This window comes from Akebia trifoliata, chromosome 8 (assembly GCF_017979445.1).
Source record: "Akebia trifoliata isolate Shusen 1 chromosome 8, ASM1797944v1, whole genome shotgun sequence".
NCBI classification, from domain to species: domain Eukaryota; kingdom Viridiplantae; phylum Streptophyta; class Magnoliopsida; order Ranunculales; family Lardizabalaceae; genus Akebia; species Akebia trifoliata.
The window spans coordinates 39,861,220-39,933,308 of record NC_141382.1 but is presented as its reverse complement, the minus strand read 5'-3'; the positions used below and the strand labels follow the sequence as shown (position 1 = coordinate 39,933,308).

At 33.7% G+C, this 72,089-nt stretch overlaps 2 protein-coding genes, 1 long non-coding RNA gene, 1 other non-coding gene and 1 pseudogene across 6 annotated transcripts in view; 2 read left to right on the top strand and 3 right to left on the bottom strand.

The window, feature by feature from the left end:
* Window positions 1-21,031: 21,031 nt before the first annotated feature.
* LOC147396798 (callose synthase 3-like) lies at window positions 21,032-27,818 on the bottom strand. Of its 2 annotated transcripts, XM_086452609.1 has the most exons (6): window positions 27,418-27,813; window positions 25,322-25,419; window positions 21,706-21,830; window positions 21,502-21,592; window positions 21,329-21,389; window positions 21,032-21,238 (listed from the first exon to the last, which is right to left on the bottom strand). In XM_086452609.1, the coding sequence occupies exons 1-5, from the start codon at window positions 27,605-27,607 to the stop codon at window positions 21,360-21,362; spliced, it is 534 nt and encodes a 177-aa protein (XP_086308735.1). In that variant the 5' UTR covers window positions 27,608-27,813; the 3' UTR covers window positions 21,032-21,238; window positions 21,329-21,359. The 2 variants fall into 2 exon arrangements, with proteins under 2 accessions (XP_086308735.1, XP_086308734.1); XM_086452608.1 differs by lacking the exon at window positions 21,329-21,389 and having other exon boundaries at window positions 27,418-27,818.
* A 1,089-nt stretch (window positions 27,819-28,907) lies between these two features.
* On the bottom strand, window positions 28,908-34,827 carry LOC147396797 (uncharacterized). Its single transcript, XR_015181005.1, has 5 exons — window positions 34,428-34,827; window positions 34,171-34,265; window positions 31,141-31,173; window positions 29,171-29,275; window positions 28,908-29,067 (listed from the first exon to the last, which is right to left on the bottom strand). It is a non-coding gene; the product is annotated as an uncharacterized LOC147396797 (long non-coding RNA).
* Window positions 34,828-58,804: 23,977 nt separating this feature from the next.
* On the bottom strand, window positions 58,805-58,911 carry LOC147396796 (small nucleolar RNA R71). Its single transcript, XR_015181247.1, has one exon. It is a non-coding gene; the product is annotated as a small nucleolar RNA R71 (small nucleolar RNA).
* Window positions 58,912-59,949: 1,038 nt separating this feature from the next.
* LOC147396795 (uncharacterized) lies at window positions 59,950-63,631 on the top strand (annotated as a pseudogene).
* A 7,073-nt stretch (window positions 63,632-70,704) lies between these two features.
* The window catches only part of LOC147396794 (OVARIAN TUMOR DOMAIN-containing deubiquitinating enzyme 7-like), a 7,894-nt gene continuing 6,509 nt past the window's right edge, over window positions 70,705-72,089 (top strand). For both annotated transcript variants that reach the window (XM_086451989.1, XM_086451990.1), the window contains exon 1: window positions 70,705-71,206. The gene's annotated coding sequence lies outside the window, so the exon portion shown is untranslated. The remainder of the gene's footprint in view (window positions 71,207-72,089) is intronic.

The window sequence follows — 72,089 nt, the reverse complement described above, 5'->3', positions numbered from 1 at the left end:
ATCAGAAAACTTTCAAGAACAAGTTGGAAATATTATTATGATCACTTAAATAAAACAAAGAAACAAATTCCTTTCTTCACATGGTATAATAAATACTTCAAAAAATCAGTACAAAAGGAAATTGATGTAACAAAGTCAAATCTATGGGATGTTCCTAGAATCGGACAAATACAATCTGTCCATCCTCCTCCCATAAACGAAATAGTAATTCCAGTAGATAAAGATACAGTAATAGGATCACCTTATAAAGCAATAAAATTTAAAGATATAGACCAACTAGCCCCTACAGGAAAAGACATAGACAATATAATGAAACAAAATAATTATACAAACAGATATCTTACTTCAATTGGAGAACAATTGACAAGAATAGAAGAAAACTGTACAAAATCCACACATGAAAACATACCCAAAGACAAAACTCATACAACTGATCCAAACAAGAATAAAACCCCACTCAATCTGGATATTGATACAATTCATCTTATTCTTATTTGTAGTATAGTACTTCAGTAGATTTCGCTTCGTTTATCATTTAGTTCAGTCTTAATTTAGGTTTATTCTTTAAAAATGAAATTTCAATAAAATAAATATAAATAAAGGAGTCTTTATGTCTCGTTACCGAGGGCCTCGTTTCAAAAAAATACGCCGTCTGGGGGCTTTACCGGGACTAACTAGTAAAAGGCCTAGACCCGGAAGTGATCTTAGAAACCAATCTCGTTCCGGAAAAAGATCTCAATATCGTATTCGCCTAGAAGAAAAACAAAAATTGCGTTTTCATTATGGTCTGACAGAGCGACAATTACTTAAATACGTTCGTATCGCTGGAAAAGCAAAAGGGTCAAGAGGCCAGGTTTTACTACAATTTCAAGAGAATATTGTCGCTTTGATTACTTGGTATCCATCCACACAACTCCCAAATCTCTTTCTACTCAAAATTCATGCATAATCCTCAAGATGAAAACCAATACCTTCATGAAGCTTAATAAAAAACCAATCAGGCCATAGCTTACCAACTAGTTTTATCGTCTTAGTCTACCTAATGTAACTTGTATCATAATTTCTTTCGTTTTGCAAACGATTTGGTGTGAGTCTTGGTAGAGCATGAAAAACACAATTTTCACTCACAAACAATCTTTTAAGTTCTTTTATATCTTATATTTTTCGTTATTTTTTCTTCAACATAACCCCTTTTTTAGATCGCATCAATTCATTTAGAAGTAGATCAAGTTCGAATGACCTTCACTTTCTCTCATTCAATCCTAATAGAAATCAATATCTTGGTTTTCTCCAATATCCCATAATTATAAATTTAGATATAAAAAAAAAATCATAAATAACATATAAACGGCGACTTACTGACAAAAAGCTAAAATCGTCATGCAAAGAGGCCCATTCCAAATCAATTTAAGTAAATTTTACAATTGGATTAAAAAAAAGGAAACACAAGGAATGTGAATTGTTGGTTGTTTGATTTATCATGCAATACTTATTTATACATTATAATTTTTTCCATGAAATCTGATAAATTCAATGTTGAAATGCATGATACTCACACTGCAATGCAATGCAAGAGAACCAACCAAACCAACCCTTAAGATAAATAAGTAAAAAATTACATCGTAAAATTATTTGGCTAACATATACTTTACGTTTACATCAATGTGAATTAAATCCCTAAGCTTTGATCATTGATCTACGATCCGGATTAAAGTTCTTTTGTTACTAAAATTTCTTTTGTAAAGAAAAAAATGTTTTTGGTCAAATTAAAGTACCTAAAAGAAATTAAAGTCTTAAGTTTGTATGGTTGTGATCGAATTTACTAGATTTAAATTTTGACCAAAGAGATCTTCTATGCTAGTCTAGAGGGGTGAATAACATTGTTCAAAATTAACCAAAATTTTATGGATCTGACTTTGTACCCCTACCGAGAGTATTTATTTGTATCGCATTCGAGCCTACTTTTTTTATAACATGAATCAATGTACGTATTAACATTGTCTGGTTATTCTTAATTCTTGTTTTAGACTCCAATTCAAAATATCTTTATTTTTTTAAGATCAATCGATGCTATAATCACAATGTCTATGTTTATACGTACTAAAAACAATTGAATTATTTAATCGACAATTTTAAATTAATTTTCGATCACATCAAAGGTGGTCCAATTTTGCAGGAGTAAATAAGAGATAACCCATTTGTTTGGTCCCATTAAAACTTTCAAATAGATGTTTTAGAACCAACAGTTGAAGACTGCAATGAGATTAACATAGGGAAGCTCATCACCCCATCTAACATAGATTATGAAAAAAATTACTTAATAGACCCGTGGGAGGGATGTCTGTAACACCCTGAATTTTTAATTCGTATCTCGAGGAAAAAATAAATAGTGGAATTTTAAGAAAATCTTGAAAGTGAGATTTAGAGGTAAAACTTTAGGATGTTTTTGATCATTTTTAATGGAATCTGACCTGACCATTAGATTCAAAACGATCGAAAAACATAGTTTAGCCTGTAAGCACGCTCAAATGCGAGTCCGAATATAAAAGTTGCAAAATCCTCGATTACCGGGTCGGACCAGGCTAAAAAAGTGATTTTTTTTTTAGAGAAATAATTTTTAAAATTCGATCATACCATTGGGTTCATAACGAAAAATTATTCAACATAGACTATTTATTTGTCATTTTTGGAGATCAGGAAGTTGAATTATCGCCAAAAACGAAAACGACATCAAGTTTAGGGGTCACGTCAGGCCAAAAATGTAAAATTTTTGATGGAGACATAATTTGTAGAAATTGACTATACCATTAGATCCGGAATGAAAAATTAGGCGAAATAGAGTATTCGTTTGTCAGTTTTGGAGACCGAATGACCAAGTTATAGTTGATCAAAACAATAGGCGAAATACCAAATTCGTCCCAAATTTCATTTAAATAATAATTTAATTTTTTTATTATATAACTCATCTTCCCCAACGCGTCATATGGCCGAGACATGTAAAACGAAAAATTTGATTTTCCTCCGATTCTTCCACCTCAGATCTCTCACAAACGGCTCGCCGTCGACGATCGACGCAGAAGGGAGAAATGTCCGCAGCTACGTTCTCTACAAAACCCACCCAACCTTTCTTCGTTTCACTTTCTATTTCACCCGATATCGTCAAAAATCAGCCGTATTCGGATACGAAAATTTCGAAACTTTGACCTCGAATTTCGTCCGTTTCGGGGTCAAATCGCTTTCCGACGCAGAAGGAAGAAACGTCCGCAGCCTCATTCTCTACATAACCCAACCAAGTTCCTTCCATTTACTCATCTTTTTCACCCTGTACAGTCAAAAATCAGCCGTATTTTTATACGGAGATTTTCGTAACTTCGACCTCGGTTTTCATCGATTTCGGGGTCAAACCACCTTTCGCTGTAGAAGGGAGAAGAGACGAGCACGTCGAGCTCTTCGAAACCACCGGGTCGGTTTCAAAAATCAGCCGCTTCGAAGTTCGGTCCGCCTCGATTTTCACGCCGATTGCCTCGATTTCCGCGCACACGCTTTGATCCTTTCGCCTAGACATTGTAAGGAACTCTCAATTTCTATTAATAATCGTAGATTGTGAAAATTGCATTTAGGATTTTATTGGAAAAATTTGGATGTATTTCCGAAATGTAGAATTCTTTTGTTATTTCAAAAATTCACGCCAGAAATTGCATGATTGATATGTTTAATTATATTTTTAACAAATTATACGTGGGTAAGGTATTTTATTGGGTTATTTCTGTAAGTTGGGTCCGGTGCACTGCTCGGAATCCGTTTTAATATAAGTTTTGTATTTTTTAAAGGTTTTTGATAAAAATAAATTCGTTAGTTGGAAAATGTGATTTAATATTCAATGAACTCATATTGAGTTGATGAATATGAGAAAATGGATGTTTTATTGAAGAGATTGAAAATTGTAAAAGTCAAAAAAAAGGGGAAAAAGGTATGAAACGGTAAAATGTCAGAGTCACACCCGAGGGGTGATGTCTGCATTTTACGTTGTTGTGTTGTGTGTAAGTTGGTGAACAGATATCCAGTGATAATATTATTGGTTGCATGTTTATTTCCTTTCTGTTAGCGCGAGGCGCTCCGTTATGTTATTTATTTTAGGCCGGCTGGCCACACTTGCATGGTAGGAAACTGGATATCTATTCTCAACCCTGTATTGTTAATTTCTCTTTTGTTTTCAAATGAAAATAATATATATATGTAGCTATTTTGTGAGCTGTTAAAGAGTTTGTGAATGCCTGAAGGGATAGTGCGTCATATCATCCGGAGTGGTGTACTATCCTGGGATGTACGGTAGGGACCACCAAACTCATACGTGGTATGGGACGCGTATGAGAGTGGAGTCACAACTGGAATCCGGGTTTATTCCTCTCTATCTTTACCAGTGAACTTGTAATGTAAAGGTGGTCGTATACGAATGGTTTGTATATTTGGGAATCACTTGCACGCCTGATAGGCATAGACGAAGATGATTAGTCAGTGATCACTAACAATCTATAGTAGTCGAACGTTCTGACACATCGAAAAGAGACCCATTGCTTACGGTCACGTCAAACGGCCAGCCTGAGCCGGATAAATGGTCAACCAAACGTGGTAAGGGCAGCGACCGGCCACAAAATCAGGAACTAAAAGCCAGAAAGGAATTGTAACATCATGTCCCGACTGGGAGCGATCCAGTCGTGAATCCCAACTCTCTAATTCCAATACTCCACCATCGTGTATTATGTATCTGTTGCTTATTTTGATATATAAAATGAAATGCATGTTTATTGTTTCCATTTGATCAATTAGATTTGTATAAAAAGTGAATGTTATAGTGAGTACTGCTGATCGATGTAATGTGAGTTTTAAAATGTTTAGTTGCTCATCCCTGGTTATATGTACCAGTTAATCGTAGTTTTCTTCTGTAAAATTTTGTTTATTTTAAAATGATTCAGTATGCTTATTCGTTCATGTTAGGAGAGGTTATTGGCAGAAATTGTTGCTTCCTTACTGGGTAACCATTGTTACTCACCCTTTCCTTCTCCATTTTTTTAGTTTCAGATCTGAAGTTTGGCGAAACAAGTGTAGAACAAGAGCGAGGATCATCTGGTTGGTCAGATAGACAACCAGAGTCCGTCTCCTGGTAAGTATTAGGGCTATACCCCCTAGTGGTGTCAGTTTCTCCAGGTAGTCTTATGGATTCTGTCTTGAGTGTTAGGAATTATGTTAGAGTGAGGAATTTTGTATAATCCTGTATATAATTTTTCTTCTTCCGCACTCTGATCTATCGGACATTATTAGACGTATATAGGCTTCCGCTAGTATTATATTTTGTTTGTTATATGCAGGATTGTATGTCGTTTATCAGGTGCAGGTTGAATCGCCTTGGAATGCTAACATAAACAGAGGAGACCATGCCGAAATTTCGAGGTGCCACCTCGTACCTTGAAATCTGACATGGGGATTTGTGTTAGCGTTCGGCGGGGCGCCACAATGTCTTTCTAAGTGTACTCTTGAGTTCTTGGGGAATGTTAACAGCCTTGTTAAGCTAAAATCTTTCTTTCTTTCTTAGGATAAGACCGTGAACTCAAATTGTCGATGTCCAAGAAATCAAATTGTTGATTTGTTGATCTCGACAATTCATGTATAAATGTCGAGATCAACGATTATAATAAGGTCGATCTCAAAATTTTAAATGTTGATCTTGATGACTGATTGACAATTGAGCGTTGATCTCAATGATTCATGTTCAATTGTCGAGGTCGACAATTTGAACGAAGGTCAATCTCAACGATTTGAATTGTTGATCTCATCAATTGAAATAGAGGTGAAGGCACTAAGAAAGAAAGAAAAAACTTACTAAATGAATCATCAAGATATCGTGGAAAAATTTGGAAGGAATCCCTCGTGCAGGGTGCATTAAATAAATTTCCCTAATTATTTATTCTCAAATAACAACCATTTATTAGAATTATACCTCGACCAGACTAAACTTGATTAAATTGAGTCACCATTGACACCTAGAAATCTTTTTAGACTCCATAATCTAGTACATGATACTCCAGAAGATCACTATTACGTTTATTAAACTCAATCCAAAATCAAACAATTCATATCTTACTAAGTTGATTGATTTCGTTGATCTAAAATATTGATTTTTTATGATTGGATTAAATCAATGGGTTGGTGGATGCCCAAACATCAATTATATAGTGTTCCAAATGATATAATTGTGCTTTTCCTAGACGTCCATTTTATTTTAAACGTGAATGATTGTCATGAGAATGTTTTCTTACCTAATAGATCTATTTAGAAAACGATTTTGGAGAAAATTGATTTCTTAAGAGAATGTATGTTCATGTTTAATATATAGTTTAAAAAAAAAAAACATGATAATTCCTCCACATATTTTGAAGTGGTGCTTTCTACTTTCACAGAGATCCTATCTAAGTACATTAGGTTTGAAGTAGATAGACTCTTAGGTATGATTGGATTGAGAGAAGAGAAGGGAAGGGAAGAGAAACTCAATTTCTCCCCTACCATGTTTGGATTGACAAGACAAAACTTGGGATAATTTTGAAATTTTAAAATACCTTTAGGGGTTGAGTTGGCATTATAAAATATTTTAAAAGGGTTTATCTCCATTTCTCTCTTCTTCTCTCAACTTTTGGAGAGAAAGAAAACCCATTTTTTTTCTCTCTTCTTCTCTCCAATTTTTTTTCTCTTCTCTCCCCACTTACCAATCCAAACGGGAGAAATAAAGAGAAACTCATTTATTTTCTCTTCTCTCCATTTCTCTCAATCCAAATACAGCCTTAAGGATGAAGTTGATTGGTTTTGAGGGAAACAAAAAGGTTTTCAACTCTATGTTGAAGACGATGGCATTTATACCATTTTCTATTCGTTTGTCAAGGAAGATTGAGTTCAAAGAGGAATCAATGTTATCAAAGGATTTTATGCAATTCTTTTTAGTATGAAATGAGTCAATCATACACTTTGGTATCTTATTGAACGAAAATGATGATATTATTCCCCCATTGATCAAGAATTTTGATTTTTTTGAACATATCGTGATCATCCAATAAGAAGTATTTCAATTTCTCTTCAAATGAACAATTTGAACACATTAATTATAACAACTGATTGCAAAGTTGATCATTCGAATCTTTTAATTCATAAATGCAAATCTCGGACCTATAAATGGGCCATTAGTTTGAGAACGTAAAGAGTATCTGCAATATTCTTCAAAATGTCTAAAACACCCCCAAGTTATTTTTCAAATTTTTATTAATTTTTGTTTAATCAAACATTATTCCACCTTGTCATTGAGAAGCACATTAACCATGTTAATCTTAATATTCACCTCACATAAGAAAATATTTTCCCCCTAAACCATTCCACCTTTAATAAGGATGAAATTAACATGACTACCTACAATTATAGCCAAATCAAGATGAGACAATAAGAATGATCCAAGACTGCAATGAGACCGACATATATAGCAAAGTCCACCCCCACCATCTATCATATATATTTATTCTTCACCAACAATCGTTTATTAAAATCTCACCCCGACCAGACCAGACTAGACTAGTCTAATCAAACCCACCCCTAATAAGTATTTGGGTATTTTAGAAATACCCCATGTGAAAAATTTGTGATATTAGGTTTACCCCTTTATAAAATGTAAGATTAGGTTTACCCCTTTGAGTGTAAGTCAACTTTGTTTTTTCATGATTTAACAGAGAAATTTTTATCCTTCTAAAATTATGATTTAGTCCTTTTAAATATTTAAAGAGTATTTTGAAAGAAAAAAAAAAAATCAAAATTTCATTATTAAATCATCAAGAAAATGCAACATTGACTTAGGGTCAATGGGTGTAATCCTACTCTTGCATTTTGTAAGGAGGTAAACCTAATATCAATAATTTTACAGTGGGGTGTTTTTAAAATACTGTAAATATTTTCCATACTGGTGCTCTGGACCCAACTTTATTGACAACCACAGATCCTTTTATACTATAATGATCCAACACCTGATTGTCACCCAAAATAGACTCATTCCAAAATTAAATTACTTATGCCTTACTAATAAATTTCCTCCTATTATTAATCCATGCAATTAATTTGAATGACCAAGTCATTAATTCTTAACTAACTGAGATTAGTCTAGTGGTAAGCCGAGCCTTGATAAACTCCTAGGAAGGGTAGGTGAAGTGTTTGAAATCCCACGAAACAATGAATTCTTTAAGGCCATTCTATAGGATTCGGTAGGCCCTCCTCAACTCAACCAATTGCACATAAGATCCAAGGGGACGGAGTGTGTGACCTTGGGATTAGTCTCATCCCAAGCGTGGGGATACCCATAATAAGAAAAAGAGTCATGATAATCTGACTACCCCATGTGACACACTTAATCGACTCTCTTTACATGACAAATTCGAGAACCGTAGATCTTTACGTCTTAGGATACATGATTCCCTTCAGATACACATTTCCATGGAGAAGTAAATTTTTGTATCTCAAGATGTACATATCGACAGTTCCCAAACTTGTCATGCCAAGAGAGTTGATTGAGTGTGTCACGTGGGGTAGTCTTATTATCACAATTCTAAGAAAAAAAAGAAAAAAAACAGAAGTCATTGATTTTTCATTAAATTACGCTGGACCGAGTTGATCCAACTGCACATCTGGTGAATGCCACGTGTATAATAATTGGAGATTTTCTTTTTGTTGCCGCGTGGCATGCCTTAAATCACAGGTGGATCTACCCTTTAACCGACTTAACCATACCAAACTCCTTCAAAGGATGGACTTTTGGCTCTTACCTCCATTTACCCCAACAACTACTAGTGCTACAGAGAGAAGGAAGAAAATAAAAATTAAAAAATAAAATACATAAAAAAAATATAAATTTGGGTTTTATCTTACCGTCAAATATTTAATATTTAATATTTAATAGAACTGGTGGAGTTGGAGGTGTAGCTGTGTTGGTTGTGTGGGTAATTTGGTTTGGTTTGGTTTAAGTAGAATCGTTTGTTAAGCTCTCATTTTCTTCTCTTCGATCGCTGGTTGTAAGTCACCTCAAATGGTTGAATCGCCTTGAAGCAACCGTCTCTTCTTCAACCTCTAATGGGTTTTAGTTTCTTCAACTGGTTTTCTTCGATTCTTATTAGAGATAAGTTTGAAGTCGAACCGATATGTTTACAGGTAATAAAAACTTGTGAACAAACAATACGATATAAAGTCATAACCTTGAAAGTTCTGTTGAGGATGACTGTACAGCCATGCTGTCACTCCTGCCTTAGTAGCTTTGTCAAATTGCAGGTTGACCCACCACTTAACTTTGAATTTTCTGGAAAATGCTGGTAATGGATGAAATTGAGCAGATGTCTTAAATATGGAAGAAAACTCTATTACAGATATTGAAACAAGTTTACATAATTGGAATATACCAAAAGTCCCAATTAAAAATATTTATAACAACTTCTTCATGGTATTTGGGTTTTGTCCCCAGGTTGTGAGGGAAAGGATCTTCAGAATTTGACATTTAGAGTGGGAAATTCTATTGGGATCGGTTTTGTCTGGAGTATGGGTAATAAGAGCAGAATCTGAGTCTACTAGGATGAATTCATAAAATTTTTGAGTCTTGGTATGAACAGAGGAGATAAAATGGTTTGGCTTGACAAAGATTGACTGGGCGATTATTTTTGGACATGACTTTTCTAATTCTGGTTCTATTGTCATTATTGGACTTAGATTAGGCTTGTAAATGTATTGAGGCCTTAATGAGAAAGGGGATGTTGGCTCTGGATCTTGACTTAAAGATGCTATGGACCCTGAATAGGGTTTTATTGGACTTGTAGTACCTAGGACTTGGAACTTGTTGGACAGGTTACTTGGAGAGCCAAATTGGAGAGGGTTTACTGGAGTTATTTTGGCTGGTGTGGCAGTAGTCATTGCATAAGAACTCTTGGATTTAGGTTTCATGGGGTTTTCACTCATCTTGTTTTCCTTGTAAAATTTCTCTGGTAAGAAAATCTGGTATAGAATTAGTTTCTCCTTTTATATATTCTATTTTGAAATCAAATATAGATAATATAGCTTGCCACCTGGCAAAAATATGTTTTGAAGCAATATTTTTGACTTTTTTTTTCTAAAACAAATTTTGCTGATTTGCAATCTATTCTTAAAACAAATTCTTCATTGAGTAAATCATCTTGAAATTTGGAAATACATAAAATAATGGACAAAATTTCTTTTTTGACTGTGGAATATTTTTGCTGTGTAGGATTCCAGATTCCTGAAGTGTACCTTACTAATTGTTCTTTGTTTTTGTTTGTCTCTTGTTTTAATATTCCTCCGTATCCTATATCACTTGCATCGATTTCTACTATTTTTAGTAATTGGGGATCTGGAATATTTAAACAAGGTAATTCTTGTAATCTTAGTTTTAATTGTTTAACAGCTTCTGTGTGTTCTTTGGTCCATTCTGGAGCTTTCTTTCTTAGTCTCTGAAACAAAGGTTTTGCTATAATATGAAGATTGGGGTAGAAATCTCTTATATAATTTAGGATTCCTAAAAATCTTTGGAGTTGTTTTTTGTCTTTTATTTCATCAGGAAACTTATTTGCAAATTGTTATGACCTTTCTATGGGAATTATTGTTCCATCTTTGATATTGTGTCCTAAGAACTTGATCTGGGTTTGAAACAAGACTATTTTTGGGACTGATATAACTAGTCCATTTAATTTTATAGTATTGACAAAAGTGTCTAAATGTTTCCAATGTTGTTCTATTGATTTTGAATATATGAGGACATCATCTATATATACTATGATAAATTTTGAAAATTGGTTAAAGATGTCATTCATAATTTTTTGAAATTCACTGGGTGCATTTTTTAATCCAAATGGCATTACATTCCATTCATAATGTCCAAATGGTACTGTGAAGGCTGTTTTATATCTATCTTGATCTGCTATTTTGATCTGCCAAAACCCTGATTTCATGTCGAATTTTGAAAAAATAGTAGCTTCATAAAATCTGTTTAATAAATCCTTTTTATTAGGAATTGGATACCTTATCCATCTAAGGACTTTGTTTAAAAGTTTATAATTTATTACTAATCTGGGTGCTCCTCTCTCTATCTCTGAATGTTTTCTAACGTAAAATGCAGGACAACTCCAGGGGGAATTACTTGGTCTTATTAGTTTTTTGTCTAGTAAATCTTGTATTTCCTTCTTGCAATATTCTAAATCTTCCTTTTTCATCTGAATAGGCCTTGCTTTTGTTTTGATTTCTCTTTCTATGAAATCTGGTTCATATGGTAAGCTGACCTCATGTTGCTTTCTGTGCCAGAAGGCATTGGGTAGGTTTGAGCACACTTCTTTTTCAAGATTTTCTTTGAAACTTCTGATCCTTAATTTTAATTCAGGATTACCTAATTGTTCTTGGATTTTTAAGAAGTTTATTTCTTGTTTTAAAAACTTTACTTGTTTTTCTTTTTTTTTTATTAAGTTAATTGTTTTTGTAATAACTTTCTCTTTTACTATATTTAGTTCTCTATCCTGAGGTTCTTCCATAAATTCAAAATGTATTTCTTGATCTAATAATTTACATTTTATTCCTTTTGAGTCTACTGTAAAAGGCTGGATTAATGCTAAAAAGGGTGTACCTAGGATTACAAATTTAGTCAGATTTTTTACTAAGATGAAATGAGTGTTTATACAAATTCCTTGGTTGCAGACATGAACATTGGTAAGTTTGTATTTTATTTTTAGACTTGAACCATCTGCGGTAGATACTCCTTCTGTAGTTTTCTCAAAATATTTTGTTGGTATTATTCCTTCCTGTATGCAATTCAAATCTGCTCCTGAATCTATTAAAGCAACAATTGTTATCGTAAACTCTCTATTTATTACTAGTTCTATATTAACAAACCATTTTTGGTATTGAATTTTGTTGATTATTTGGATAAAATTTTTCTCTGTTTGTTCTTCTTCTACTACTTCCTTCTGTTTTAATTTATTAAAGTTTAATAGATCTATCTGTTCTTGTTGTCCTTTATTGATTAAGTGTAATCTTTTAATTTCTTCTTTTATTTGATTTACTTCTCTTTGTAAGTCTTGGATTGTTACTTCTTTTTCTGGTTCCTTGATCCTTTTGAATATCTCTTGTAAGTTATAACCTTGAAAGTTCTGAGATCTTGTATCCTCCTTTTTTATTGTTTCTCTTAATTGTAATAAATATCCTTTTTGTAATTATGGATTTTCTATCTTATCTATATAGTCAAATAAGACTCTTTGTTCCCTGGTTAAAGTATTTATTGACTTGCATCTACATGTTGTGTTACAAAATTGAAATGAATCTTTTATTTCTTCTAGTTCACTGGAGCTTTGTATTTCTTCTATCATATCATCTTCTTGGCTGCTGCTAGTGTAGTCAGAATTTATCATTAAATTTGCTAATTGTTCCTTTAGATTTTTGTCTATTTCTAATTCATTTATCTTTTGTTTTACTTTACACTGATTATTATAATGTCCTATTTTTCCACACTTGAAGCATGTAGGTGTTTTTCTCTTTTGTTTTGTTTGTTTTAAACGTTCAAAAGGCTTCTTTTGTTGCTTAAAGACTTTCTTAGGTTTGATTACTTTGTCTTCACTGTTGTTCTTGTTCTTACCACTATATCGGGGGCGAAATTTTTTTGAACGTTTGGAGAGTTTAGAAGGGGAGGATTTAAAATGTGGAGGTAATCCACATTGTTTACAGAATTGTCCTAATTCTTTTCTTGTAGAGTACCTATCTTGTTTTAATTTATGTTAAAGTCGGAGGTCATTGCAGAGTTTGAGGCCTTCTGAGTGTATAAATCCTATTAAATGACTGTAAGTAAGATCATCATAGGGAATTGTTCCATTGTGTTGGGTTTTGATTCTTGTCCTAACCTTCTCTACGAATAGGGTAGGTAATCCTGAAAGGAATTTTTCTTTCCAAAAACTATGTCCACAATCTGTTCTTTGCATTACTTTGGTAAGGAAAACATCTTTATACCATCTAAAGTCATGTAGTTTTGGGCATCTTAAATTTGTTAATAATTCTGAGGCTCTATCTCTATATGGATCTGGATCTCCTATAAAATGTCTTGTTATGGCTAGTATGAGGGTGTTGACAGCGTCTCCTATGTCTCTTCCTTGTTCATCTTTTATTAATACTCCTGTTTCTGTTGTCTTGTTTTTGGTAAGAATAAAGTTTCTCTGGTCTTCTGTAACATAATGATCCCACCATCCTTTTAATTGACCTGTGAATCCTGAAACTATCCTTTGGGCTATTTGATGGTCTGAGGCATATGGTTGTGCAGCTGTGCAAACCATGGTCATTTCTTGTAGTAGTGATATAATATTGTATTCTGTTAACCCATCTATGTTCCATTCATATAAGGATTTTCCATCATAAACTGATTGGGGCATCATGCTTTTTTCTTCATATCCTATATCCAATGGTGTGGGTCTACTATAATAGTTGGGTATACTTGGTCTAATTCTTGCTCTGTGTATGGTAGATGCCATGCTTACCTCATTGCTGAATTGGCTTGTTATTTGATCTATGTCATTTTCTGTATAGTCTTCCTGATTGTCTGTAGAACTTGTCTCGCTATCTGATTTTTCTATTTTGTCTACTATTATGATTTCTTTACCTTTTCCTAAACTTAATTTGGTTAATTTTTCACTTATTTCCTGTAACATTTCTTGTTTATCTGGAATTGTCATTCGTAATTTTTCTGGTATTTCATAAGGAGTGAAGAGTGGGGTTTTATTCTTGTTTGGATCAGTTGTATGAGTTTTGTCTTTGGGTATGTTTTCATGTGTGGATTTTGTACAGTTTTCTTCTATTCTTGTCAATTGTTCTCCAATTGAAGTAAGATATCTGTTTGTATAATTATTTTGTTTCATTATATTGTCTATGTCTTTTCCTGTAGGGGCTAGTTGGTCTATATCTTTAAATTTTATTGCTTTATAAGGTGATCCTATTACTGTATCTTTATCTACTGGAATTACTATTTCGTTTATGGGAGGAGGATGGACAGATTGTATTTGTCCAATTCTAGGAACATCCCATAGATTTAACTTTATTACATCAATTTCCTTTTGTACTGGTTTTTTGAAGTATTTATTATACCATGTGAAGAAAGGAATTTGTTTCTTTGTTTTATTTAAGTGATCATAATAATATTTCCAAACTTGTTCTTGAAAGTTTTCTGATCTTTCTTCAAATTCTTCTTTTTCTTTTGAAAGGAGATATTCTAATTTTATTTGGGGAATATTTGGCTTAAATTCTATTTTTTCTATTACATGAATTTGTGGTAAGTCATCTTGCATTTGTGATTGGGTTGGAGAAGAATTAGGAGATTGTATATTTGGCTTTCTGGGGTCATGGTAATATGGAGCAGGGATTGTCTCATCTTTAATTCCTTTGAGTTTTAGATCTCTACTTGTAGAGGCTCTGCTTATTGATGTTCTTCCGGGGACTAGGTTTTCTGTTAATGGTATTGTTGTTACAGAGTTTGTTTCGTCTGTAAGTATGACTGATCTTTTGAATGAAGGAAAGTTTATTTCTATATTCCCATCAGGATATTGGATTATTGATTCTGGTTCCTTATTTTCTGGGATTTGTGATTGGCCTTCTCCTGTAAGGTTCCATGTTAATGGTAATTGGACATCATTCCAAGAAATTCTTTTTGGAACTAGTTTATTTGATTTGTATATGTTACTTTGTAATAAAAGAGTTTCTCCTTCTAAGGATGATTTTGATAATGCTCCTGGGTTTATTGTTGTAGTCATTGTCTTGTATACTATTCTAAATACTAATGCTAAGGGTTGGGATCCTGGAATCATACTATATCCTGAGGTTTGAATGTTAAGACTTAAGACTTTCATAATTCCTGGATCTGATAGAGCTACTGTAAAATTTGGAAAGCTATCAAAGTATATTGGCCCATCACAAAGGCTGGATTCTACTAGTCCTAATAAGGAATCTGTAAAATTGAGGTGTCTTTTGTCTCTTAGACATAATAGTACCGAGGCTTTTAACCCTATCATTGTCTTTCAAGATCCTTATCCTCTAAAAAGTATAACCCATTATCAAAAATCCTGTTCGGACTCCAAAGAATTTGTTTCAAGTCCGTAGTCTATAAAAGGAAGAAGTGACTTCATTTGCAAGCATCCGGAAAAAAGCATCCAACCTTCTAAATCCTTGAATTCCCTTCTAAGCCCTTGAATTCCTAACCATCTACCCAATCTTCTAGCCAATCATCTTCTATCAAAGATCCAGAAAAGGAAACTATTTAGGTAATCTTTTCAACTTTTAAATTTGAAGTATAATTTTCCAAGCTTTCCTTATTTTGTAAAGCAAGACTGTTTAAGTAATCTATCTTCTGCTTATATTATTAGTTTTATCTTGTTTTCAATGCCTCGTTATAACTTCAATAAGAAAGAAAGATTAGAAATATTAAAGATGTATTATCAAGAATTATACAGCATACATTTATCTTATATAAGAGAAAACAGACCAAGAGATGAGGATTATGAAGAAAATTATCAGAGACTATTTGAAATTAGACAAGAATATTTAAAGTTACTTTTACATTAAAAGCTTGTTCCAAAATTTGAAGTAGAACTTGTGTTTCTGTTGAAAACTTTAGTGAGTTACCTCTACATAACATATATATATATATATGATAATAGATACTTCGGATTAGTTCAGTTCTCGGATTGGTTCGGTTCTATTATACCCCTAATCCGGAACCAAACCAAATTAATTGGATTTTTTAATATACAATCCGTACCCGAACCAAACTATGCTCAATCCGAACCAATCTAATCCAAAATGTTTCGGATTTGTTCGGTTCTCGGATTTACCCAATCCAATGTGCACCCCTAGTAGTGACGTGAAAATAATGAAAGCAGCAAGGGAGTTGGAGATGGGGGTGAGTGCAGGGATCAGAGCCCAAATCCTTTAAAGCATACCTTGTAGAAGAAGACGTGGAAAGAGAGAAGGACTATTGCTGAATTTTCCGTTGAAGAAGAAGACATCAAGAGAGAAGAAGAAGAGCTTAGCAAAAGGGGTCCCCTTTATCTTTTCGTCCAACCTTTTATAGAAACTCGATTTCTATTTAAAAAGATTTTATTTTATTTTTTCTTGCTTACACGTTTTTTTACTTTCTTTTTAGAGAATAGGAGTAGCGATCTTATGTTATTCATTTTGTTTATGGTCATTCATCGATTGGGCTATTGAGTCTCAATTTTAATTCGATTGACCTTTTTTATTCGATTGATCGATTTTATTTTAATTTGATTTTGCATTTTAATTGATTTATTGGTTAACTTTTAATTTGATTTTTGATTTGATTTTAATTTGAATTTGAATTGTTTGATTTTTAATTTGAATTTGATTTTTAACTTGAATTTTGAACGGATTGATTAATTTTTAATTTGAATTTGAATTTGATTTTTAATTTAAATTTGATTTTCATTAGATTAGATTTTCAATTTAATTTCGATTTGATTTTAATTTTTTTTTATTTTTTGATTTATCATGTTTTCCTAAGGATTAAAATCTATAGGTTAGAATTGAACATTGAAGGGCATTTTTATGATTTTTTCTAAATTTCTATATTTTCGTTGATTTGGATCCCGTTAAATTAGAAATCATATTCTAAGTGTAATGAAGGTATTTTTGAGATTTTTTTGAGGTTCGAAATTTATGAGGGGTATTTTCGTTATTTTTATGATTTTTATAGATTTTTGTGAATTTGAGCACGAGGATTCTTTAAGTCCTTACGTGATTATTTCTAAGTCTTGAGGTCATATTTTCTTAACGTAGCAATGTCTCTAAGTTGTCGAACTGTGTAGCGAACTTAAGGGTATGTGTTTGCTAAATCAAGTATAAGGTGTAGCGATCCTAAACGTACGTAAATTTCTATGTCTAGTCGTAGTGAGTAGGGGGGGAAGAAGGGACTAAAAATGAGAAAGATAATAGACAATACTCACAAGTCTTCGAGTTGTTTGCGCTCATCATTAAGAATTCACGATAATTGGGTGACGACTTATCGAATTAGACAGATGTAAAAATGAGATGTCTACATATTCAGACAATTACTAACTATAATTAAGCCAACAACACAAATGTAAAAGTCATTATTTAAAAAATGCACAATACAAGTATTAAATGAGTATATGTAAAAGTGCATAGTAAGACTTCTGAGTGTAAGATCATTAAACAATCAAAGATAAATCCACTTTGTGTGTGAGAAGTAAGAATTAATGGGAAGAAAAAGTGTTTGGTAGATTCATACTCAATATTATAGGACAAGACTAGACTATTATCATGTTTCATATACTTGTTCAGGAGAATATTATATCCATGGAAAATGTACAATTTGGTTTAAAATGTGCCTACATTGCAATTCATGTGGAGTAATCCTATGGGTAAATCAATCAACTAAGATATATAAGCATATAAGTCTAGCATTTTTTTTTTTTTTAAACTTTTTGTCATCGTCCATATAATTGCTTTATTTGGTTTAATAATAACAATAATAAACCCATCATGTATTGCCTATCCAAATAGATGGCATTGATCATCAATGTTAACTTAAGGTTTATGTTATAAAAATGACTTTATCACCACATACACGGTGATTAGAAATACAAAATAGATTTGTTACAAATTTACATGAATATGTTAACTCGGTGTACTATTATGTTAGATATCATATTTGTTCCAACATTTAAATATAGACATTGGAAAGAGGGGGGGAGTCTACCTCTAAACCCTCTAATTTATCATTCAAATTTAATTGTTTTGTTGAAATTCAATGCTAATCGAAATATTTTATGAAATTAATAATTATCATTGACATAAAAAAAAATATTGGTTAAATTTTGAATAAAATATTATTAAAATAAAAATATCATATTATATTTTATAAATATAAATCAAAATCTAATGGTATAAATTTTCCCACAAAACTATTAATATTATATTTGGTAGCCAGAATGTGATCAAATAGATTCACTACTTCTATTTTAGGGAAAAAAATGTAAGAAAATCGAATGGCTTTGTTGGCATTAAGATCAACTACCGAGGGCATTTAAGTCAAATAACTGGAAAAGGCTTGCCAGTATGTAGGGGTATGAAGTGTAAAACTTGTCCAAGTACGTGGGCAATTGGGTAATAATCAAAATGAGTGCTCCTCTTCAAATTAGAAAGTCTTCACGGTATAGTTGGGGTATCCGGAGGAAAAAAAAAAAAATTTCCGTTATATGCCACGTCATCCGAGTGAAAACTCCAAATTTCAAAAAGGTGTGCCCACATTTTCGGCCTATGGGAGGGAGAATATTTGTTCCCTCCAATAAATAGAGAAAGTAATCTTGACGGTTTTGCCCTTATAAAGCCTACTAATTCAAAACTTTAGTTATCTAGGTAATTTCTCCCCGTTAGTTGGGTATTTTACTAAAATAAGAAGGGTATTATTGGTATGACACCTAATTAAAGATAATAATGGAGGAGATGACCGTTTGTTTTGTCCTAAACCAAATCTACTTTTTTTTTTTTTTACTTTAATTATACTTAATAGTGGGACCCACTTACAGTTTGTCAGTCCCACACTCCCCGCACTAGCCAATGGCGCACGTGAGTGGGGGAGCTGACGAGTCATTAAACAGTACTAGACAGGGATCTTTGTCCATTATTTCAACACGTGTCATCATTTTATTAGTCGACCATAGCAAAGGAGAACATTAGAGAGCTACTATTGACACATCAAAGTTTACTAATCCCACACTTATACTCCTATATAAATCGGATTACACTTAAAAATTGGCGTGTCAATAGCAACTCTCTTCAATTATATTAGTAAAGTGCATAATTTTCTTTTTTATTATTAAAAATTATGTTTCAACTAATTAATTGTAGAATTTCTGCACAGATTATTGGCACCTGCCATATTTTCCTTTGGGTTTCTCCAAAGTCTTAAAATTGTTTTGTGGTCAAACTGTGTGCATTTAAGCATCAAAATTTTTCCAGAAACTTCCAATAATCCAATTTATTAGAGTACCAGTGGCCAAGACAACATGTTTATATGTTGTTGCAATTTAAAATTTACCTTCACTTAAAAATCAGAGAAATTTTTTTTTGGTCCTCAAACTAACTGTAGCGACAATGTTTGTAGAAGCCAGAAGTAAAGCTTAATTGTCAAAGGATCACTATAAATCTTCCAAGACACAAAAGATGCCTCATTTTTCATTGTGAAAGTCTACTCGAATCATCGAACGAAACTAATTCAGACCACCAGTATACTTGAAGGACCTTAATCCATTTCCTTTTAAAGGGGCAAATTACCATTTTGTGATGAAAAATTCTGAGAAGATTGGTTATATTATTGTCTTTGAAAAATTCCTAACCTCACCATGACCATCAAAGTGATGTTCTCTTCCAAAGCACTCAAGTCGTTCGTGAAGCTGCACTGACTAGTCATCAGATAAATAAAACTACTAAAAGAGTAAGGATGAAGAATATATGGATATCAACAGTGGCTAAGAGAGTGTAATAGAATATTACTCACTATATATATTTTTTGCAATCTCTAATTAACAGTCGTGATGCATGTGTAGATGTGAGAATAAGAGTTAGAATCTAAGAACAAATTCTTATATAATGCAAGGAAGTTGTTTATCAGTTTGTTTGATATAGAATCATTGTTAAGTAATGCAAAAACTGAATTTATCAAACAAATGTCTCAGGCAACATGGATAGGAGTTGGAGAAAGTCCAATGTGTTTAAACACGAAGAAAGGCAATTGTAAAGACCCTCTATAAAAAAATTGAACAAAACAAATCAAGATGATAATCTCAAGATTCAGACACTAACAACCTAGTAAAAATTACTGACATGAATTAGTGCAAGAAAAGACTTCTTGATAAGTAGCGTTGAAGATGGAAGAAACATGTAAAATTCAAATGAGAAATTTGAGATTTCAAAAAAGATATTACCAAAAGTATTTAGAATAAAGAGGTTGAGCGAGATGCTGGGGATTGTGTTGCTAGGACTTGGTTTCTAAAGTATTTGATGTGAAGCCATCGTGTCTTGTTTCTCAATGTCCCTAGACAGGTAGCTTCATTGGTTTTGAGAGACGAGGGATTTGGTGAGGAGGGGTAGAAAACCCAACAAATCATAATGATAAATTTATAGGTCTAGAATTTTATTTTAAAATCCAATATGAAATTAATATTGAAAATATGTTATTAAAGATGCCAAAGTAATGAGATGATGGCCGTAGTAATACAAAATGGTTTGAAGAGTACAAAACATAAATGATTCTTTTTGCTTCCACGATGTGAGATGTAAATGCCTATTTTTGGAAAAAATTGAAATCTTTTTTTAATATATGAATCAATTAAAGAAATGAAGAGAAAAATCAGGGGCAAAAAATTAATTTTTCTTTATAATAGGATGTATAGGTTAAAAGTAGTCATCTCAAGGAAATAATTTTAAAACAATATCTAATTATTATGTGATTTTGTGGGGGTGTGCAAGTCCCCATTGAATTATTTCAAAAATCAAATCAATTGGTTTATATCTTTAAATGGTTATAATTGTCCACCAAAATCATATCAGTTGAAAGAGGAAATCCCTTGACACTACGTGAAAATTGGAAAATTCTACAAAAAAAATTGACGGCCCAAGGCCCACGAATTTTAGAAACCGAATTTTGACGGCTTAGGACTGTTGAAATTCTTGATGTTCCCAGATTTGACGGCTTAGAGCTGTTGAATTTCTCTTATCCTTTATTAATTTGACAGATTTGGCCCGTTGACAAAAAAAATTTGACAATGAAAAATTCGACGCCAATTCGACCTCTTGATCCGTCGAATTTTATGAAATTTGACAGCCTAAGGCCGTCAAATTTGGGTTTTTTTCACATTATGTGAAGATGGTAGCATATGCAAGCACTCAATTTATCAAAATCAGTTGTTTATAGATTCTTCTTAATAGATTTTATGATTCATCCCAAAAAAAAAATCAAAATATACTAAAATAACATAAAGGAGTTCAACTGAAATTAAAGCATGATATCAAGAATGTCTTCGTCTAATTTCTTCTTGTACCCTGTGGGCCACGGAAGGCCCCTGGTGTTATGAAGTGCATATACAACAGCCTGGATCTGGAAATGTGAAATAAACAACCAAGAAACATGAGGAGACAATCAAAACTAATGCAAATGTAAGACAAATGAAACAGGTGGGACATAGACCTCAGGATACCGAAGAATATTCTAAGACAAATTAAGCAACCTTGTTACGAGTTTCCAAAATCTGCATAATAGGGCAATCATCATTTTATAAAAATAAAAAATAGAAAAGACAAACTCATTCAATCCGAAAAATTTAACAATTTAAAATCACAAACAAGAAATTGTTGCTTCACCTCATGATCAACTTCAATATCCGGTGTCAGGTTGACAGCCTTTAAAACCTCAAGAAGGACATTAGCGGTTTGAGAGGTGTTAAGTTGTGCGCTGAATGGACATACAGAAATAGCTATCACATCCAACATTGCATACTGGAGACAAATTTTTTTCAAGCAAAAAAAGTAACAAAATTTACACTAATTTTTCTCAGGAAATCTCACCGATCTGCTCTATCAGCAGCATTCTGCAATTCTTGGATGTAGTTTTGGTAGTAATTTTGATAGAAACCCTGCATTTCAAGTGCGTCACTCTTTTTTACTCTTCCCATTAAGGTTGGATCATTATCCTGAGAATTGGTAAAGGAGAATTTAGTGAAGTCACATTCATGTGTCTTGCCAAGGCAATTACATCACTTAATCTACCTACACGCAACAGAAGTTAATCATTCAATCAAACAAGTTATTGACAATAAGCAGGCAAAGAAATAATTTTAATCAACAAATATTAGAATGTAGTAGTAATTAGAGAGCTTCTATTGCCACACCAACTTTTACTACCGTGTGATGCAACGGGATAGCTGCTACTTAACCTCAACCAACTAAGGAATAATAATTTCCTCAGTGACAAAAGGGTTATGGTGTTGAGCACACTTGAACCTAAAGCATCAATCTGTGGTCTAAAATCTATGCATCACGGTACAAATGTTGACCACCAAAAGGTAACATGTTCATCTGCTGGTGCACAGCATTTGATTTGTTCATTACTTCTAGGAAAGTGCTTTAAACACCTTCCAGCATTCTTAATGCTCAATGACTGAGGCACAAACCATAGTTAAATTCAGATGAATCAGATGATTGTGTCATAAGTTGCAGTTTATAATTATATAACCCATAGCGTGGGATTGTGCATCAAGCAGTTTTCTTCATCTAAGGCCATATATGTCACAGTTCTCTCATAGGGATCCTCGGGCATTTTCTTTTTTAAGAGAGAAAATTTATTAATAGAAAATAGGAATGCGGCCAAGGTCACCCAACAAAGCAGCAAAAAGAAAAAAACTACTAAAAAAACTAGCAGCATACAAAGCACTTGAGCATTAGGGCTGCAACTCAGGCAGGTGAATCCGAACTTGATGGGTTCAACCCGACCTTGGGTTGGGTTTGGGCACAATTAGGTAGGTTCGGGCAAAAAAAATTTGACAAAATGAAATTGGGTTGGGTTCGGGCATACACATTGGATTGCCCAAACCTGAATTAATGTTGTAACAATTTAAAAATAATTTTAAATATCAGCTGGGTACCAATCAGCTGGGTTGGGCACGGGTAGGTGTTTGCCAAGTGTGGGTTGGGCACAATTTGATCCCCCACCTGACTCAATTTGCCTGAGTTGCAACCCTATCATGCATCATAGAGAAGATCTCATATATATATATGGGTCGGGTTCCATAGACACATAAAGCTACATCATTTTTGTCTTATATGGTTAAAAAGATTCGGAATAAGCTGATTTTTTATGAGGATGATCTCTATGGTGAGGGGATCATCCTTGCAAAAAATCATCCCATTCCAAAACTTCTAACCCCATCAAAAGTGATTTACAAAAATTGGATGGTCTAAAATTTTTCAACTTGTAAACATGGGACTAGAAATTTCATAATAGGCTGATTTTTGGCAAGGATGATCTCCTCACTATAGAGATCATCCTCACAAAAAATCAGCCCATTCCAAACATTTTTGCCCATATAAAACAAAACACGTTGTAGCTTTATGAGTATACGGATCCTAATCCTATATATATATATATATATATAGGGTAGCGTTCAATGGCAAACACATTTTTCAAAACATGGGTTAGAAGTTTTGGAATGAGCTGATTTTTGGTGAGGATGATCTCTACGGTGAGGAGATCATCATCACCAAAAATCAGCACATTCCAAAACTTCTAACCCCATCAAAAATGGTTTACAAAAAATGGACGGTTCACGATTTTTCAACTTGTAAACTGGGGCTAGAAGTTTTGGAATGGGTTGATTTTTGGTGAGGATGATCTCCTCACCGTAGAGGTCATCCTCACCAAAAATCAGCCCATTCCAAAACCTCTAACCCATGTTTTGAAAAATGTTTTGCCAAAATGTTTGCCATTGAACGGGACCCATATATATATATAAACTCTAAAATATTGGATGATTTTCAACAATAAAAGATTAACCCAATTATGAATATAAGAACCTCATGCAAGGGGTGCTCCTTCCCTAACCCTATTATTCTACCAAATCACTAGCATTCTTCAGATTATTCAAGCCGACATACAGGCTAGGTGTGAGGGGATGAAGTAAATAATGATTTTGAGAGATCATTTTCAACGTTGGGGCTGTCATCCAGTTTTAAAGATATTTGACCAACAGGTTGTCAAATGGGAGTGTCCAAAAGAAGATTATATCAAACTGAACACTGATAGATCCTTATTGAATGAGAGTGGGGCCCTCGGGTTTATAGGAAATGATTATCAAGGGAGATTTCAGTTTGCAGGTAGCAATGGTTTGTCTTTCACTGATATCCCATCAATTGAATTGCAGGAGATCTTAGAGGTATTAAAATTATCTCTTGTCACAAGGTTTCTCTAGATTGGAGGTGAGTTAAGCTTCTCGATATGTTATCTATTGTCTTAATGGTAAGATTGAGACATTGTGGAAACACCTTCTCCTCTTAATATCCATTAAAGAAAAATTTCAGAGATTCATGAGCATTAGATTTTGTTGGTGACTAGAAGTGGGATAAGGTTTATTTCCTTGTCACATCCTTCCTTTCCTCTTTTATAATTATCTCCATCAATCCAAAGATGCCAACTGGCAATCCAAAGATCTAGCCTTCACCTCCACATCGACACAATCTGTCTAAAAGTAGAATTGGCATTGCAGTATTGGTCCTACTCACTCTCATTTGAACCATCTCGATTATCTCCACATGTTGCCTTTTCATAAGTCTACCCCTTAACTGTCTCTGCATGATCGTACATACAACTGTCCTCACATGCTCCCTCTTAACGGTCAGGAAGCTTCGTCGAACAGACCTCATGCGATTGGACTTTTGGTTTGTTACGTTGTTAGGCAAATGTTGCTTAATTGCCACCTGTATTGGCCACGTCGTATCCCCTCCAATATGTCCATTATGTCGCCACAACATCCACTATTACGGTACCATGCGGTATTGTTAGAGGACTTAACTTGAATTTTTTTTAAGGCCCTAGGCTCCAATAGCCCTTGCTTATCGATATATATGTATATAAAAATTAGAACTAGGATTAGATGTGCTCCGATACTATGTGAAGAATATAGTTCTAAGGTTAGAGAAGAGAAGAGAGAGAGAGAGAGTAGATGAGAGAGAGAGAGAGAGAGAGAGAGAGAGAGAGAGAGAGAGAGAGAGAGAGAGAGAGACTTAGGTTTGGCCTCCTCTATGGATGTATATTTCACATTCATAGAGCATAAACATAAGTTCTAGGCCCAACACAATACATATGAACATAAAAATAAGAACCCCAACAATAACCAATCAAGAAGACCATTTAGAAGTCACCACGTACAATGGAGGTAATCACACAGTGGCATGAAATAAATAAAAGAATACAATGAATTTCTTTAATTTATGTAGTGATAGAAAATGACAAAAATGATCCACCTTTTTTTCCATTAAATTAACTAAAGATGAAACCATATAAAGATATTGTTTGGCAAAACATTAAAAGTAACTCAATAACAGTACATGATATGCAAGCAAATATCTAAATTATGAAAATTAGACGCAGTCATATCTAGTAATACATAGAAGGAAACATAATGTTTACTTTTTCTAGACGTCGCAAAAGTGCAGCCTTAAATTGACGAACTTGTCCACTACATGTAGGGTCTAACTTGTGAGCTTTCTGAAATGCGTAGAACCGACCTATTCCCAACACCAGCATTCATAAGCATAACAATAAATAATCTATCACAAAAATATATATAACAATACATTATATATATTATTTTTATAGGTATACAATACAAAAAATACAAACCCATCATAATCGCCCCATATCATTTTTATTATTTAAAACTTTATCTCAACCATAGTTAAAACTTTTGGGAAGAGGTATAAGGTTGGAAGTCTTGCAGACATTATACACCCATGGTTCAAAATTTCGTGCAGCACACTTCTTTTGGGATGAGAGAGGAACGAAGCAATGACCCAGAACATTGAGCATTTCAAGAATGTTTCGGAATGTTTAGGTTGATACTATTTCGATTTTTCTCTTGATCAAAACATTGCATCAAAAAAAGATCTTAAACCTAGAATACACCTAGTTGCACCTAGCTGTTTATACATGCATAAAGAAATATAACTGTTTAACCCAAATTTTTTTTTACATATAGAACTGTTTTTATAGTAAAATCTCAATTTGTTCTATGTTTACGTTACCCCCAATGTTAATAATCGTTGTATTTTTCTTGGTAGGAACTGTTCATGTAAAAGGTTATAACTTTTATTGACATGTGTCGGATTCCTGCACCACATGAACTCTAGTGTGACACTTCCATTTTTTTTCTTTCCATATTGCAAGAGATTGATTAGCATTTATCACAGGCTGCAAACCCTATCCTTTACAATTGAGGATTTCCTTACAGAGATATAACAATAAATTATGTATATTCACTATTATGGGTATAGAATAGATACCATAAGATATCCTATCATCTAAATTCATCAATAACACTATTACTATACAAAACTTTAGACCAAATTTGGTTTAAAACTTTTGGAAGGAGGTAAAGGTTGGAAGTGTTGCAAAGTTAGAGTATACCACGTTGTTTATTCATGCGTGATGAAATCAAATTGTTTAATATTAACTCTCAATTTTTATTTTTATTTTTTATGTTTACATGCCCACATGTTAGTTAATAGCATAGTATTAAACTTCGACATAGTCCAATATATATACCAAAATATTTCTATTTCCACAAGGCCCAACACAAAATTTAACCAACAGATACCTTTTATATATATTTTGGTCAAAACCATTATCCTTTTAGCGAAATGTTTCATGAAAATGAATTATGACCAAAACAATCAAATTTTATGTATAAATTGGCAAGATTTCAGTGGAAATATTTTGATCAGGGATAAACTTCGGTTGATATATTATTTCCTGAAAAAATATTGATAAATTTTGTAAAAATAACAAAACTTATAAATTATTTATACAATGGAGTAAAATTAGTACACATAATATTCAATTATTAGTATAAGAGTCAAGTGTGTTAGAATTAGTTAGGTATCTATATCATCTTATTTTGAAAAGTTCTAAGCATATTAATAAATTCATATAAGCACGCAAATATAATCATTCATGTTATAATTAGTTGAATATATTAGTGTTCATTCATACAATAAAAATATAATAATGCACAAATATAATACTTAATAATCTGTTTATTATGCAAGTCTTTTACACATTAAGAAATATGTAGTTAGTGTGAAATTAGCATTCTCATTTCCATATATATCATTGTTTTCCACTCGCGAACGCCCAAATTGCATTTACTAGTAGTGGAAATGTGGAATGTTACTTATTTTCATTTCCACAATTCTTATGGCTATTTATTCCTTTTATGGCTTATAACCTGCGCTTTAATGCCTAATTTATCATTTTCTAAAAGCATTGCTCTCACACTTCTATGCATATAAATAAAGGAATTTTTCCTATTTTTGAGATTTTAGTAAATATACATCGGTCCAACCGAATTGCTTCGAGGGTCTGACCATGGTTGGACCAATTTGACAAATATTCAATCTGGTCCGTGGGTTTTGTTTATTTACACTCTTAATTCCAAACATGAAAATATAATTTGGAGAAATTATATTGCCATACCAACTTAAAGCGAACCAGTGAGAATAACTTACAGAGAAAAGCAACTCTAGGGTTTTTGGATTCGACTTCGTTTGCAACACGAAGAATCGGAGCAATCTCAACAAGCGACGATGGTACAACCTGACTATCGAAGATCGAAGACCCTCCAAGATTTCCAGCAGTTTGAGTCTGCATGATCCGCCTCTGCGGCGGCTGATCAGTGCCTCTTCTACTAGCAGACATCTTGAAACCCTAACAAACAACACCCCAAAGAAGCCTTTTTCCTTGTTTAAGCCTAACCACACAGTTTGAACGCGAAGACTCTTATACGAAGTAAACGCAGAGAGAGAGAGAGAGAGAGAGAGAGAGAGTCTGCTTTAAGCAAACTTTACTAGAAAGGATAGTTAGCAAGATTTAGTTTTTTACCTATTAAATTGTCGGCAGGAAAAATAAAGAAGTAAAATCTAGTTTTTCTACTGATTAAAGTTTGGTCCAGTACTCCAGTTTGCAAGATTTAAAAGATCTTGAAGATTAAGTTAATATTACTGAAATGCCCCTACTGTATGAGTCTTAAATTAAGATAACAATGGAAGGTAAAACATCGGAAAACGAAGAACATGGTTAGCAATTTAATGTACGGTATTACGCAATTAATTGGAGTACGACTCTAAATATATTTTTAGCAATTCTTTTAAATATTCGATCAAAACATCGAAAAACGACAATTGTGCAATACGAGAATGATTCAGATTCTATTCAACTTCAATACTATAAAAAACATTCAAAAATTTGTGGTATATATATTAATTTTTTTCATAATACTTATATCTACATATTTAAAGAACTTCATAATCTTTTTAAGATATTATTTTTATATTTCATTTTACTAAATTACTATCAAACATAGAACTTATCTTTTTGGAGATTAAGAATATTTGACACTATATTCATTACAAAATTTTAGGTATTTAGCGGGGGTAAAAAACCGTCGCAAATACCAAAAACTGCTGTTATTATTAATAGTGATGGCCACATGTAATGCCACTATAGGTGGAGTCGGTAAGGCCCATATGGGGACCTATAGTGGCGGTCAAAAACCGCCGCTAATCATTATATTACCGTCGCCATAGATATGAGCCCTATAGTGGTGGTCAAAAATCGTCGCTAATCATTTTATGACCGTTGCTATAGATATGAGTGAGCCCTATAGTGACGGTCAAAAACCGCTGCTAATCATTGTATTACCGTCGCTATAGATATAAGTGAGTCCAGTAAGAACCCGCCTCTAGTAGTGTATTACCGTCACTATAAATATGAGTGAGATCTATGGTGGTGATAACAAACCGCTGCTAATTAGTTTTTTACCATAGCTATAAATACAATTTTGAATGCTTATAGTGGCGGTAATGGCCACCGCTAATAAGATTTTTATTTTTATTTTTAATTTCTTTATTTTAAAATTATTTGTAATTAAATACCTATTTTTATACAACCTGTCAATTAAACACAATTACTTAGTAAATCAAATTAGTTAAGAGACAAGTATTACAAAATAATAAGTCGATTGAATTAAGAGTCAATACTTATAAATTCATGTTTGATGCTTATAAATCCATATTTATCACTCAAAAAACAAAAACAATCTATCATAGTTGTTGTTGTGGACACTGATCATTGTCGGGTTGATTGTGCTGCTCATCAACCTACAATTCATATACATTAATCAAATTAGTCATATCAATAAATATTTATTTATTAATAAAATATTTTAAAACACAACATATTCTATTATCGGTGAGAATTTACCTTTCTCATTAAAGTAATGATCAATTCCTTGAGTCTCTCCACCTCAGCATCTCTCACAATCTATTGTTGCTCCAAAGACTCTAGTTTCTTCTTTAACCTATGTACCTTAGCAGAATCGCAAGAAGAATTTTCAGAATATGATACAAATAATTTGCTAGGAGTTGGTCCTAGGCCAACACCACGAACACATATTTCTAGGCCGGCATCCTAAAAGGAAAATGAAGTATGTAGAGCAAATACATACTGGACAGCATCTCGTTCTTCCTAGTATTACTCGAATTCCAATAGGAATTCAAGCAACACTTTTGCGACATAAATTTCATGGACTGTAGCTCTTTAAAATCATGTCCCTATTGGACACCACACCACAGGAGTCTTTATTGGACACTTGACACAAGAGAAGAGAAAGAGAGACTCAACTACCACAAAATAATTCTATAGATTGAGATTGTATCTATGTATAAAAAAAGGGTTTGAGAGATATTTATGGGATTTTAATCAATCCAACTCCACCTTCTTTAGCTACACTCAAACCTTGATCTCATATGTTGATTTCTGTTTTCTTATTTGATAATATCTTATATGTTCGAATCCTCACACTTTATATTGAGTCCAAAATCTTGGTTCAGCATTCTCACATGAGTCAGAGCAGGTCTCCTGCAATAGCTTATCTAACTTAGTGTTTAGATACGGCTCACCCACTTACACTACTCAACTAGTTACCTAAATACAACTATTTGACGATTTAGGGAAAGAATATTGTTGGGATGGTGAACTAACTAAACCCCATAACTTTTAAGACCTTTCTTGCTAGCACAAACTGCATATGAAGACTAATTCACCAACCTTGGACACTCCTGAGGCAGCCAGCGCCACCCCCCATACCAACCATGCCTGTTGTGCCCACTCTCCCTAAGCCCACGTTACCAACTTTGCCTACTATTCCAACATTGCCCAAGCTAACCTTGCTACAATTGCCAAGCACCCAATTGCCTTCTTTGTCTAATTCTGCATTACCTCCACTCCCTACATTGCCTACAATGCCCACTCCCTACATTGCCTTTTTTTTGTTGCATGAACCTCTTAAACCCTTGATAAATTTCAGTAAGTAGTTTGCAGCCCAAAAAGTACTGCAAATCATTTGCATTACAAATGTTTTGAATGGTACCAAGCAGGGCCTAAGATGAAAAATATATATATATTGTGTTGATGTTGCTAGACTGAGAAGTTAATACTACAGAACAAGAAGTAAATAAGAAAAAACAAATGTAATAAAGGAACTAAAAGAAAAAAAAAAAAAGGCTAAGTATGGCTCTGCTCAGGAGAAGCATATCAAATCATAGACAAATCTCAGATGTCCAGACATATAAATTAGCTACTTCATCATAGCAGAAGAATCACAACAGAGAGCTACTGTAACGGACTTTAATGTTACTAATGATCAAATAAAAACCAAACTAATAAATTTTATCTTTATCTTCTATAGAGGATCACTAAAACAACTGTTTACATTGATAATATATTACCACTAAAAACTCAAATAATTAAATTAAACACACAAAGATTCAATTGTTCATAATTAATTAAAATTATAAATAAAAACCAAAGACCTTGCAAGAAAAGTTGTCAATGGAACTTGTATGAGTAATCTGTTAATACGGCATCAGGTTCTGACCGCCCGTCCGCTTTTTCTCATCACTGAGTTTAATAGATCTAATCCACTGCACCTCTTATTTTCATTAAAACCTTAATGTAGAGGGACTAGTTAAAAATAATTTTATTTCAAAAGTAAATCTAATCCACTTTGTGTAATAAATTTTTTTTTTTTTTAAATTCTATTTATCTGACTTCTTCATGAAAGAAAGCCTTGTTTTTAATAAACTTTTTAGAAATATACAAAAGATATATATGGCTTCTTATATTGGGGTCAGGGTAGAACAGAATAAAATTTTAGTTGATGGATATCATACCTGCACAAATCTGTACTGCCTTGTTATTTCCTCCTGCAACATAATACAATTGTGTTAGAAAGACTTGTGTTTTTGTAGAGCCTTGACAAGAGGTGGAGATACAAGTCACTTATTCTGGAACACAAGTAAATACAGGATGAGTAACAAAATAGCAGTCAGTAGCTATTTACAAATTTAGCCTCACTGTTATTATGCACTCCTCTAAATAATGGAATGAGCTGAAATAATAATAATTTAGTCTCGTCATCTGATCAGTACTCACTATCCCCTATTCAACTCTACCTTCTTGCTCCATAATTCACATCTTCTCAACATCAAGATGACAAAAGTCACATTCCCAATGGCTTTGCTATTTATTAGCTTGGTTAGTACTCTTTCTTAGATGGGCTTTATAGGGGAAGAAAAGAAAGCTTTAACAGTGTGGAGGATGTGAGTGAAGATTTGGAGTTGGAAGGCAGATCTAGTATGTGTGTATGTATATATAGAGTGAGGAAATGTTATGTTGCCAATCCATTCAAAAGGAGTAGTAGGTGGTGAGGAGGCACAATTGGCCAATTAAGCTTAGGGACCTACACCTCATAAAGTATCACATGGGTTTTCTCATTTAGTGTTCTTATCCATCCATCAATTGATGTTGCATCAGAACCACTTATGCATTTGAATTCATTATTCAAATAAACATTAGAGCTTCATAACAGATAGCTTACCTTATAACAACAAAAAACCGGTACATGTGATGGTGTTGGGTGTACAAACAAAATGAACATGAAGATGATATGAGCATGAGCCTACATCTAAGATTCCGAAAAAAATATGGAAACAGAACAATAAATGCTTGTATTGTTCTAACATGGCATGATGAATTTGTATATTAGCACAAGTTATTATGTTAAAAACAACTAAAGGGCTGTAAAAACATCAATGCCCCACCCACTAAATGTTATCAGAAATTCTATTCTCTTCATCTTCATTTGATTTTGAGAGTCGGGATACTTTGTGTTGAAATTACAAAGTCTGGTGACAATCTACACCTATCTCAATCCAAGTACATTCATGACTTGCTTATATACGATCTAAAATGGATGGTACTAAACATGTCACTACCCCATCACTTGTAAACACTCTTTGTCCCGACATTCTGAAATTCCACGTTTTGATGGCTCTGAATAGTGGAGTATTTTTGGTGCTCTCTATTACTTGTCTTTGACTCACGCGGACATTGGCTTTGCAGTTAAATTTTTTTGCCAATTTATGCAGAGTAGAGAAAACTTGTTTGCCTTGCTCGGCAAGAGACATTACCCCTTGCACCCAGCAAGTCAACATACCCCCAACTGATTACACAACAAATTACACAACACACGGAATCATGGATGTTTTCTTCAAGATACGAGTGAAAAGCATATATGGTTTCATGCATACCACGATATCGAGAGCGGATCCTCTGAGTGAGTTTTCCTTGCAGTACCCAGTAGTGATATTAGACAATTGAAGGATAGCCATGTCACTTAGTCACAGAATCTGTTTCGTTAAAAGACTGTCCATGTTCAAAGCCTTCATCGGACTCAAAGAATTCTATTTGTTTTTCAAATCTGATCTACACTATGATCCATACAATACTAAGTTGTCTGATTTTATTTTCAAGATTTCTATCACTACCAATTAAAAAGCACTACAGGGAGTTACAAGGAAAACGCACTAGAGAGGATCCGCTACTCACGATATCAGCCCAATCTCTCACAGAATCCAGGATCCACCAATCACAGGATCCCGTACTGAATTGCATCTTTAATTTACAAAACTACCCGTATTAGACTTGACATGGCACGCACTAGAGACTGTGAAAGACTATGATGAAAAATTTTACAAACAAAAAATACCCGATCTACCTCTCCTCCATTGACGACGTAGGCAATTTGATTGGAATTTTTTTTCCGTACGTGCTCACAGAAATCAGGGATCCATTGAATGAGTTGATGGTGAGAACCAGTTGTAGAGATCATGGTGGATATGGATTGGAGTATTTGGTCCATTGGATTTGATTAGATATCGAAATGGGTCCATATCAATCCTGATATGATTTTTTAGTATACTCTGATCTAATATGTATCCTATTAATGAAAATGTTTATGTATCCTATTAATGAAAATGTTTATGAAAATGATTTTATAGTATACTCTAATAAAGAAAGTCAACTTGTATTGTTGTCTGTTGAGTCCTTTATGATATGAACCACATGTATACCTCATGTGTGAAACATCAAACAGGTGAACATCTAATTATAGAGCCGACACACAAAATCGGAAAAAGCTTTTAAGCACTCATCCCTCACTTCAAAAGTTCAGTAGAATCCTCTCTTTGAAGCAGCCTGGTCGCTTCAAAGTCGGACCCCACAAAACCTGAGTGCCCTCCATGTTCAAACTGACATGGAAAGTTGTCACTGCATTACCCAACCTAACAACATTATCCCCAAAATGCTGACAAACCCGTTACATATCATCCCAAAACCAACTTAATCCAATGCACATCTCTATCTGAGAACAACTTACTACATGAGTATACATCATGTTCAAACTGACAGGGTAAGTTCTCACTAAGATCACACCCCAGCCTAACACAATTATTTCCAAAATGCTTATAGAAGCATTACATCATCCCAAAACCAACTTAATCCAATGCATCTCCATACAGGGAGGCTTACTATCTTCTTACTTTGTTAATGGTCTGACTTGCTTCCGCAGGAAGGCTTTGGACCCATGGCTTGGTTTGGTTGACATACTACAATGCATTTTTGTGTTATGGGTTCAAGTCTAGCTTACACACACACACACACACACATTTATAACAAGGATTATCGAATGAGTCTAGCAATCACAAAGTAAAATTTCCACCAAAAAAATCAAAATCCTGAAACAACAATAAGAATTTTCATACAAAAGTATATTATCGAAGTTCATCAATCGAAAGAACTAGAGATCAATAAAAAGAAGAAATAAAAAACAAAAGACATGAAATTAAACCAAGAGAAATCACCATCATCACACGAAACAGAGGCATCGCAAACTGAAGTATCAGAAGTCGAAACCTCATTTTTCACCGAATCTACCTTCTTTACGATCTCCCAATCCCTGAAATTCAAACTAACATTATTAAAATTAAAAAAAAAACAAATGAAGAAGAAGAAGAAAGTAAGAAAGCCTAAACTTAAAGGAGGGTGAATTGGTTGATTTGATTGAGATCTTTGTTTGATTGAGAGCGAGCTCAAAGTTCGTCAGATTTTAGAGAGAAACCTTGAGAGGAGAGTTGAGGCCAATTGGAGATCTAAAGGAGATGAATTTAGGGTTTCGAGCTTTGAAATTACAGATTTGAGAAGAGAAATAGCTCCTTCGACGTCCCCTCTATCGATCAAAGAACTAGGAAATTGGCGACTTCAATTCTCAAAACTCCAGAAAATGTGAAGAGGTGATACAGAGAGAGAGAGAGAGAGAGAGAGAGAGAGAGAGAGACTTATTAGATTGAAAATTTTCCTCCATTAACATCGAAACCCTAGATGTTGAGGAGCTGTGTTGAACTTGATAAAGAGAGAGAGAGAGAGAGAGAGAGAGAGAGAGTGAGTGAGTGAGTGGTACAAAATCTGTTAATACAGGGAGAGGGAGAGAGACAGTTTTTTTCGAAATTTCCTTTTTTTTTTTTTTTTTTGGCGTAGGTTGTGTTCTATGGTGACGCCTATTACGCCTATTTTGGCTGCCGCTGAATATGGATCGCTAAAAATCACTATTTTTGTTATGATTTATCAAACATTTAATTTTTAAATCAAATCATGAACACTTGAATTCTTCTACACATTTATTAAATATTTTAATTTTTTTTTTTTATAGAATAACATAGAACAAATTTTAAATGAAGAACATACTAATTTTTGTATGATTAATATTACAGTTAAAATAAATCTTTATAATACAAAGCACATACTCTCTTACTTAATTATGTTACCAATGCTCTTGTTTAAAAAAATTTGGGAGATCAAGAGAGAAGAGATATAAAATGAGTGAAGATAATATAAAATAAGTGAAAAACAAATTTGGAAGTCGATGATCTTGAGATTTGATAATAAACAATGGTATGTGATTGTTTAATGGTAAAACCTTTAAGTTGAAAAAGAAAATAATGAAAATATTATCATGCGAAATTGGGATATAATTATTTTATATAAAAATAAAAGTTAATTTGTTTTCTCACCACTTTTTGTAGAAAATATATTTTTTTAATTCATGAAAAATATCGTAAATAATTCAAAAAAGATTTAAAAAAAAAGTCACATTTTTTTTTACAATGAGTCAAATTGGATGAAAGTTTTAATCATTTCTAGTATCATTAATAAAATTTGGGTATAATTCGCAAATTATTCAGAGAATTACTAACTATAATTAAGCCAACAACACAAATATAAAAGTCATTATTTAAAAAATGTCCAATACAAATATTAAATGAGTATATGTAAAAGTGCATAGTAAGACTTCGGAGTGTAAAATCATTAAACAATCAAAGATAAAATCCACTTTGTGTGTGAGAAGTAAGAATTGATGGGAAGAAAAAGTGTTTGGTAGATCGATACCCACTATCATAAGATTAGACTAGATTATTATTATGTTTTATATACTTGATTAGGAGAATATTATATCCATGAAAAATTTACAATTTAGTTTAAAATGCGCCTACATTGTAATTCATGTGGAGTAATCTTATGGGTAAATCGATCAACAAAGATATATAAGTATACAAGTCTAGCATTTTTTTTACTTTTTGTAATTTGAAAGCGCCCTTAATCCGTAGGTGCATATCCGTTTTTTTTGTATTTTGAGAGTTGCCACCTAGTTAACGGTCTAGGAATCAAAACATGGCTCAAAATAGATAAAGAAGTACTGATCTAAAAAAAGAACGGGTCCAAGGATTATGTTACGGGATTGCAAGGTGTTAGGCACCAATCCCGTTTGACAAACGTCGATCTCTACTTTTCCCAAAGATTTTTACATTACAAAAAATGATAAAAAAAAATAAAATAAAATAATACATTTTTTTCACCTGGGTGATTGCGACGGTCGATTTCTCAGAACTGACGGAAAGTGTTCCTCATGTGAGTCTTCTTAGTTTTGTCTTTGTCACTAGATCCATTTTCGATATCCGATATGAGGTATTTTCTCTCAGATCTGAATATTTTTTATTTTTTTGGAAAGTTTTGAGGGTTTTTAGATTTTTTTGAAGATTTCTGAGTAAAAAATGGGATTTGGGTGTTAAGTAGGGACTTTGGACTTTAGATTTTAGGTTTTGGAAAGGTTTGGAATAATTTTTAGCTTCTCTTTCCTAGGATTTTTCTTGACCTGCGAGTTTGGTTGTGGATGCTCATTTTTATAGAGCTTTTTATGAGTTTTTCAGTTTGACTAGATTTTTTCAAGATAAAGTTAAGTTGTTTAATAAAGGTTTAATTAAGGTTTTGAATTATGATTTTAATTTTTACGTACAATGAATATTTTTTAGTTTTTGGAGAACCTCTTAATTATAATTTTAATTCTTTGGGACCCTCGGATGGAGGGGTATTTTAATAAATATTATTTAGGCTCTACTTAAGTAAGTGGGTCAGTACTTAAAATTTGACCCGTGGATTTAATTAATTGATTTTATATATTTAAAAATTTAAATTTAATTTATTAAGATTTCACTTTATGTTCATTAATATTTTAATTATTTGTTTAAGAATTTTGATTTTTAGGATTGAAAAAATTAGTATTTTACCATCAAAAAGGGCTTTTGAGTTGAAATGTTGATTTTCGACTTTTGAGATATTTTGAAATCAGTTTTTCATAAGGAATTCAATGAGAATATTAGTTTGTGTCATTTATGAATTTTCAGTGTGAATGATCGTGGACCCTATAAGGGTTTTTCGTAATTTTGTCGAATTTTATAAAAATTGGTGAAACTGTTTATTTGATTTTAATTTGTTGTTTTATGTGTTCGAAAATGTTTTTCTAAGCATAATGTATGCTCTAGGGATGTTTTGATATTAAGAGTATTTTGATAATTTGATCATTTTTATTGATTTTTCTTGTAAAATTTCTTTTTATTTCAAAGATGATTTCTATGTTTTGAGTCATATTTTCTTAGTATAACGTGATTTTCTAAAGTTTTGATTACTTGATATATCTCATTCGAATTTCTGAAACATATCTAGTAACAACAAAAAATATTGGAATATTCATCTATCATTGGGAACCATCACAATCGGGTTGACAAGTTGATTAATTAGGTGAGTGTCAAAATGGGATGTCTATAGATGCCCCTTTTTGACAGAAGGTTGAAAAAAACTCGATAGCAAATATACTTTGGTAGACAGTGCGATATCCGAATGTCAAAGCTAGTGGTAATTCATTTTGCAACTTGATTTAGCAATTCATCAAGGCGTTCGTCTTTGAGGGTAAAACTCTCCCCGAACTAAATGTTTGTTAGATCCTTGACCCTGAACTCTCACTAACGATGTCAGATCCTTGAATTTCGAAAAAATTTCCCTGACTAATGCAAAAGTGCATGTGTGTGCAATGGTGTGATGCCTAATGAGCATTCTATCGGATCATTGAGAATAGACTCTCATCGATTAAAAAAAGTGTCAGGTCTTAGAGATCTTCTCTTACTGACAATAATGATTCCAATTGAAGCGCACTTATGCAATGAAAATAATCATGTAACAATGAGATAATTTGAGTCATAGCATTATCGGCATTAAGTGATGAAGGAGTTTTAAATTTTATTTGAAATTCTTTTTTGGAGTTCAAAAAAAATTTGAGTCTCATTTATCGAACTCGAGTTTATTGGAGCCACATTTCTCGAGTTAAGGTTTGTAAGAACTTAAAAAATCATATTTAAGTTAGAGTCTTATTTATCAGACTTGAACTTATTGGAGTCACGCTTCTCGGGCTTAGATTATAGGAACTTAAAAAAATCTTATTCAAGTTGGATTCTCATTTTTTGGACTCGAACTCATTAGAGCCACATTTCTTGGACTAAGGTTTGTAGGAACTTAAAAAATCCTGTTTAAGTTGGAGTCTCGTTTCTCGGACTCGAAGTCATTGGAGCCACACTTCTCGGGTTAAGGTTTGTAGGAACTTAAAAAATCATATTCAAGTTGGAGTCTCGTTTCTTGGACTTGAACTCATTGGAGCAACGTTTCTCGGGCTAAAGTTTGTAGGACCTTAAAAAGTTCTATTCAAGTTGGAGTCTCGTTTCTCAGACTCGAATTTACTGGAACCACGCTTCTCGGACTAAGATTTGTAGGAACTTATTAAAATCCTACCTGAACTCATATTTTATGATTCAAAAGTTTAAGTATCATTTCTCATATTCGAACTTACTTTAACAACGCTTCTCGGGCTTGGGTTACTTAAGGATTTGGTATTATCGAGCTCAAAGATTGAGAGATTGGACTGTTATTGGCTTATCATGCATTGGATTCATAATTATCATTAGGCTTTGTTAGACTTCTAGACTTTTGAGTAAATTTTTTATTTTTATCATGTGATTATGATCGAAACTTGAAATCACAACAACTTTAAAAAATGCCCCTAGTGTCAAGGTTGACTTCTAACTGGAACTTGATTACGAAATTGATAGAATGAACTACTTTTGAAAAGTATAGACGATAAACTATGAACTTTGATAAATAACAGATAGAAGAATCAGCATTCCTTTAAATTTTTAAGACTTTTAATATTATTATATGTGCAACAAGGAATTTGATCATTTTTTTTTATAAATTTCTTTTAAGAAATGCTTGAGTTGGAATTAAACTCTTGATAATTATTGGAATAAAAGATTTTTCTCTTCAAAATGGTTGATGACTTTACATTTTCCTTCAGCAAACACTTGGACAAGTAAACATACCCTAAACGACCTGACATGTTCAAGATGACTTCGAGTTTCGTCGACTTCTATATTATCTTCGTCAGATGTGAGCTTTTGACTGAAAAACGAATGTTGTGACTTAAACAATTTTTTGTATTTCCTAGTAAACTTCCTTTTGAATTTTTTTTCTCAATGAGATTTTTCCTTTCTTTTTTTTATGTTCTAATTTTTGCATAGATTGTCTTTTTAGGTTTTCAACCTAGCGGGTTTTGTTTTTTTTTTTTTTTTCTGAGGATGCCTTGATTTTTACCTAGGTTGTTTTTTCAGGTTTTCAATCTAGTAAGTCTTTTTTTATTGTTATGCCCTAACTTTTGCCTAAGTCATCATTTCGAATTTTCAACTTCACGGATTTCTCTTTTTTCTTGATGATATTGAATATTAAACTTCATAATTTCTTATTTCTCTACACCTTAACCAAGTCAATTAACATTCAGGATGACTTAATAGGTGGGCTTAGGACATTGTTTAGAAAGAAAATGTATAAGGCTTGAATTCCCAAAATGCCCCGAATATGATATTCTTTTTTTTGTCATTCTTTTGATTATTTTTTCCCTAATGCTACTAGTTTGACACTCTTTTCTTTTTTGTAAATTCTTTTGATTTTTTTAATACCCTAGTTTGACATTATTTTCTTTTGAACATTTTAATAGGGGATTTTCCTTTTGGATGACACTTTTATTAAGAAAATACATTTTTTTGTATGTGACTGGACCTGAAGTAACTTCTTAGGTTGCTTACGTACCTCAAATATTTATTTGCTTTTTTGGGATCAGGTCAAAGCGTAGTTCATATAAAGATTTTCTTCCAAGGTTAGTTAGTGTGATTTAGAAAGAAGAGGCTATTGATTTTTTAGAGGTTGCAAAGGGCTAACGAAGGTTTTTGTTTTGGCAAGATAGAAAAATTATTCAACCAAAGAAGACATCCTTTGGTGAAATGTTACTTGATTTATGTCTTGATTACTTTGTCGAGTAAGGTTTTCTTTTGAGAATGAGTAATATTCAATCTTCTTCTACGAAATTGAGTATGATTGAGTTCTTTGTATTTGACAGTGACTCGTTCAACATTTTTCAAACTTCGAAAAAAACCTCATTTTCTTTTGCGAATGAGAACTCTTTTATCTCGAGTGAAAAACATGATGAATCTCTTCATGCGGATCTTAGCACCTTTGTCGATGGTTTCAACTACATCATTCTTGACCAATAATCTTTGATTTTGAAGTTCATCGACTTTATGCCTTGATTTATTTTGGTGCAATCTATCAATATATCATCATGAGACCATGTAGGAACGTTGTTGAATTTGTCAAGTAAGTTTATTGTCCTCTCATGTTCCCCTGAGGATAATGTAGTACCCATTTGCATTTTTTAAGTGTACTATTTAATTATAATATTTATCAAGCTTGATTAGTGAGCCTTGAGTCATTCCTCATGTCAAATTTTATGTTCACATCATTATTACACGCATGATAATAAAAAAACTTATTTATTTATTGGAATAAAAAAATATAGACTGACAAACTTGACTGAAGCCCAAAATTAAAAAATTTTGAACTCAAAGACTGACGCAACTGAAGCTAAAAAGAAGACTTAAAGCGAGAACATCATTTCAAATGAAGAGACACAATTCTAGGGTCTATGCCACTTCAGATATCTTTGATGGGTGACTTGAACTTGCCTATTTTTAGTATCTGTTCATATTCTGATTTGAACCTGTCACATGTTGAACAACTTATTGTTTCAGTAATATTTCTATTTTTCAGTTCCGTCACTGTCTTAGGGTAGGTGAGCTCATTCTGGCATGAAGATGATGCATTATTAAGATTAATTGAGTAAATAAAGAAAACTGGATCAACTAATTAGAGTTTAGATATGGATATTCGATTCATAGCAGGAGGGGGTTGATTTTGAAATGTTAGCAAATGGTTAGTTTTAACATTGGACGTGGTAAGAGCGGGTATGGTAACCTTTCATTGCTCAATAAGGTCTTGAATAACATGACGAAGATGGTCGATCATCTGATGGAATTCACAGAATTATCCATTATCCAAGTTTGGAGAGAGAGGATTGGACAAAGGCTTAAGTTGTAATAGTGTCAACAATCCCCTTTTTATCAATTTTTGATAGGCGACACTAAGAGACCTTCTAAGATTAGAGAATTGTCTAATAGGCTTGGCTTATGAGGATTGAGTGGCTTGAAGAGTTGGTACAAAAGAAGTTTTGGCCACTTGTAAGGAATTGACACTAAATTTGAAATGTTTGGATTTTGACTCAGACGAGTTACCAAAAAGTCTCGAAGAGTAGGCATCTTCAACTTGATTTTCCACCTCAAGGAGGGACTGAAAAGTGGAAAGGAATTGAGGTATCAAGTACTTGACATAATTTGAAGTGAGATTCTTGAGGATGATCTTGACTTGTTCCTTCTCTTGAGGTCGGTCCCACAATTGGATTGTTTTAGCTCTTCATCGAGCAATGAACTTAGTGAAGGTTTCCTTAGGCTTCTATTTGGTAATTTCTAAATTTCTTTTTGTGAGTTCAATGTCTGTGTTGAATGAATACCGACCAATAAATTCCTTCATTAATTCTTGCCATATTTTTACCCAAGATGAGTCTAATGACATTAACTAACATAAATCAAGACTTGTAAGGATTCTTTGAAAAAGTTGGGCTATATGTTCTTTACTTAGATCCTGAGATTGCATGATGTTGACATATACTTTCAAATGAGTCCTAGGGTATCCAATCCCGGCAAACTTCTCCATGTCTGGCATTATGAACTTCTCTATCAAACGGACAGTGGGAAATAACATCATTGCTCTTACTCCAATGGCAAGATCGTTAGGATCTTTGATATTCTTCAAGATAGTTTCAACTTGAGTTACTCGATGTGCTAAGACATGATTGATAAGTAATTGATTATCTTCTTGGTTTTTGACAAGGTCAAAAACAACCAGAGGTTCTACAGTTTTATATATATTTTTTCAATATTCAAGATTTCAATTTTTGTTTGAACAGAAGCAATAATATGTGTTTGAAAAGATTCCAAAATCTGACGGAGTGTTGCTTCATCTAGAGTATTTGTTTCTTTTTGTGGCAAGGGCTGACTACTTGAACTTGACAATGGTATTCTATAAAGACGACTTTTTTGGCGAACTTAAAGTGGCACAGATGGCAGTTTAGAACATTTGGGACCAATTATTACCTGATTGGAAGTAAACCAAGATTAACCATTGATTCTGAAGGTTGGACTTTTAACCATATATTTAAAATTTTGATATTACTTAGCCTAAGTCTGGTGGTAAATATCGAATCCAAATACATTATAAGTCTATAGTGATAAAGAATGTGAAAAATGTTAGTTACGGGTTTACCCCTGATTGGGATGAAACTTTGATTAGACAAATTAATTTGACCCTACGATCGAATCTTTTTTATATGAAATGATTTGAATATTTGAAAGTAAAACCAATTGGTCAAACCGATTTTTTGTTGATTAGTTTGATCCATTGGTCAATTGGGCCAATTGATTTACATTTCATACATTGGGACGGACCGATATTGCAGGTTTAGTTTGAACGGTCTGGATCGATCCGCCCACTTACCTTTTGGATGGATTAAATAGAGCAACCTAGAAACACTAATAGTTGGTTCGGGTCGTGATTTATAGGAAGACTCCTAAACCCTAGGTTTACTATATGCAATGCAATTTATCTTGCCACCCTTGCCCAAGTGCACCTATATATCTTTCGAGCGTATTCAATCAAATGGTATATGGTGACTTGGTTTGATATACCGTATAGGTATTCAAAGTGATAATCTGAGCTTCCAACCCAAATTTTTGAAGTCGAAAGCAGCCAGTTTAATCCCCAATTGAGAGGTGGCGCATGATACTGAGTAAAGGTATTCTTAAGTCACCTTTCGTCTAGAATAGATGTCGTCTATCCCCCTAGTACATGAGGTATAAAAGTTTTAGGTACTGATTTTGAATAAGAAATGTAATTGGTGCAACTTAGATTAGCTTTGATATATCGTATATGTATGAGTCTAAGGTTGTAGCTTTCATAAATGGTTTAGCATCTTATAAGGGGACCGACTACGTACTACTATTACATTGGCAATCAGGACATGTGACTTTGCGGCTTACAATAGGACAAAGGATCAGGTCACTCCAACATGGGTGTATCAATATTGATGCCTAGTTTTTTATACCATAAAGGTATGTGACTGGAGTTGTGATTTTCATGAATGACGTCACGTCTCACGAGGAGACCGAGCCACGCACCAGTACCACGTTGGTTATAAGGGACATGCAAGCGTGCAATGTAATATAATATAAACGTACTAGTAGTGTGTGCAACATATGGTAGGGTGTGTTCAGGGTGTTTTACAGATAAATAGGCCCATGGGCCAGATCAAACCATCAACATATGGATGCCACATAAATATTAATCAAAGAGTACAAAACCCATTACACCAAAAATTAAGATCAAGGCATGTGCATCAAAAATATATTTATTGAGATCATGGCATATTAGATGGACAATCAATTAAGGTGGTGCAAAAGAGAATAAAAGTGATCAATCAAGATATCACATAAATAATCAATCATCGACCAACCATTGAGATAGGCACAAGAAAAACTCTTTTATTTATTTATTTATTTTTTCTTAATGAATCAAAATAAAAAGTTTTTTTTTCTTATGGTCCAATCAATGATCTCTTTAAGCGACCCAAAATAGTTCGAGATTTCAACGAATATTGAATTGATGATAGAATAATAGTTGTAGAGATAAGGAGCGATGAACATTTTTTATTTTTATTTTTGAATGACATGCATGGCAAATCTTTTTAGAACATAGGCTAACTTGAATAACTCATAAGGTTTCGAATTTTACTAAGCGTCATCAAGCCAATATGGTATTCTCATCGGTAATCTAATACCATAGCCTCTTTAGATTTGATAGAAAAGTTTGGATCCAAAAGTGAAATTTACATTTTTTTACTTTGATCCAATGTTTTGAAAATGAGCGGCTATGAAATCAAATTTATAATCAAAATTCCAAATGAAAAAAAATTCTTAAAATTCTTTTTTTTTTTTAAGTTTGTAGAATTTCATCTGCTATAAGCACATGGCATTAGATCACCTTTTTGGGTGCCACGTGGCGAGGTCAATGACTCTTAGTAAGGAAGAAACCTTACTAAACTAGTAAGACTAGCCCATTCAGTTTATTTATTTATAAATATAAAATTTCTATGTTACTGCCAGCATTACTCACAATCTAACTTTCTTTGGTTGTTGCCATCACACACACATAGACCTCCATTTTTTTTTATCATGTTGTTGCCAACACACAACAAAAACTCCCTTTTTTATATTATCATGTTGTTGCCTGCAAACTAAATGTTCTTGTTGTTGCTAACAGCATAAACACCCATTTGTTCTTTTGTTTTGCTGTTAGCACATATATCACATACGCATGCTCATGCAAGCAGGTTACATCTATATAAACAACAACAAAAGAAAATCAAAATAATTTTTTTTTTATAAGAAAAAGCAGCAGTGAGTCAGCCCTTAATAAATTTTTTTTCTTTTTTAAGTTGCTATCAACACAATCGCACATCCAAGGTTTTCCCTCAACTCTTTTTTTTTTCTTTTTCCCATGGAGGCTTATGAATCCAGCCAAAAAACCTCTCGTTATCTCATTGATCTTTTCGTTCTCAATTTTTTTTTATAAATATTTTCCTCTAAAATTTATTCATCTTTGAGAACGATCACAAATGTTGGTTGTTGCCTCATCTTTTATAGATTAGGAGTTGAGTTCCTAAAGAACTCTCCCACTTTCAGATTTTGAATCTCGTATCCCCTTTACATGACCTATTGTTTTTTTTAGTAACTCATGAGACTAAGTTCTAATCGAACTCTTTTTTTTCATCCTCCTCCGCAATCAAGCCTTGGAGTCCCATTTGAAAAAGACACTTTAAGAAATGGGGTAGAACTCCAAGTCCTCCCTCTCCTTCTCTGTTCTTCCTCTCTCTCCTTCACCATCAGATTTATTCTTGGGCAACCCAACCAAGATCTCGATCTGAAGAACTCGATTAGAGAAATTTTTTTCATTAAAAATGAAATCAAAATCTTCATCAGAAAACCCCCCTCATTTCCACCATGAGTAAAGTCAGAATCCATGATTTTTCGAGGATCACAGAGATCTAAATTCGATTCCTTCATTCTCCTTTCTGCAACTATAGTATGAATAAGAAGAAAGAGAAACCGAAACCTTAACCCAACTCCTAACCATAGACAATAGTAGCAGGAAGACCTAAATCACGTAACAAAATCCTATTTGTTGGATTGTCTCTTTAACCAAAACATAGAAAATCTGAGTCCTATTTCATTATTTTTGAAAATTTTTAAAATTTTTTTGGTCTTCTAACCATTTAAAAATCACTTTAAAAAATAGAATACCCAAATTTTTTAATATCAATCATGCAATCCAACATCATTCCATTATCAATTTATTAACTTTTTGAAATCCTGAATTATTTAGGGTAATCAAAAGTGATCATCGATTGTCTCATATAACAAAAAAAAAATATAAAAAAAAAACTCAAAAATCAAACAAATGATCCACAATCAAGCCAAAAGAATAAAAAATAAAAATAAATAAATAAATAAAAATAAACAAAATAAATAAATAACTAGGTTGATTTGGAAATGTACGAATATTTGGGACTTTTCAAATTTGATCATCAAAATAGTTCTTAGTGGAGTTGCCACTTAGAACGCACTCGATTCGCGAGTTCGAATTCCCTTTTTTTTATTTTGGGAATCGTCACCTAATTTTACGATCTACGAACCAAAACATGACCTAAAATAGATAAAGAAGTACTCATCTACAAAAAGAATGGGTCCGAAGATCAGGTTATGAGATTGGAAGGTGTTAAGCACCAATCTCCCCCGACAAACGTCGATATATACTTTTCCTAAATATTTTTTACATTATAAAAAATGACCTAAAAATTAAAATAAAAACAATACCTTTTTTTTCACCTAGGTGATTGCGACGATTGATTTCCTCAGAACTGGCGAAAATCGTTCTTCGCATGAGTTTTTTTGCTTTATTCTCAGTCATTAGATCCATTTTCGATCTCCGAGATACAGTATTCTTATCTCAGATATGAATATTTTTTTAATTTTTTTTAATGTTTTGAGGGCTTTTAGGTTTTTTGAGTAAAAAAAATAGGGTTTGAGTGTTAGGTAGGGACTTAGGACTTTAGATTTAGGATTTTGGGAAGGCTTAAGAGAGTTTTTGACCTTTCTTTCTTAGAATATTTCTTGACCTGCGAGTTTAGGTTGTGGAAGTTCCTTTTTATAAAACTTTTTGAGAGTTATAGAATTTGACTAGGTTTTTTCAAGATAAGATTAAGTTGTTTAATTATGATTTAATTAAGATTTTGAATAAGGGTTTTAACTTAGGATTTTAATTTTTATGTACAACGAAGATTTTTAAGTTTTTGGAGAATCCCCAACTTATTTTTTTAATTCTTTGCGACTCCCGGATGGAGGGATCTTTTAATAAATATTATTTGGGCCCCACTTAATTAAGTGGGTCACAACTTAAAATTTGGGCTGTGTGCTTAATTAATTAATTTTATTAAAATTTTAAATTTAGTTTATTAAGATTTCACTTTATGTTTATTAATGTTTTAATTATTTATTTCAGATTTTTTATTTTTAGGATTGAAAAACTACCGTTTTACCCTCAAAAAAGGCTTTTGAGTTGAAAGGTTGATTTTCAAATTTTGAGATGCTTTGAAATCTTAATTTTTAATAAGAAATTCAATGGAAGTATTAGTTTGTGTCATTTATGGATTTTTCGACGTGAAATGATCGTGGACCCTATGAGGGCATTTTCGTAATTTTGTCAAATTTTATGAAAATTAGCGAAACAGTTTATTTGATTTTTAATTTGTTGTTTTATGTGTTCGAAAGGATTTTGATGTTAGTGGTATTTTGATAATTTGATCATTTTTTAGTGATTTTTATCGTAAAACTTCTCTTTGTTTCAAAATGATGATTTCTATATTTTAAGTTATATTTAACGTGATTTCTAAAGTTTTGGTTGCTTGAAATACCTCATCTGAATTTTTGAAACATATATAATAACAACAAAAAATATTTAAATATTCATCAATCATTAGGAACCATCACAATCAAGTTGACGGGTTGATTAATTAGATGATTGCAAAAATGGGGTGTCTACATAACGTCTATTATAATTACTTTATTTGGTTTAATAATAATAAAAATAATAATCTCCAAATAAATAGCATTGATCATCAATATTAACTTAAGGTCTATGTTCTAAAAATGACTTTATCACCACACATTCGGTGATTATAGATACAAAACAAAGTTGTTACAAATTTATATGAATATGTTAACTTGGTGTGCTATTATGTTAGATATCATATTTGTTCCAACATTTATATATAGTCATTAGAAGTGTATGTGTGTGTGGGTGAGGGGGGAGTCTACCTCTAAATCCTCTAATTTATCATTCAAATTTAATTGTTTTGTTGAAATTCAATGTTAATCGAAATATTTTATGAAATTAGTAATTATCATTTACATAAAAAAATTATATTGGTTAAATTTTGAATAAAATATTATTAAAATAAAAATATCAGGGGGTGGTTCTAATTTATCATTCAAATTTAATTGTTTCGTTGAAATTCAATGTTAATCGAAATATTTTATGAAATTAGTAATTATCGTTGACATAAAAAAAATATTGGTTAAATTTTAAATAAAATGTTATTAAAATAAAAATATCATATTATATTTTATAAAAATAAATCAAAATCTAATGGTATAAATTTTCCCACAAAACTATTAATACTATATTTGGTTAAAACCTGTCCAAGTACGTGGGCAATTGGGTAGTATTCAAAATGAGTGCTCATTTTCTAATTGGAAAATCTTCACAGTATTGTTGGGTTTCCCGAGGAAAAAAAATCTATGATTCCGTTCCGTGCCACGTCAACCGAGTGAAGACTATCTAAGTTAGAAAATTATTATTCTATTCAAATTTCAAAAAGGTGTGCCCATTTTCGGCCTATCGGGGGGAGAATATTTGTTCCCTCCAATAAAAGGGGAAAGTTATCTTGACGGTTTTGCCCTTATAAAGCCAACTAATTCAAAACTTGAGTCATCTAGGTAATTTCTCACCGCTAGTTGGGTATTTTACTAAATAGGAAGGGTATTATTGGCATGACACCTAATTAAAGATAATAATGGAGGAGATGACCGTTTGTTTTGTCCTAAACTAAATCTACTTTTTTTCACTTTAATAATTATATAATTAATAGAGAGGGATTTTTCCATTATGTCAACACGTGTCAATATTTTATTAGTTGACGATAGCGAAGCAGAACCTGATAATCTTCTATACAGGATTAATTAGAGAGCTAGTATTGCCACATTAACATTTACTAATGCCACACTTAGTTGGTGTGACTTTAGTTACAATTAGTGTGCCAATAGCAACTCTCTTTAATTATATTTGAGTACCCATTAGTATTGTCATTTTAAAAAAGTAGTTAGAAAAATAACTGTAAATTGGTGTTATATAATAGAATTTCTTTCTATTAACCAGTGGCCAAGACAACAAGTTCATATGTGGTTGCAATTTAAATTTCACCTTTACTTAAAAATCAGAGAATTTTTTTTTTTTTTTTTAACTGTAGATTTCAAAGCTAAATGAGAACGAGACAATTGGTACCCTTCTATCATTTTCTTGTTTTATCTAATAAATGGGTACTCGTAAACATTCATATCTTTGTTAGGAGAGAACTTCATCTCACCGTACCCTTTAATCATTTTCTTTTCTTTCATGATTGTTTCTTCCATAATTCAGTCATTCAGCTGACCCATCGAACCACATCAGTATGCCTATATTTTAAAATTTACAAAATATTTAGGGAAAAAAATTGATACCTCAATAAAATAATAATCATTAAAATGATTACAAAGCCTAGATTCATCAAGAACAAATTGAAGAAGTGTGAAAAATACTTAGAATCAAAGATTAAAATGAGATAGAGAAAATGTAAGACCAATTCAATCACCTAAAAGATTAGAAAATATAAACATAACCAATGATACCCACCCAACTATTTACACCTACTTTGTTGGGTGGAGTAAAACCCATGGAATCTTATCTTGATACTTATAGATCAATATGACCACATACAAATTGTTGGAGTTTTGAATTGATTAAACTAATTTTCATTGAGTAATTGGTTTAAGTGTAATAGAATGTTACTCACTATATATATTTTTTGCAATCTCTAATTAATAGTCGTGATGTACGTGTAGGTGTGAGAATAAGAGTTGGAATCTAAGAACAAACTCTTATATAATGCAAGGAAGTTGTTTATCAATTTATTAGAAATTTGTTGACAATAAATTTTTACAAATCTACCTCAAGATTCATTAAAAAAGATCGCAAATGATTTTATTGATTTTGATGAAAATGAGAGTACAAATATCAGTATTTTCCTTTGATTAATAGTCAAGTACAAAAAGATGATGTATTTAACTTTTCTTCTCTTTGGGCTTCGTGATTTATCGGTTAAGAAGATTATTTTGACGGTGACTTTGTTTGTACTTGATCTTCTGTAGATTTTATTCTCTACAGAAAAGGTTGCTTGGACAGTGGGTATGTTTGTGCTTGATCTTCTGTAGATTTTCTTCTCTTTAGGCTTTGTGTTTTATTGGTTGAGAAGGTTTTTTTGACTTCCGAACAAGGATTTGATGCTTGATCTTTTATTTGATTGGAAGTCGGATCTTTGAAAACTCTACTTTTTCTCCAGAGGAAGGCTTGAGAGCTTCTTATTTTCTTGAGGGAGAGTTTCTGTCTTCTGAAAGAAAGTGATGTAGATCCCCCTTTTTAATGAGGGTGGTTTTTGTATTCATAGACTTAAAGATAATTTAACTTTTCAATTATACCGTAACTTAAAGGGATTTGATTAATTTGTTTAAAGGTTAAATTTGTTCAAATCCAATTTTAAGGATTTTATGAATTGTTATTGGGTTGAACTCATTTATTTGGGTGAAGGATCCGATACTTATGTGGATTATTTGGATTTATTAGATCATGGGCTTTATCTAAAATACCCAAAATCTAAATTATAAGTAGTTCATTTCTCATCATTCAATGGGCTTAATTTAAATGTGTGGCCCATTTATAACTTTTGGGATCTTTCTTGTGATTTGTGAAAGAGATAGGGATCTTACCAAAATTTTGACACCTACAAATACCCCTTTAAGGATGTGTTTTAGGATGCGTAGCTAATGTTAACACGTCCTTGATGCTTTAAGTTAAGTTTGAGTGACTTTGGCATATTTGAGCCATTTTTAACAAATATTTTTCAAAAGCGTTTTCTAAAAAGAATCTTGAGCGAAATCAAGTCCACAAAAAAAAAATCTTTGAGGCCAATTACTTCATCCCCGAAGTTGGGCGTGCACTTGAGATGTATGGAATCAAAACTAACCAAATATCCCAAGTCATACTTAGTTGTACCCGAGATGTATGATATCAAACTCCAAAATATCCCAACTCAAAACTAATTGTACTTGAGATGCATGGGATAAAACCTCACTTCTATGCCTTCTCATCCATGAAATTGATAGGAGGATTTTGACTTTAGAGAAAGATTGAGGTTACCCATCCAATATAGTTGAGATGTTAGGAAAACATTATTCTCAATTTCGAATGGACTTGGGCTTTAGATGTATTGGGCCTAGAAGAGGCCTTTCTCTTTTTTCACTGTCAACCGAACCAGAAAACAGGCCTGTCAACCTTAACTAAAAGAGGCATACTTGAACGGTGTTGAGAATTGGGTAGTCTGACTTATGGTAGTCTCCTACTTCAACCCAACATAAAGAGTACGATTTTAGGAAAATTCCATAATTTATATAAACCCAAATTACACACGAAAACCACACAATCTCATTGGATAAAAACCTCTCTTCTCTTCTCTCATACAATTACTTTGTGTAAGACATCTTCAACATCGAGATGCTGATTTGGAAATAATGTTGCAAGCCATGGGAAGCACTTAAACAGGATCTTTTATTCCAATCTCACTGAATTAGTAAGGCTAGACTTATTCCCTCTCTGTCGGCAACTAATAACGAGACTCAGAAGCTTATTGAATATGAGATGCACGGAATTGAACCCACACTTTTCCTTCTCTTCCACATAAGAGGTCTAGCACTTTAACTTCAGCTCAAATACCCTTACTCTTTTATAACAGAAGAAAACCTGCCATGGGCTTATCCTCGTTGGTGAGTAGTTTCTTTCTTTTCTCTAATTTTCTCTATTGACGGACTTTCTCCTTAATTGAAGCAGCAAGGTCTGGAAGGGAGGATAGAGCTCTTGGTTGTTAGAGAGGATAAATGCTTGATAGGTAGGGATGGTTGATCAATTAGCATCTCATACATAGATGGTCTATGAGAACGTCACACTAGGTCCATTGACAATATCAACATCACCAGTATGGCCATCAACAACAGCAATTACATCAATTTTTATCATCTAATTTGTGTTTATTGCATCAACAGTTTGATTGCTCCTATCTTCTATTGCAACGATTTGACGGCTCCATTCTTCAACTAAGATGATGCTTTGTTATGCTTGTAAGCTTCAATAGAGCACAGATCATACTAACACACACTTAAGAAGGTTGTGCCGAATCGTGTTTCCACTATTATCTAGGAGTGATTGCCCAATTGAATAGAGAAATATCATTCTCTCCAAACAATGAGGTCTTTCTTTCTTTCTCATTTTTTTTTATCACCTTTGATTGTTGCGGAGACAACAGTGTTGTCATCAGGAGGTATGTTTTCCTCTCCCTGTCTCTCTTTATTTTTATTTTTATTTTCTAATGTGCACCATGTACCAGCAGCTCCCTTCCTTTATTTATTTTGTGATCTCTGCCTTCTCGTCTATCTTCTGTTTCTTCACACTGGCATGTTCCTCGAGTGATTTTTCAATGTCTCACTCATTACCTTTCTTTGTAGATTTCAATGGAGGAATATTAACAAGAGTCAAGAGCGACCACAACTATCTCTTTAGAAGATTTCTTGCTAGATTTTTCACTTGTTTCAGTGCTCTTCATGGCGGCATATATGGATACTTTTTTGCCTGTGAAGTGATCTTCTAAGGTTTTTCATCTTCTTCAGAGTTACTCTTGAACGAACTTTCATTAGATATGGGTTTCTTCTTAGGGTATCACAGGGCTTTTCTTTTCTGTGTATGAGTGATTTTTTGCAGTTTTTTTTGTCTTCGAAGCTACTGCTACCTGAATCGGCTTTCTTCTTTGAAATTGGAATAGGGCCATTCATATCGGGCATAAGTTAACAACTTTTCCAAAGGGGCAACAACAATCCCCACATCTTGAGTTCAGTTTCTTCCTTGTAATCGGTATCATCAGAAGAATCTAAGTTGTTGGATTTCGGTGCCACCAATTAACCCTTTGTACTGGCATCAGGAGCCCAAATTGCCGGTAGCACAACCTATGCATGCTTGTAAGGTAGGGAAACGCTGTCACGGCATTCAGGAGCATCAACACCAACATGCCTTTGATGAGTTACAAATGAGTAGCGTGCCAATTTGGAGCAATTTTCAAGAATCTTGAATGCACCCATTGTGGTGTATGCAAGCGTATGGTACAAACCTTGGTTGGAATTGCAACGTGAATAGAGATGGTGCTTACCGCCTTACATCTTGGACTTTGTTTGTTATCTTCCTTCAGCCAAATGATTAATTTTCCTCAAATTAACAGTTGCCTCATTAAAGCTCTGAGCTATGTCAGACTTGAGGTTGCAACTACACTATTTATATTTTCTTCAAAACTCATTTGGCGAAGACCTATGTTTTGCGAATGCGCATCTTTTCTTGAAACTTTGGATCTCAATCGCTGATAATTTTGATTGACGTAACCTCCTTTTGTAATTCATCAAACTTTAACCTCCTAACACCTTATTCTTGTATGTGATGAATTGTAGCAGTAAACACATATAAAAAGCTTATGAACAATGCTTATTAGCCAGTCTCTGGAGATATTATTTCTTAGTTGTGCTCATAGGCGGATAATGCAAACTTGCTAGAGATACCACGTGACGAGAGATGTGTATGTCAGTTGGCCATTCTCCAATGCAGCTGTTTATTAGTGATGCTCAGGGATGGACAAGGTCAACGTATTAAAAGCGTTGTGTGATGGAAAATTTGTACACACCGGTTGGCCAATCTCTAGAGCAATTGTTTATTAGTGGTGCTCCGGGGCGGACAATGCTAACTGACTAGAAGAACCACGCAACAAAGGATTTGTACACGTTGGTTGACTAATCTCCCAAACAGCTGTTTATTAGTGTTGCTCGGGGGCAGACAACGTCAACTGGCTTGAAGAACCACGTGACGTAGGATTTGTACACATCGGTTGACCAATCTCCAGAGTAGCTATTTATCAGTAGTACTCGATGGCGGACAACGTTAACTAGTTAGAAGAAACACGTGACACAAAATTTGTACATGTTGGTTGGTCAATCTCCAAAGTAACTGTTTATTAATGATGCTTGGGGGCAGATAATGTCAACTAGCTAAAAGAACCTCATGACAAAGGATTTGTACACGTCGATTGGTCAATCTCTATAGTAACTATTTATCAGTGGTGCTGAGGGGTGGACAACGTCAACTGGCTAGAAGAACCATGTGACGACGAATTTGTACACCTCGGTTGACCAATATCCAAAGTAGTTATTTATCAGTGGTGCTTGGGGGCGGACAATGCCAATTGGTGCCAAAACATTATTGAGCATGATAGATTTTTGATTCATGCTCTTATATACCTTTAGTGAATGTGGCACTAGTACTTGGCGAGACATGGCATTTTGAATAAGTGTGTTCACTCTTTTTTTGTATATTATTTTTATTATTAATGTGGTTGAACCTGAAGTAACTTAACTGGTTGCCTACGTACCCAAAACAGGATCAAACCATAATGTAGTTCAGATTTTTCAGTAGTTGGATCTGGTGTAACTTTGCAGACTGTCTACATACCAAATGTGGGATCAAGCCAAAGCGTAGTTCAATAGAATTTGTTGTTGTTTTGTGCAGCTGAACTTGATGTCACTACAACATTATTGATTTAGAGTGACGGATTTTTCCGTTGCTATAGGGGACATTTTCGGTCGGTAAAAGCTATTATGGTGCATAAGCAGCAGAACTGAGATCCGAGGGTGTTGCCTCAGTTGCTAAATGTAGCAGCGAATACCTTATTCCGTTGTTATAGGTAACACATATAGCGACGCATATTAATATCCGTTGCAATAGATCATTTTCTTAACAAACATAATATAATACATGTAGCGGCAACATATAGGTCATTTCTAAAAAAAATAAAATATAACCCATATAGCGGCGGATATGAATATCCCCTGCAATAGGTCATTTAAAAAAATTAAAATATAACCCATATAGCGGCAGATATTAATAACCGCTGCACTAGGCCATTTAAAAAAACATAAAATATAACAAATATAACGGCGGATATTAATATCCACGGCAATAGGGCAGTTTTAATAAAATATAACACATATGGCGACGGATATTAATATTCGTTGCAATAGATCAGTTAAAAATAAAATAAAATATAACATATATAGTGGCGGATAAGTCATTTATATATATATATATATATATGTTTCATTTAACTTATGTCCTCCAACCTGTATACATTAAAAACAAATATACAATAAACAACACCATATGGAACGTGAAAATGAATATTAGCAACGTTCTATTTCTTATGAGCAGAAGTGAATGAAAAACATTAACATTCTGCATGAAGAAACTATTAAGTACTACATTTTAGCTGTATCTTTTATTTTATTTTTTATTTTTAATGTATAAATAAGTTACTAATATATTCAACTAATTAAAACATAGAGGATTGTGAACATGCTTATTCATAAGTATTAATGTGCTTATTTGAAGTATTAATTATTCTCCATAGGATCTCACAGATAAGGATTTTCTTATGTACTGATCAAATTTCTGTTATAAGCTTAATTTATCATAGACAATTCCTTTAAATCTGAAGCATTTGACAATAAATAAATAAAGGTTATATTTGTTCATTGAAATCACATAATGGGTGTGACGGGTATATCTTTTGAGGCACTAAGCAAACCCCATTACAAAGGAAATTCATGTGGTACAAATAGATCATCTATCCCATGATTTATGGTGTGAATAGTTTTCTTTTTGAATTTCTATGGTGGTCATTGGTTTCCACTTTTTCCCCGTTAAATTCATATATATTGGTCAGAAAAATAAAATAAGAAACTAAAACCACGCTCAAATGATAAAAATTATGGTATAGTGAATCATTTGAAAAGTGGTAAATTGCTTTAAGTTACTATTGCAGAGAGATTTCCCTAGGCAGGTTGACCATGTAACTATTAGATTAAAAAGAAAACAATAATACCATTCAACTAAATCTGACTTATTGGTATTTCTCCCAAAGACAGGAATATTTAATCATCGTCGCCAAGAATTCCCTGAAAATGTGAGCAAGAACAAAACAATAAACAATTTGTATTTTGTAATTAATGTATCAACAGAAGGAAATTATGTAATTCATAAAAAACAAACTGCAAACCAATGCCATCCCTATCTATCCACCAACTATATGCTGAAGAAAGACAAAAAATGGATAATTAACTTTGAAGAGTTTTATGGTTGTACCACTCCATTATGAAAACCCATTTTAGTATCAAGACTGATAATATCTGCTGGTACTAAAGAATACACTACATCAAAATGTGCAAAAAATGACTACCCAGAACAATCATTTCTTTGGAAAATGATTACTTCTACCGTTGCGGGAGCATTTGTTCTAAATGAAGTCGTTTTCTTTCTGCGACTGCTGTTGATTGTCGACAAAAAATGACTTCCCAAAATAGTCGTTTTTGTAGAATTTTAAGTAAAAAAAACATTTGAAAAAAAAATTGCTCACATTACAATCTGACTAATATCCTCATTTTTGACCAGCCCTGCCTTACTATTTTGTGCCACTTGGAGGGCTGATGTGGTCAATCCATGTGGTTTCTCTCATAGATAGAGGACCCCTTTAACTGGCCATATATGTAGGCAGCAATACCATACAAGTTGTAACTTTACCCTTGAAATTGTGAAAATGCTTTCAAAGAGTTAACCTATTTATTGAATCGCCAGAATCTCATACATATTATACAAAAAGATAAGTTATACAATCTGTGAAGTTCTGGTGTTTAGAGAGGGTCTATGATTCCCTAGTAATGAGAAGATAGACATACATTTCATGAAACTCCTATTTACATACCTCCTCCTTGTCCCTATCAATTGCAAAGCACACATACACTGTTTCGATCACATTATCCAGCATATGCACAAAGAATCCAAGCACAACAAAGAGCAACAACCATGCGAAAACTGCCACCAAATATGCATCTGCCCCAAGATTACTTGCTGCATTTAGGATTGCACACACCTGTTTTGCACACACACGCATTGGTTATTTACACATTTTTTTTCTTTGAACCCAAAACAAGCCCAAGTAGTTACACTTGGAAACCGTTATGGTTTCATGTTAATAATAAAAAAAGAATGCCTCGATGAATATAAAGATAGTTTAGAAAAAATAATGTAATAGGATGAGGTTCAATAGTGATGAGTGGGTTTTATACCTGCAAATTAATCACTTTTAAATATAATATTTTGTTAATTTTAGAGTCTTTTAGTTGGTTTTATTTAAGTTTAGTTTGTTTTATACTTTTTATGTGATTCTATATTTTTATTTGGTTTTTATGCTTATTTTGCAGTTTAGGAACAATATGGAGCATTAGGATATTTGTCAACGTTTAGGAGAAATTCTGGATCCAAATTTGTTCACTCTCGGAAGAAGGAAGCTAAGCATACAAGCTAAAAAGTCTTCAAGCCGCAGCTTGATAGAAAACGAGGCCGCGGTGGGAATCCAAGAATTGCACAACAGAAATATGAAAATACTAGCCGTGGCATGATATATTGGGAGGCCATGGCCTGTTTACGTTTTCAACTTTACACGTTAATTTTTGGGGCCGAATTAGAGATAGATTTTGGGACTTTTAAACCCTAATGACTTCATACCTATAATAGGAAAGTTTAACCCTTATTTGAAAGGAGAAGTTTTGGGATTTTCTCTTGGAGGCACAAGATCGATAATGAGGACGAGAGCTGGAGATTCGACTTTTGAGTTTTATTTTCCTAAACTTTATCTCTTCTCTTGTTCTTTGTAATCTCTAAGAATGACTGAATACTTTTGTGATTTTATTTTCTTTTCAATGATGAACTAATTTTTATTCTAGGGTTATAATAGAATCCATTTATGATATTTGATTAGTCTTTTTTCTATGATCCCACATGTGATTGTTTATTCTATCAAATATTTAATGCGATTTGATTAACTGGCCATTGATTGAATTGATTTGATGAACCTTAATAATATCGGCAGAGTTATTTTGTGTTTATGACCTAGATAGATTAACATATGCTAATTTGAGATAGGAATATACTCAGGTTGCATGTGCATTCCTTATGAGAACTTATTCTTAATGAATTCTTTTTGATTTAATTCTCATAGGCATATAGGGAGTTAGTCTAGAAGGGTATTTTTACATGACCATCGGAAGAGGCTTGTAGAGAATTTAGTGTTCTTGGATGACAATCATAGTGGATTAATTTATCATAGAGGGAAGGAGAATTTAATCAAGTGGATTGTTTGGGAGAAATTATAAACCTAGATTTATTCACTCATTAATTTTAAACTTTAAATTTATTATCTGCGTTATTTTTCTTGTTTATTTTTAAATCCTAGTTTTACTTTTGTTTGGATAAAATGAGAGTGAGATAAATTTGTAATTAACAATAGATTGGTATTTAGTCTCCGTGGGATCGATACTTTCTTATCACTTTATTACTTGTTTCTATACGTATACTTGCGTGCGTAAATTAAGACAACAAGTTTTTGGCACCACTGCCGGGGACTAATTTATTAATCTTTTTTGTTAATATTAATTCAATCTTCTTTGATTTTAGATCAAACTTTTCTTTATTTTGTAGGTGTTTGGCTAGTGTATGAGTAGTACGAGAAATTCAGAACTTGTTCCTTTGGATCTTGAGATCGAGAAAACTTATCGAAGAAATAGAAAGAATAAGTGAGAAGCTTTTCAACACCATACAATGACCGACCAAACTAATGGTAATGAATGTCCTAAGTCTATGCGGGACTATGCTGTTCCATTATTAGATGGGATTCACATTATTATTCGTTGTACAACGATACAAGCAAACAATTTTGAACTCAAGCCAGCTACTATTCAGATGGTACAAGCATATCAGTTTAGGGGTTCACATGTCGAAGACCCCAATGCACATTTAGCTAATTTTCTAGAGATATGTGCCACGTTTAAGTATAACGGTGTTGATGATGATGCCATTCAGTTGCGGTTATTTTCATTCTCATTGAGGGACATGGTTAAGAATTGGTTGAACTCATTGCCAAGGGAATCTATTACCACTTGGGATGACTTGGAGAAAAAATTTCTCGCTAAATTCTTTCCGCCGTAAAAAACTACAAAGTTGAGGAATGATATCACTACTTTCGTGTAGTTGAACAGTGAATCTCTCTATGAAGCCTGAAAAAGGTATAAAGATTTGCCTCGAAGATGTCCTCATCATGCTCTACCAGAATGGTTGATCATCCAAATTTTCTACAATGGGTTGGTTAGATCTATCAGAACGATTGTTGATGCTGCAGCAGGTGGATCTCTTATGGCAAATACATTGGAGGATGGGTATAATTTATTAGAGGAGATGACCTCTAACAACTTTCAACACCATATAAAGAGGATGAATCCAAGAAGAACAGCAGGAGTGCATGAATTAGATGTTCTTACTGCTTTAACAACTCAAGTGGCATCGTTATCTAAGAAATTTGATTCATTTGGAGTTCATGCCATTCAAACTCCTACCGTTATATGCGAGATTTGTGGAGACAATCATTCAAGAGATATGTGCCATAATAATTCAGAGTCTCTAATTTTTGTTGGTAGCAGGCAGAATAACCCATACTCTAACTATTACAATCCGGGCTGGAAAAATCATCCGAATTTCTCATGGAGTAACAACAATCAAGTTGATGCCTCTTCATATGCAAAACCCATGTTTCAACCGAGTTTCATCTTCAAGCTCCCCTTAGAGAAAAGAAGCCTTCTTTGGAAGATCTAATGCATCAAATGGGAACCAACACTAATCAATTCATGACAGATATTGAGCACTTCATGACAGATAATATAACTCAACTCCAAAGCCAAGCAGCTTCTATCTGGAATATGAAAATTCAGTTGGGTCAACTTGCTTCAACAATTAACAATCGTCCTTAAGGAACCTTACCTAGCAATACAAAAACTAATCCAAAAAGAGATGGTAAGGAGCACTGCAATGCTATCACATTGAGGAGTGGAAAATAGCTGAATTATGTTGTCAAGGAACCAGATGTTTTAGTGGAAGAAGAAACAATTTCTAAAGAAAAGGGGGATCAAGAGAAAGAAGCTACAAACCAGGAGCATAAAAAGCTGGGCTTGAAAAATATTACTCCCTACAACCCACCCCACCATTTCCTCAACGTTTCAAGAAATAAAAACATGACGAGCAGTTTGCAAAGTTTCTAAATGTCTTCAAGAAGTTGTATATTAATATCCCATTCACTGAAGTTTAGAGAAATGCCAAGTTATGCCAAGTTTTTGAAAGATATCTTGACTAAAAAGAGGCGATTGAGTGAATTTGAAATAGTGGGTTTGATTGAAGAGTGCAGTGTTATCATTCAAAGGAAACTTTCAGCAAAGCTTAAGGATCCAAGGAGCTTTACTATACCGTGCACAATAGGTAACCAATTCTCTGGTAGAGCTTTGTGTGATTTGGGGGCTACTATTAATTTAATGCCACTGTCTATATTTCAAAAATTGGGATTGGGAGAAGCTTGGCCTACTACTGTGACACTCCAGTTAGCGGATATAATACTAAAGTATCCAAGGGGAAAAATTGAAGATGTGTTTGTAAAGGTTGACAAATTTATATTCCCTGTGGATTTTATTGTTCTTGATATGGAGGAGGATAAGGATGTTCCAATCATTCTTGGCAGATCATTCTTAGCCCCAGACATAACTCTTATTGATGTGCAAAAGGGGGAGCTTACTATGAGAGTTCAAGATCAAGAGGTGGAATTTAATGTTTTCAAAGCTATGAAGTTCCCCACTGAAGAGCCTGAAGATTGCTATAGAATTGATGTAGTGGACACATGTGTTCGACATAATCATGAAGAACCACCCCCATTTGACCAGCTTGAATTAGCAATAATTAATGCATACAATGAAGACAGTTTAGAGTTGGTGAATTACTTGGAGGCTATGTCAAAATTCACTCGTTTTAAGCCAAAGCTTGAATTGTTAGACATGCATCATTGGGTTCTCATTCGAAGCCTTCAATTCAAGAACTGCCATCACTAGAGCTCAAGCCCCTTCCTAGTCATTTGAGGTATGCTTTCCTTGGTGAATCATCCTCTTTGCCAATTATTATTTCTACCTCTCTTGAGCCTGAACAAGAAGATAAGTTATTAAGGGTGTTGCGAGAGTATAAGAAAGCGTTGGGATGGTCCATAGCAGATATTAAGGGGATTAATCCTTCTATTTGCATGCACAAAATTCTTATGGAGGATGATCATAAGCCTTCTATTGAATACCAACGTCGGCTTAACCCAATTATGAAGGAAGTGGTGAAAAAAGAGATTCTCAAGTGGCTTGATGTGGGCATAATTTATCCTATTTATGATAGCTCATGGGTTAGTCCGGTGCAATGTGTACTAAAGAAGGGAGGAATGACTGTTGTGACGAATGATAATAATGAGCTTATCCCAACAAGGACAGTAACTGGGTGGCGTGTTTATATGGATTATCGGAAGTTAAATAAAGCTACTCGAAAAGACCATTTTCCCTTGCCGTTCATTGATCAGATGCTTGATAGACTAGCAAGACACTCCTATTATTGTTTCTTGGATGGATATTCAGGATACAATCAGATTGCTATAACACTAGAATATCAGGAGAAGACAACGTTCACCTGTCCCTACGGAAATTTTACATTTCGAAGGATGCCTTTCAGACTGTGTAATGCACTGGCAACATTTCAAAGGTGTATGATGGCAATTTTTTCTGACATGGTGGAGCATTTTATAGAGGTATTCATGGATGACTTCTCGGTATTTGGTAATTATTTTGATATTTTCTTGGATAACTTGGCATTAGTTCTCAAAAGATGTGAAGAAACGAATCTTATATTGAATTGGGAGAAATGCCATTTCATAGTGCAAGAATGAATTATTCTCGGCCATCGAGTATCAATTAAGGGAATTGAGGTGGATAGAGCAAAGATTGAGACTATTGAGAAATTACCACCGCCATCTTCCGTCAAGGGTATTCGAAGTTTTCTTGGGCACGCTGGATTCTACCGGCGTTTTATTAAGGACTTCTCGAAGATCTCTAAACCACTTTGTAGTTTGTTGGAAAAAGAAGTGGTTTTCAAATTTGATGAAAAGTGTCTTGAGGCATTTCAGATCTTGAAAGCAAGATTAGTATCAGCACCCATCATTGTTGTCCCAGATTGAAATCTCCCATTTGAGCTTATGTGTGATGCTAGCGATTTTGCTGTTGGCGCGGTTCTAGGCCAACGGAAAAATTGAATTTTTCATACTATATATTATGCTAGCAAGACATTAAATGATGCATAGTTGAATTATGCCACCACTGAGAAGGAGTTGTTAGCAGTTGTATTTGCATTTGATAAGTTCCGTGCATATCTCATCGGGACAAAGGTGATTGTTTTTACTGATCATGCAGCTATCAAGTATTTAATTGCCAAGAAAGATGCAAAACCTCGACTTATCCGATGGGTGCTCTTGATATAAGAGTTTGACTTAGAGATTCAAGACGAAAAGGGGACTAAAAATCAAGTGGCAGACCATCTCTCAAGGCTAGAGAATGGGGGAAAAGTTAATGATGAGACTATGATAAATGAGTCATTCCCAAATGGACAATTATTTGCTTGTAATCAAAAGAACTTGCCTTAGTATGCAGATTATGTGAACTTCATCGTTAGCAAAGTGTTCCCTCCTGAGATGAGCTCTCAACAAAAGAAAAAAATTCTTGCATGATGTCAAGTATTATGTTTGGGATGAACCTTTCTTGTTTAAGCAATGTGCAGATCAGATTATAAGAAAGTATGTTCCTAAAGAAGAAATTGAAGACATACTTTGACAATGTCATTCATCTGAATATGGAGGCCATTTTGGGGGAGAGAGAATCGTAGTCAAGGTGTTACAATCAGGTTTCTATTGGCCTACATTATTCAAAGATGCGCATTTCTTTGTCTCAAGGTGTGATCGATGCCAAAGGGTTGGTAATATTTCAAAGAGACATGAGATGCCACTCAATAACATTCTAGAGGTGGAGATTATTGATGTGTGGGGAATTGATTTTATGGGCCCCTTCATCTCTTCCTATAATAATCTCTACATTCTAGTGGCAGTCGATTATATCTCAAAATGGGTAGAAGCGGCTACATTGCCCACGAATGATGCTAAGGTGGTGCTGAATTTTTTGAGGAAGAACATCTTTACCCGTTATGGCACTCCTTGAGCAATAATCAACGATGAAGGCACTCACTTCTGCAATAAATATTCTGAAGCCCTTCTAACTAGATATAGGGTAACTCATAAGATCGCTAAGGCCTACCATCCGCAAACTAGTGGTCAAGTAGAGATTTCGAATAGGGAAATTAAGCGGATTCTGGAGAAGACTGTGAACCCATCTCGCAAGGATTGGTCCAAACGATTAGACGACGCATTATGGGCTTATCAGATCGCTCAAAACACCAATTAGAATGTCACTTTACCGATTGATTTTTGGCAAAGCTTGTCATCTCCCAATCGAACTAGAACACAAGGCATTTTGGGCAATAAAGAACTTGAATTTTTATTTAAGAACTGCAGGTGAAAAACGTCTTCTACAACTCAATGAGATGGATGAGTTCCGTCTCCAAGCCTACGAGAATGCCAAGCTTTACAAAGAACAAACCAAAATATGGCATGCCAAAAAGATATTGGAGAGACATTTTGAGCCAGGTCAACATGTCCTCTTATTCAATTCTCGTTTGAAACTTTTTCCAGGTAAGCTCGAATCAAGATGGTCGGGGCCATTTATTGTTATTAAAGCATATCCACACGGAGCTGTTGAAATTCAAAATGAAATCATGAAGAACATCTTCAAGGTGAATGGGCAGTGTCTCAAACATTACTGGGGTGGTGAAATTGATCGTCAGAAATCCACCATCACTCTAGCAGATTCGGAGTGACTTCAGAGAAAGACAGGCTGAAGACTTTAAAACAAGCGCTTCTTGGGAGGCAACCCAAGTGCTCTAAACTCTCTCTTCGTTTATTTTGATTTTCATTATTCTTCATTATTTTCTTTCTAATTAAAAAAAAAAATTTAGTTTGCTTTTATTAAAATGTTTAGAATTCTTCGTAATTTTATTTAATTATGTTTTGTTGAAACATGTTGGGAGTCTCTAAGCAAATCAACTACATTAACAACATGGCACAAGTCATTGGCAGCGCAGATTTTAAGACCAGAAACCTTTACTTAATCACAGTTGCAACATCTAAAGTAGACAGTAGTTCTGATCTCACAGTTCGAAGAGGCCATGTCTTAACTTTTCTTAGGCCAAGGCATTAGTCCGTGGCAGAACTGATCAGAAATATAAAAGTGCGGGCCATGGCATGATACTCTACTAAGCCTCGGCCTAAACTCGTACCCACAAAGAAAAGGGTTACACTTGCCCTAATACTTCTATTGTTACACAATTTCACAACCAACATTCTCTTCGTGTCTCACCGAAGGAAAACTCTTCATCTCTCTCCCTCTTCTCCAGCATTATTCTTATATCTCCCTCTCAATAATCAAGGGTGACTATAGAAAGATCAAATTCATGAGAGCTAGTCCACCAAGTTTCAATGGATCTGTTGAGTTGTCTTTGCCGATTCAACAAATCAACTGAGGTACTTTCCGATTTTACTCTTAAGTATGTCAATCAATTAGCCTATATTGCTTAACGTATCAAAATTTCGATCATTTCGATTGGGAAATTATATGTTTGATTTCAATTGTTGCTGTTGGGAGAGTTTGATTTCTTTAAGGGTTGACTGATGTCGAGCGGTTGAGTTGATTGCTTGATTTCGGGGGAGAATGTGTGGATGTTCCATTTGTGGACTACTTTGTGCTGTAATATGAATGGTCAATGGTGACAGTGGATGGTATTACTTGGTTTTCGGAAGATCAGTAAATTTTTGTGCCTACCAGGTGTTTGTGGAAAGTTCTGTGACAATGATAGAGGTTAGATAGGTTCATTCATTTCAAAATCTTGGGAGCTGTATGAAGTATATGATGCGTGTTGGATATCCGCAAGGGCATTTGTTGTACGTGTGATTTCAATTGTGGGTGATTGAAGTGATCAATTTTATTAAAATCCTGATGTCTGGATATCGGTTGTGAAAGGTAAACGCGTCATTGAATATTATCATGGCGCCGAAAAGAACACGAGCTGCAGTTTTATCACCACCATTAGATAACAAGTTTGTGAGTTGTGAAGCACAAGAGAGGTATGAAAGGTTGGTAATCCATCACAAACCAATTGCGAAAAGAGGAATCAATGGTAATGGATCCAATGTTCTGATAAACATAACAAGAAACATCGAGGTAAGGAAGTGGTCAAAATTTTGTGCACAACCGGGACCGGCTATGGTTCATTTGGTACGGGAATTTTATGCAAATGCGGAAGGGCGAAAAGGGATAAAGGTCATTGTGAGGGGTAAACAAGTATCCTTCGATAGAGCAACAATCAACAGGTATTATCAACTTCACAACATTAATAATGATGAATACCAGACATACCTTACAAATGGTCCAAATTTGAATGAAGTACTTGAGTTATTGGCCAAGCCTGGCACTGCATGGATAATGACAAGAGACGTGGGTGCAAAATTTCCAAGAGGTACTCTGGATAGGGAAGCAAATGCCTGACATTACTTCATTGCAGCAAGAATGATGCCAACTACTCATTTGAGAGATGTGGCCAAAGACAGGGCCATATTGTTGTTTGCCATCATAACAAGAAAATCAATAGATGTGGGGCGTGTCATTCAAGAGTCGATAGTGCACTGCATTTGATCGAATAGTGGTGGGTTGTTTTTCCCTTCATTGATCATTGAGTTATGTCGCGTAGCGGGAGTACAATGGAGCAAGGAAGAAAAAGTGCTCCATCCGACTCAAGAGCTTGTAGCCCGTATAATTTTTCAATTCAAGGAGTCGGAAGACACTTCAGGAGCTAGTTCGTCCAAGCAGCCACAACCACAATCAGAACTACCTCCCGCACATTATCAGACCGTTTTGCCCATTTGGAAAAACAAGTAGAGCAATGGCGTGCATTTCATGAATATCGCCAATGGCATGTCACTCACATTCAACGTCAAACAACGTGGCTGGCACAACAAGCTTATCATTAGCATGAATGCTAAAACGTGTCCGTCAAATCGCGATAGATTGAACGGTTGATATAAGTTTGGTAAACGGTTGGGCAAAATGTTAGCTAGGGAACGGGACCCCATATATATATATATATATATGATTTTGTTTATCTATATATCAAAATTAATATGTGAATATTTTCATTAGATAAATAAATGCTTTGTTATTAGTGCTTTGTTTTAAGTGTAATTCTATATTACTATACAATGATTATATTACACCTTTAAATATTTTTATTTTTTTGAAAATTACAATTATTAATTAAAAAAATTGTCTTAGTTAATCTTATTAATTTTCTTCACTCATTAAATCTGCTTATAATTTTATGTATATAACATTTCGAAACAACTTTTTGGGAAAAATAATTGTAAATTTTTAGTTCGATTACACGCCGCTTATCTTTATATAAACCCTTACCAATACTAAATAACCTAATATTAATGAGGTGTGCATTAACCCAACCAACCCAACTTGGCTAGGGTTCAAGTTGAGAATTTCATGCCTAAGGTCAGGTTGGGCAAGGGCGTGGGTTGGTGTTTGTCTAGTTTGAGTTGGGCGTAGGTTAATCCCCAACCCGCCTGAGTTGTATCCTTAATGTGGACCCCACCCCGGTGGGAGATGTATCCCTATAATTGCAGCTATGGTGGGACCCATCGTTGTGTTTTCTTGTATATACTAGAGTTCGGCTATTTGAGAGGCATTATTAAAAATTATTTGTGGTTAAAGGGGTAAAATGGAGAAATAGTAGTTAGAGGGGTATTATTGAAAAAAGAGAGGAAGGGAGTAGGAGTAGAGGAAAGACAAAAAAAAATTGAAGAGATGAAGACAATAGATAATAAAGTGAGGCCCACACAAAAGAGATAGATGAGAAATTTAACTCTTGTAACTATAGCAATTGTGGGCCCTACAATTATATTTTATTACTTATAATATAAATTTTAACTTTCATAAATGCCCTTACAATCTTAGGCCATGTATGTTGCTTAAAAAATTTCTCCCTGAAATTTCCCCCTCCCGCTCCCCTTTTTTTAAATATTCAATATATTTTTATATAATTGAATATATTATTTGGGAAATTCTTGCAACAACAAAAAAAATGGCAAAATAGATCAATAAAGCATGCAATGTGGTACATGCAGTCAAAATTAATTTCCACATAACTCTCTATGATATATGGGCACACCCTTGTAAAGCTGAAATTATCCTTATTGGTGATTGAAGAATGTTAACATTGAGATTTAAAGCTGGTGAAGGGCTACATCGAGAACGATGAGCCTTAATTTCTTGTATTATATTAAGTTATAATAGAAGCTAGAGAAATTTACCGGGGCAAAACTATCTATAACATTTGTTATTACAAAAAGTCCCTAGTTTATCAAGTTTGTTAGTCAACAAACTTTGGAGTGGAACCCACTTCTTTTACAAAATAAAATACTCATATTAACTCAGACCTTTAAGTTAATACCAGTTATATCTTCTCTCTCCTCTCAACATTCACTCTCTCAAATGATCTTAATATAGGTATTAAATTATTTTATAAGATGTGAGTCCCACCCTAATTTATAAGTAAGAAAAATACTTTCCTTACTAAGTAAGAAAAGTTTCTTTATTGGAACAATTTTGTGACATTCAAAAACATGATTTGATATCATAGGGTTGTATTTAGGGTTGATAATGGGTTGGATGTGGGTCTGATACCACAAGGTTTTTTAATATGTGTTTTTCCATGCAATCTAGAAGGCTCTCGTGTTGGTATTCCAACGTGTGAAATCATGTGGGCCCAACGACCCTTAGTAAGATTTTAAATCTCATTAAATTAGTTAGGCTAGTTTGGTTAAGAAAGTAAGCTTTGCTTGAGTAACAAGCTTGATTACGTAAATGACCTTTTTAAATGAAAATGCAAGAGGTAGGTCTGCCACTAAATATCGTTAGAAGCTGTAGAAAAAAAGGGAGAAAAAGATATAAAAAAAATAATAATAATAATTTTAAATCCTTATTTTTACTAATACTTTGCTAGAGTCCCCTTAGGCTCACTAAGTTAGTAAGGATTTCACCCTTACTGGGGGTCCTTGGGCTCACCTCTTGGCAACCGAAAAAATGATTCAATGCTTTAGGGTTGTAGAGGACGGAATTAGATGAATTTTGAAAAAAATAAATAAATAGAAAACGAAAATATTTTTCACCAGAATTTCATATTTAAGTTTGGGAGTAATGTGGAAGTTCAATAGCTATCCATTTTCAAAACCTTAGATTTAATTCAAAAGAAATTGTTTTTGAATTTTTATTTTTTGGATCTGATTTTTTCGATGAATATTTAAAGACTGTTGTTCAATTTCGGATGTGCTAATCCATTTGTGGAAAATGACCCTTAGTTAGGTTCAAAATCTTACTACGTTAGTAAGGAAAGGGTTTCACTTCTTGTTAGTTGTTACCATGGAAACGGCAGATTCTGGATGAGGTTTTGGCATGTGGGGGTTGCTGTCATCAGATAAACATTCACGTAATTACCAGGTTGGCAATATCACCGTTACCATAGTATCAAAATCCGAGTCATGTCAATTTTGCTAGACTCGGAATGTTATTAATCAATTGAGTTGCCTCGACTCAACTCAACTCAAACGTAAGTTCTCACTTTACAATACTATATAATAGGAAGAGTAGTGCTGGGGTGACATTGGGATTTGCTGCGATCCTTACATTTCTGATGTGGGGATGTGCACAAAATCATAGATGTGTTTGGTTGAGGAACGAGTAAAAATCATCTACAGTTATGTATGCACTTCGAGTCAGAAATGTGAGAATCCCAGTAAATCCATTGTCACCCAAACATCAATGAAATAGGAATCGCTAATGATTTTCTGAGTTGAAAATTTTCACTCCGTCTGTACTCGGTTCGGCTGATGTGGCAAAGGCATAGAACTGTTGATCTTTTCCTTGTGAAACCCAAAGAAAAAGATCTATGGTTCTGTGCCCTTGCCACATCAGCCACGTGCAGACCGAGTGAAAACTTTTGAGTCAGAAAATTATGACTCTTTTGGAATTGTGGAGCACTAAACTTAATTCTTAAGTACACTAATTTAATAACACATTTAGTAGCTAATAGTACAATTTATTGCATGACCAACTTCCGGAAAAAAGACATGAAAAGGCAGTTGTCATCTTTTTGGAAATAAGATTCTTCTTTCTTTTATAAATTGAGGTGGTCATTAGGCTTTTATAAAACATGCCTCACCATCTCAACTAAACCATCCTTTTCTCCTTGGAGTCCCCAATCCTTCTTTATATTTTCTTCCCTTTCTTCCATATTCATGCTTTATATATACATCTATGGAAAACCAAGAAGGTGGTGAGCTTCCAACCCATTTTAATGGAGAGGATTGGATGGATCATGAGTTTCTTAATTGGCACAATGATTCCGGTTATTCAATGTTTTCGAGATTGATTAACACGGAATGGCCAGAAAATGAAAATGATCCATCTTTATGCTTAGAAAGCCGGTTGATGAACCTGTTTCCAATCTACCTTACAAGATTACTATTACTCTCGATGCGAATGGGCTGCTAGCAGTAGGGGTCAAAGAAAGTTTTGTTCCAACCTCGAGCAACGAACCTCCCTTGAGCTGCAATGGTTCTCTTCCATTAATGGTAAGCGGAGATGACAGTATTTCCAACCGTACTGACAAAGGTTTGTTAATTTCTAATGATTCCTCTTTGGTCCAAGATCAGAGTACTAATGGTCCTATCCCTACTGATTCATCAGCTTTGGTCCCAGAGTTAAGTGGTTTCTATCCTTCATTGTTTTGTCTAGATGATCAACTTAGCTGTACCAATTCTTCATTTGGCTTAAATGACTCTTGTCTTAGCGAGGAAACAAGAGGCCCATTTTCATAGTTCTTCCAATTTACCTCTGATTGATTCAAGTAGATCAGCCATCCCTATAACTGATCCCTATTCCCATCTTTCCATCTCTGATGAAACACCTCAGTCTTGTTTGAATGGCTCCATTTTGAATAGAAACCAACAAAATCTGGGTCCTACCTCTACCTATTCAATGTTGCTAGGTCCAAACAACTCGATCCTCAAGAGAAACAAGCAAGCCATTGTTCCTAACTTGGGTGATAATAAACCTTATGTTGGCTCAAATGGCTCAATCTCAATGCAAAACCAAAGCAAACTCGGTCCATGCTTTACGGCCTATACGTCATCTTTTGTCCTAAATGACTCCGTAATGGGAAACGAGCAAGCCATTGCTCCTAGCTTGGGTGATACTACACATTTTCTTGGCTCAGATGGCTCAATCCCGATGGAAGACCAAACCAACCTTGGTTCATTCACTACGGCCTATACATTATCATTTGGCCTAAACGACTCCGTTGCGAGAAACCCGCAAGCCATTGTTCCTTCCTTGGGTAATGCTACACATTTTCTTGGCTCAAATGGCTCAATCTCAACGGAAAACCAAACTGACCTTGGTTCATGCTCTATGGCCTATACATCCTTGTCTGGCCTAAACGACTTCGTAATGGGAAACCAGCAAGCCTATCTTTCTAGCATGGGCAACTGACCTTTGGTTGGCCCAAATGGCTCACTCTTAATGAGAAATGAACTAGTCCATGTTCTTAGAATTGGTAACAATCCCTCTTTTCAAAATGTGCCAACCCCTCTTCCGAACATTATTAACATGACTTGGTCTACTTCAAATGGTTCATTTCCCATGTCACCCAAGCATTTAGGTGATCATGATCCCAATTATCTGAGTACATCTTTCCTTGGATCAAATGGTCCCACTACGTGAAAATCTATTAAATTCGATGACAGTATGTGACGGCTTCTATCTATCAAATATTTTTTATAGGATTTGATGGCCAAAACCATCAAATAGTTTTAGATTTTTATTTATTAATAAACAAAAAAACACAACAGACCCTAACTCTCAATTTCATCTCCCTCTCGATCTCCTCCTCTCTCTCTCTCACATTCTCCGCTCACGTTGTTCTCCTTCGATTTCTCTCATTGTTCTCTCCCGATTTCATCTCTCTCTTGATCTCCTTCGATTTCTCTCATTGTTCCTCTCCCGATCTCATCTCTCTCTTGATCTCCTTCGATCTGTCTCTCATTCTCCGTCTTGATCTCTCTCATTCTTCGTCTCAGTCTCCTTTGATTTCTTTTTCTCTCTCATTTTCCCTCTCTTGATCTCATCCTGTCACGATATCTTGGTTTGATCTCCTTTGAGAAATGAAGGGATCGACATAAATCTTTCTCTCCTTGTAAAATTTGTTTTGGATTCCTTAAGAAAAAGATGAGCTTCTTGTTTGTCTTTAAGAGTGGATGAAATTCTACTAACAAAGGTAAGGATTTCGAGTTCGGATTCAAAGTTTTTTGTGATTATAGACTTAATTTCACATTTTCTTTATGTTTTGTGAAGTTTGGATCATTTTGGTGTTCTTTTAAGAAAATCTAAAGTTTTGAGCTCAAATTCACAACATATCCTAAATTGTTGATTTAATCTGTTTTTTTTTTTTTACTTCTAAATTTCAGGTCAAATAGATCCAATTTATTTTGCCTAAATTTTGAATACGAAACTCTTTACAGTTTTTTTTACAATATTTATGCATTTGATATAATCGCGTATATGCACTTTCTTTTAGAAAATTGAGAATTGGGATTTTGGTTTATCTTATTTTTACTTGATGCATTAGGTTTTAGTGTTTGCCTTTTATTTGGCTGATGCATGAGGTTTAGGGTTTATTTTACTGTTGGTTGTTGTATTAGGATTTCTGGTTTGGATTAACGAATGAACGTCGTTCTGCACTGTTATTGGTTGTTTGTGATGCTCTTGTATGTAGAAATTCAAGGAATCATTTAGGCGTTGTTGGTTGATGTAGGGTTAATATTTTACTATTATATGTGAATACTTGAGTCTTTTTATATTTTATTTTAAACATGGCTTGCTTCTAGAATGATCTATTATCTATAAAGATGGGGAGATTGAATACGATCCGTTCCATATAATTTTGGATGATGAAGGGGAGGTGTATTTTTGGTTTACTATGTGATTGACCCATCCTAATTCAAGAGTAATTATGTTTTATGGAGCTGAATGTTGAGAATCAAGAAACAAAATGTGCATAAGTTGAGTATGTAGCAAAGATGGGGATACACTTAGATAGATGTGTGGACAAGCTAGGAAAGACAATTAGAAATAAACTTTCAACATCCTTTTCTTTTGAT

Coding starts and splice junctions, on each gene's coding strand:
- LOC147396798 (XM_086452608.1), bottom strand. CDS start 27,607: ATGTCTGCTAGTAGAAGAGGCACTGATCAGCCGCCGCAGAGGCGGATC. Junction 21,831..25,321: donor TTTTGCGACGTCTAGAAAAA/GTAAACATTATG, acceptor ACCAATTCTCAG/GATAATGATCCAACCTTAAT. Junction 21,593..21,705: donor GCTGCTGATAGAGCAGATCG/GTGAGATTTCCT, acceptor ATGTCCATTCAG/CGCACAACTTAACACCTCTC.